Source organism: Polyodon spathula, chromosome 19 (genome assembly GCF_017654505.1).
Source record: "Polyodon spathula isolate WHYD16114869_AA chromosome 19, ASM1765450v1, whole genome shotgun sequence".
In the NCBI taxonomy this organism is placed as follows: Eukaryota; Metazoa; Chordata; class Actinopteri; order Acipenseriformes; family Polyodontidae; genus Polyodon; species Polyodon spathula.
This window is the reverse complement of record NC_054552.1, coordinates 28,950,367-29,022,455: the sequence shown is the minus strand read 5'-3', so window position 1 is coordinate 29,022,455 and position 72,089 is coordinate 28,950,367. Positions and strand designations below refer to the sequence as shown.

Here is a 72,089-nt window from a genome sequence, read left to right as displayed (position 1 = left end):
AAGCATTGAAACAAATAAGCATTCTAAAATTACTCCTCCTAGTTGCTTCACACGATCACATGATTTGCAATGAGTTGTGTGTGTGTATTATTAAAAATGTCATTCAAGTGTAGGAAAGCTTTCATTATGATATTACTGTGTCTCTGCTCTAATCCCCCCTGCTACGGTGTCTTTCTTATGTCTTGTTTGCTAACGTGACGAGATGAGCAGTGCAGAGCAGAGCTATTTCAGGAAAGCCTTCATGGCTTTTGTTGAGAGGGCTGGAGACGCTTGAGCTTTACCTCCCATTGTTTCGTGTCTCTATAAATAATATTCAAGACAGTCAAAGTCAACTACATTTCAGCTTAACTGTGCACTGCTGGTACTGGATAACAAGGAGATGTGGCAACAACTTCAGTGCCAGGTGACAAAAGCTTTATTTCAATAGAGAACAGCATCTGTATTGATTTGTTATGAAAGCAGAATATTTTCGGTCTTGTATTGGTTTTCTATAGAGGTCAAGCCAGACGGTGCACTGGTATGATATAACAAAGCAGTTTTGTTTTCTTTTAATTTACTGCAGTTCTCCTTGAAGATTGCACACAACACTTTGGCATCAAGTCAGTTTTGTGCAGTTGATTTTAGCTACTTCTGACTGACGTTCCAATAGGCATCAAACCTTGGAATGGTTCTGCAGCTCGTGGTTGTCAATCTGTACTTTCTTAATCATGCACGGAGACTGCTAGAATAGATTTGTGCATTATTGATCTAAAATGCACTTATTAATGAAGCGTTTGCATATGACTACTTCACATGCTCAACTAGTTTTTTTCTAGGAGTTTAAATCGGGTTCGTAAACTGTGGCCGCAGGACCAATGACATTACTCTAGTATTTCATATATATATATATATATATAATATATATATATATATATATAAGATATATATATATATATATATATATATATATATATATATATATATATATAATATATATATATATAATATATATATATATATATATATATATATATATATTACTGCTTTTCGTACAATTGAATACTAATGAAGAAGAAAAATAAGATTCTAATGGGTTTAAAAATGTTTTTAATTTGTCATTTTTCTTAAGATATGCTAATAGTGGGCCACAGTGCCTAATGCAGCTGACCAGTAGGCAGGTAAAAAAATAAAAACTTTGGGAACCCCTGCCTTAAACTATAAGAGGGGATTAAGACCTCGAACAACTTCAGTACAGGTCAGATGAGGGGTGTAAAAACTTTTTTACTTTAGTGTTTGGCCAGTCTGTCACCATATGCCCTTGATTGACTGGCCTTCACTTAGGTAATATTGTTAATAGTTTTCATTCGCATTAATAATAAAGCAGTTTTTTACAATTGAATTGTGTTGATGGCAGCTATGCCAGGTCTGTGATGTGGAAGCACACATAGGTTGAGGGATTAGAGTTTCATTTATAGCACACCAGAACAGCCATCACATCTAAATCATTTTAAAGCATTTGGGTCTGTGCTGCATATTGACTCCCATGCTTCCGGGTTGAAAGGCCAGTTAATTAACACAGTTAATTAATCTGCTGTCACCCAACCCATCAGTCAGTGTATTTACTATTGCTTTAATCCTGGATATGCCTCAAAGATTAAAGTTGCTTTGTTAAATTAAGACAGGCATTTTAATTCACTGCTCACCCCATGTCATTACTATTATCATATGCAAAATCTACGTATTATGCACATAATATTGGTGACACTTTTGGCAAGATCATTCTTTTGAATTTAAGACGTTGCTTGGGAGTTCGGTTTTTTATGGAAGTCGTGTATACTGGCATTCCATACAGTCTGAAAATGAGTGTTTGGTGAAACAGTAATGCCAGTGGAATGCCTGTGTTATCACAGCCACTGCTGCAGCCCAGTCGCGGTGCCTGCTGCTTCTAGGGCTGCCGTGAACGATTTCATCAAGAATTTTCACTAAGAACACCAGGAAGATGTGCCATTTCGAGGTGGACGTTGATCGTCTAATTTTAGATCCAAGGGTTTTCAAAATGGATACCAACCAGCCATGTCACATTCATTCATTTTAAATTTTTAGTATGTTAGTATGCAAGAAGGTGTTTACGCTGCAGCTTGGTAATAAGACCCCCCCCCCCCCCCCCCCACCACCACCACCACCACCACACACACACACACACACACACACACACACACACACACACACACACACACACACACACACACACCCCTATATGGGTTCTTCTTATTCATGTGTTTGTTACTTGCAGCACTCTGTTGCATGGTCTACAGAGAAACATTTCCCCCAAAGTTTCAACGGATGCAGAGTTCTGGCACATGTTTTGACCTGCATGGAGGATTGGCAGAGCACTTTTGTCCTGTTCTCTTCACACTCCATTGTTTATCTGTACCCCTTCACCCAATTACAACTGTAGTGGCATGGTGCCAATCTCCTTTACTATGCTTGGCTAATATTATTTACTAGACCACAGATGTTTTTCTCCACTAATGCAGGCCTGCTGTAGGTGACAATCTTTCAATTAACATACATATTATTATTATTATTATTATTATTATTATTATTATTATTATTATTATATTATTATTATATTTATTGTTGTTGTTGTTGTTGTTTATGCAGGGCATATATTAACTATTTAGGACCTAAACCAGGTTATGGTTATTTTGTTAAGGTTTTGATTAAACTATGTTACAGTTTTTGTATCGTTTACTATGGATATAAGGTTTTGTAAGCATTTATCTATTTGGTATATTTAGTATATATAGATATGCAGTCAGAATAAATAAGGTGTTTGTTACAGAGCCTAAACACATAATTTAAAAAAAACATATCATTTTCAGATGTTTTGAGTTTCATATAATGTGTGTACTGCAGAAGTGTATAATTAGTGGCACTGAAAGCCAAGCTAAAAATTATAGCTTTCATAAACACAGTGTCTCGTTATTATTTGTTGCTTCTCCAGACAAATCATACTCAAGATAGTAGCTAAAAGTTCCAGCATACTTCTTAGACCATGCTTACAATGTAATGCCAGACAATGCATTCCATTAATGGATCTGAAAGTTTTAGGAAATGTGTTTTTGTTTATAATGGAAAGCGTCAAGGCTGATGTGTTCGGTAACTCCATTGCAACATCTTCATGCAACAAGCATGAAAAAGAGTTTCTTTAGATGTGTTTACACTGTCGTTCCGGAACACTTCCGATACGATTCCGGTACAAAATATTTCGAAACAGGGTGTTTACACGCGCATAAAACAGCAGGGGGTAGTTCAGTTAGGACAGAAGTGTGAGCATGCGTCCTTTGTAAGCCGAAGAGGCGCTGATGTTGTGCCGTAATGACGACATCATCGAGATCCATATTTTTTATATCTTCAGTGAAAGCCACGGACTCTGGGTGACCATATGAAGAACTTTCGGAAAAGTGAGCAATAATACAGCTGAAATAAATCCATAATATATAGTAATCGTAACGCTTGGCCTCTCGTTGCGGAATACAAACTCAACTTTTGAGAGGTGAAGAGTTACGATCCCGGAACGTGCTCGGTAGCATTTACACAAGCCATATGTTGTGGAATCGTAACTCTTGTCCTTTCGTTACGGAATATACGAGCTAGTGTAAACACACCTTTTGTGTTTCCAATCTCCGTAATTAGTATTTATATTTTCATAGCATTTCAAGATTTGTTGCGCAGTGGTGATAATGATGTAGGCAAAGTAGAGTGAGAAAAAGTCATTACTTTCTTTAACTTTAACACATTTTGGATTTAAGCGTGCGGTACTGAATCAGAGCTCATGCTGCCTGACAATGAGGTAAGCAAGCTGGTCTGCAAGCTTTGGAGGTGTGCCTTCCTTCCTAATCTTGAAACACAAGTCAACTGGAACTGGAACAACTGGTAACTCATGTGAACATCAGACTAACTGCTCTGTTTTAAAGATTGCTAAATGCCTGGAGATCTCAGACTTTTGTGGCATCCAGCTTTTCAAAATGAATGAAAATCCATTGTCTAGTGTCACAGACCCCAATCACCACTAATCTTGGACTACCTAACCTTACTGTGAGTAAGACAATCCAAGATAAGTCCTGATTGGAGTCTGTGGAATCAGCCTTAACAGTGCTGCTGATATTATCTGCATGACAGCTATTTCCTTTCTTGAGTCATTGAACAGGCTTTGATTTCCCAATCATCCCCAGACTGAACAGTCCAGTGGGCACTTCCCATCAGCAAATAATTTATTTAGTCGTTTATAAATAATTCTGTTAAGTGGTGACTAAGTGCACCCCGAAAATAGCACACCTATAAGTGGTTTCTTATCTATAATCCCCTATAGCAGTTTATCGTAAAACACAGGTAAGCATTGTAAAGAATAGTGAGGTATGGTAAAGCGTATTAATCAACATTGCAAACCTAGATACATTCTGGTAAAACATGGGAAAATCATGGTAAAACAGCAAAAATTCAGTGCAGAAATACTGTGGTAAACCTGTATAAGGGATCTATCATCATGAAACTGCCCAGTTAAGTGATCAACTGAACACAGTTGTTTCTAAGATTTACGTGTACAGTGAGAATGTGCTTAAACAAGAGAATCACTTCCATGTGGATGACACAGCTCAAAGTAATCCAGGGTTTAATAAATGTTGACACTTGTTGGATGTTAACCAGCTAGTTTCATACTACTGTAACTTACTATATACTTTAAAGAAAAAATTGCACCTGCTTTGAATTGCTTAATCAGCAGAGATCAACAGTCCAGTATTCAAACAGCACAATATAAAAACTATGAGGAAGAAAGGCCATCATATTATACTCTGCCAACACCATACTGATAATTGCATGAACATTGTCTCCCACAGATTGAGCATTGCTGAAACAAAGAAGGAATTGTGAATGAGAACAATTGTTGGTTTCAAAAGGCTAAATATTGCTATTAGGTAAACGTTCACTAGTCTACAGATCTGGTCAAAAGTTTTGTATCACCCCCATAAAGTGGAATGAAACCTGCTGAATAATGTTACATTAACATATTGAATTACACACTGCTTTGAAGCTTTTCCATATACTTAACAAAAAACTGACAAAAATGTTAAATAAAATATCAAAATTATGTTTTTTTTTTTTTTTAATTACCGGTATGTCTTAATCCTAAAATTCTAGTTGATGTAAAACGTTTGGCCGTAACTGTACACCAATATGCCATTTCTGTCAAGATATAAAAGACAAGACAAGGAGATGTCTTCACTTCTGCAAAATTGCAAACAGGTCCACAATGGCAGAAACAGAATCTACAAGTTACAATCTAGCAAGTCATTTAGCTTCTGGGTTGTTCAAGGGATACTCAATGCGAATGGAAAAACAGTATGCCAGTACATACTGGGAACCAATCACAGTGCCACGGTGTCAAATCAGTTCCAGTGCGCTGCAATATCAGGACCACTGAGCCTTTAATGGCATGTGATATGAGTTGGGATTATTCCTCTTTTTGATGATGACGATTACACATTCCAGCAAGGTAATGCCCTTGCACACACAGCACACACCAGAGACACTGAGCTGCTGCAGCAAAGCATTCTGCAAGACCGAATGAGTGCTCTCCGAATTCACTAGCTCTTCATCGTGATGACTTGTATTTCATGGGGGGCCTCCTAAATAACAAGCATATGAAACAGCCGCTACATCAGACTGCTGGTGTTGCTGCAGATGAAAAGCAGAATATTCAGCTCGTGGGACATTTTGAATACAATTATTATATACCTAATAGACAGAACCTAAATCAATGTAAAAAAGTGAAACTTAAAACCAGACAAGTTGCAAAACCATGTGCAATCTGCCATGAAGCTCCTGCCCCATTTTAAAGTTTACATTTTCTAATTTATTCATTGACTTATGGGCCCAGCCTTTCAGAACTGGAATTACTTATTAACCATACCTGACAGATCCCAAAGGCATTTGTTTACTAAAACCTATGGTCCCTACATCATTAATCAATAATGAGACATCCATTGTATTGCAATAGTGCAATTTATATCAAACAGAAGGTTTCATATTAACAATAGAACAGCAGTTTGATATCCTACACTGACAAGAATGTCCACGTGCTATAATTAAAAAAATACCTGCATTTTCTGTATACTGTAGATTCAATTGGCTAGGCTTGCAATCCAGTGTCCTTATCACTGCACTACCGAAACCAATCGTATTTAGTTGGCATAGGGGAATTCCAGGTTAATGTAGAGGTGGATTAGCTGATGTGAGATTATATTGTACTGGCTGATTGATTAAAGCATAGTACAAGTTAACCTTCCTCAAAGCACACACGTAGGTTGAACTGTTGAAATCTAATTCTTCTGAACTTTAAGCTCCAATAGAGGGTTTGTATTGTATATAGTTAACTGTTTATTAAAAAAATACTTCCTTGCATCATACCTGAGAATGTTTTTGTCAACTCGGGTAATCTCAAGTAAAAATACTTAGGCCTATCTATATTTGTCAAATTATATTTTTAAACCCACCGATTGTACCATAGTAAATGTTGAACTTTACCGTGCATTTGGTCCCTAGTTTTTTATTAATTTTTTATTTAAAAAAACACTTAGTCCAGTGCATGTAGATTAAAGTCAAAGGCAGTATTTGCTTGCTGAAGAATGCTAAGTGCAGCAATACTTGAACTCTTATCAGGCTCAGCAGGTATGTGGTCTGCTCAGTGTCAGTTGATCAATCAGTGGTTCCGGATTCCTCCTGCTTAGCGGCTTTTTGAGTTTTTTTGCTGAGCTCATCAGCTCATCTTTAAAACGTGAAGCCACCAGTTGAATTGCAGCCTTTTCTCTTTTCAAATGACAAAATGTGCTGAAGCAGCATAACATAATCACTTCGCATTAGAGCTCTTGTACAGAGTATTAGCAATAAGAATGACTGGTGGGGTATATGAAAATTGGTCAGACGCTAAATAACACTGCACATCGAGGGCCGTTCCGGCATTCAGACACAGGGATTAGTGAGCTGTTGGGTTTTCAGAGGGTGGCATGTGATCAGTTAGTCTCATAATCTTCATGTTAAAAAACGTGTGTATGGCTGACACGTATTACTACTAAAACTAAAGACGTCTGTGAGTACCCCTGAACTTTAATAACATTCTCACTACTTACTGTATAATCCTCACTTACTGTATTGTTGTCTTTCACAGTTTTTTAGATATTTTAAGGCTTCTGCGTTGGGTCAGTAATCAAATGGGTGATTGTTACCAAAGTGATATTGCTGCATGCGTCTGTGCAAATGAAATGACTGGTTATTAGGAATTCCTGAAATTCCACTGCTGGCACCTGACAAAACTACTTCTTTAAGTTACCTTGAAAAGTACTAATTTTGTAAAACAGTGAATTCACTAAAATGGACAACACGTTGAACTGATTATAGTTAACTTGAGATCAAAACAGGAGATCCTTCCATCTTGAGCAGTATTTTTTTTATAAACACTGTAGAAGCAATACATTATTTTATTAAGATTCTAATTGCATTTTATCACATGAAATCCCTATTATATACAGTAACGCTTTAAATTGCAATTTATCTTGCCATAAAAAAAGATTAGGACACAATCGTTTTGGTCCTTTTTTTTTAGATCTATTCTTAATGCATTAGTAACTATTTGCTTAAGTTAGCTGACTTGCTCTCAGTGCAGATATAGAAATGTTACGTTATTATGAGCCTTGATGCTTTTCTTCACTAAAGACAATGTTTCCAGTGCTTGTAGTGTATCATATTTATGGAATGATGTGTTTACTATCCTAGACACATCATTTTACTTGGGATATCTGTAATGATTTTAGGTGGCGAGCACATCTTAACACCAAAATGAAGTTAACTGTTCAGCCTTTAGTCTTCAGCTTAGTCTTCTGTGTGTTCTTGTTACTAGTGACACTCAAGTTGTAGGTTTGATACATTTCACTGCTTTAGCATGAATACATCATCTTTCTGGAATGCTACAGAGATAGGCTGTACCTTGGGAAGAAATTTATTGATCTTCAGCCACTGGGAAGACTTCCAAAATGACAGCCTTTAGAGAAAAGTTATCAACAATTTTCACTGTGTTTCCATCGTGTGTGTCCGCAGAGATTTCAATTTGTTTACTGGCCTTTCACACAGATTATTTTATTTATCTTACATGCTTATGGAATACTTTTGCAACAAACTATATGACATTAGTCTGATGTCCACAGCTGACCCCATAAATGCATTTCTTTGTGATTGTTATTATATAAGCAATGGAAAAACTGTCCATGTGTGTCTTGAGGGCAAGGAGCACCATTTCCCAACTGCTCCTCTCCAATGCTACACTTGCTATAGCTGAAATAGTGCAGAACCTGGGATGTTGCTCTTCCTTCCATGTAAAACATTTCTAGCCTGGGGTGCCTCTTCTTATGTACTGTACTGAGTGCATGTCAAGTGGTTGTCAAGGGCAATGCATCAACAGCCTCAGGTCCTTCAGCTCACTTGCAGTGACCACCTGGCATTTGGTGATAAGGTGCTTATTTGCTTATCAGAGTTTTTTTTTTTTTTTTTTTTTTTTTTTTTTTTTTTATTTAAACTATCTCCTCCTGTGATTGCTTGAGATGGGTTTCCATGGAAACCCAGATTGGAGGCAGACTGCCTGTCTACATTGTTATTCTTGGCTAACACGTTACAATATCTGTAAGCAAGTAAGTAACATTTTGGCATGAATTAATAACTTTAAGTATTGTACTTTGGGGTTTTATTGCCCACCAACCCACAAATTGATTTAAGGCAGACAGCTTGACCTGCTGCCAGCAAGGAAACACAAAGAAACACAATGAAACACAAAGAAACACATGGAAACACAACTCACCCCACCCACTATTGGCAAGGGTTCCAATGACGCTTTGATCTTGACTGAAGCAAATATTTGGTGCCAGATGGACTACAGGCCCTCAAGCAGCACAAATGTGTCCATCTGTGCCCCTTTCCAGCCTGTCCTGCATCCTCTAACCCAGCCTGTGCTTCCCCTTCATAAGTGGCTGGTGGAAAAAAACATTTAAAGAAAGCCTTAACAAGATACAGTGTCAGGAGACCTGATTTTAATGCTGTGATCTCTGACTGGCTGGCCAGCTAATACATCCTACTATTGCTTTTAAACGTTATGCACTTGGCTAAATTGTTTTGAGATTGTATGAATGTGTACCGCAAATATTTGTTAAATGCTTGCCCTATAACTTTTCATTACACTTGGATGCTTCCTGCAGTCCAGGGAAGACTCAACTGCTCCCTCATCCCCTTAGAGAAAGGGTGCTTCCTCCAGCCCAGGGTAGGCTGAATTGCTTCCTCATCCCCTTAAGGAAAAGGTGCTTCCTCCAGCCCAGTGTAGACTGAAGTGCTCCCTCATCCCCTTAGAGAAAGGGTGCTTCCTCCAGTCCTAAAATGCTTTAATTATATGTTTTAACTTTAGCATTGTGCTTCAAACAGACGGATACCTAATTAAATATACATACATGCATCACTTGAGATTTACTAGAGTCTGTTTACTAAGTGCATTTTTTAAAATCTCAACAGTAGAATTGAAATAAAAGTTATCTTTAAGTAGAATTCACATGGCTATTGCAAAAAGGTCAGAAATGTCAGGCTTAGTTATTTGTAAATCCTACAGTAATCCTCATCTTGCTTTTTTTCTGTTTCTCTGTAGATTTCTAGAATTCATTTTTGTCTTTTTTCCAAAGAACTGTTTTAGGTTTTCTTAATTTTTATTTTTTTTCTCCAGGAAACGCTAATTAGCTTTTGGATCACACCATTTCTTCGGAAGTGGGTTTGCACGAATGCTAGTGCAGTTAGCTAAATATTTTTAAATGAAACTGATAATATATAAATTGCATGATATAAATACACTTTAAGGTTACATCTTGTGATGTGGTAAAAAAAAAAAAGTGGTGTCTCTTGACAACAGGGCTACAAGGCTGACGTTCGCAAGTAATCTTTGGTTGTTTTGGCTCTATGCCTGGAAGTTCACAGTGTTCCGATAGAGGAACCAGCATCCTATTTTATTTTTGTGTAGTCCTGCAAAACGAAAACGATGGAATCTGTAAAAAAAAAATAATACAGCATTCATATACTATGATATGAGTTTACATACTAGCATGCCAAGGAGATTGATTGACTGAGCATCTGTTAAAATATACCCTGATTCATCTATTTCTGTGCTTGTTTATGTTAATTTTATGATAATTAAAATGCATTTATTCATTCATTCTTTTATTTTGACACACAAGATAAGACAATACATCTTATGATAAACCAGCCTGGCATGTAAAATACACTTCAGTAGCTTTATAGCATGCAAAGATGCCTTCTCCAGCTTGTACTGTAGCACCGCAAGTGAGCCATTTAAACACCGTGAGGTCTATTTTAATGATCAAAAAATTGGAAGATCTAAATATCATCACCTTAAAACCGTTCTATGTTAACTGTATTTAGTTGTTTTACTTTGAAAACACCAGCAGGATTAATGCAGTCTTAAAAGGTGGCAGCATTAAAATATACCACTGTTGAGACCACAAAAATACTTTTAGGAATTTTAGGAATGTGGAAAATAAAAGCCATTAATGCTCACTTGAATGTGTTTTATTAATTAAGCTTCCATTAACCTAGTGCACTTAAACTAAGGCTTTACACAACTCAGACATTTAAATTAGGGGCTTGTGATTAGTTTAACGTTGCTAATTATTTGGTTTTAGAGATGCAAATTATGTTTTGGTTTTTTTCTTTCAGAAAAAGATCCGCTAATGACGATTTGGAGTAAATAGCCCTTTGGTTTATTTTTATTTTTATTTTTTTTACTTAAATTGGGGACATGCAGATTTTTCCTTGTACAGAAAATATAGGACTTGCACAATTTAAATACAGCCTAACCCTTAAATGAACCACATTTGTGAATTTTGGAATCATGCAATAATCGAGGGAGTGCTCTAAACATTTAGTTTCTGAGTACAGCCACTAAGGGGTTACAACAGCATAGATCCTGGCTGCTTGAACTAAACAAACTTTACAGTTGTGTAAATTCAAATCAGACCCCCACTTTATACAATAGCCCATCACATGACCTCTATATCACAGCTTCCCAGCATTGAAATAAGTGAGGTGGAGACAATACTGGGGCAGCTTCCAATTGAGTCACATGCACTGCATGCCGATGGCTGCTTCCAGTCCTGCAGCATGTGCTGTGCGAGCTGGTGTGGGACATCATTCAGTTCTTCCCCGTGTCAGTGAGATCCTGATCTGATATCTCCTCATGACTTTAAAGACATATCACTTACTAGGGTTAGGTGCATTACTTGAATGGTTTTCTCATAAAAGCAGTATCATCTATCAAATAAATAGCGGTTAGTGCTGGGAAGGATAGAACTGCCATTTTGTACGAAGATATAGAAATCAGCAGACATCGCTCAGCAGCTCTAGTGCTGTGGGAACTTTAGAGATTATTTCCTAAGAGGTGAATAAATGGGGTAGTTAATACCAGTGCCATAGGGTGGCCAATCTGTACCATGTGTCTGTTTTTTATCTTTATAAATAGATGTTCTCAAACTGACTGTTGTTTATTACAGTACTCTTATGTTATTTCTACACAGTGTCCAATATGAGATATCTCTTTCTCAATGCCTTCAGTGAACAGTATTAGAATTGCTGGGATTGGCAAGCTTCAGAGAACTCCTCAGAAAAGCAGACCGATGCTGCTAGCGCTCCAGGAGTTGCTTTTATATAACAAAACATTCCCTTGACCTTTCAGGAAATTGCTGTTTATAAAAGATCTCCAAAAGCATGTTGAACATGGCGTTAGAACGTGTCTCCAATAACGGAGTGGTATTTCCTGCTTCAGCAGTCTATGGATGAAGTGTGCTGAAATTGCAAGATGGTTCAGTACTGTGCTTTCTGCTGTTGGTGGAGAGGTACCTAAGGTGTAATATACAGTGTCAGGAGCAATTTCTTCTTGCCTTGTTGAGTCACATGCATCCAAAAGCTAGATTCGTTCTTCAACGCTCTGCAGTGTATAATAACATAACATGTGATCCTTAAATATATAATATACATTTTTACTCAAGTATAGTTTATGTAATGAAACAACCAAACAGAAAATTATGTAAGAAGTTAGTCTTTCGCAGTGAATTAACCTCAAATATGCTGAAGTAGGCAACATTTTTTATGCTTTAAAAGTGGAAGAAAAACAACCTTTTAGGATGGATGGTCTACATTACAGGTTATTGTGTGGTCAGACTTTACATATTCAAATGCAGATATCCATATGTAGACAACATATGTTTGAGTATTTATAGACTTTTTGTTTACAATTATTTTTGATTACAGTTTAAAACAAATGATTTTACAAAGTGAAAGAAATTCATAATTGACATAAATCTCAATTCCATATGCAGCCGTGTGTAAATGAAAGGCTTGAAGCAACAGTAGCATTAGACATGTCACAGTGAGCACATTTTCTTTTTATAGAAAGTCTTAATGAAAACAAAACAAGTACTTCTTAATCGGTCCTCTGAAAGTCCATTTAGGAATGGGTCATGCAACATGCCCTTAAATTGTAAAGGGTACCCATGAAGCTTTGTGCTCTTTGTATCCGTGTCAATAAAATCAAGTCTTTAAATTAAATACCTTATAAATTGTCGATAGCTCCATTCCTTCAATGTGTACTGAAGGCAACATAGTTTGTTTCATCAGCTGCTATGTTTTGTAGGCCACTGTACAGCCCTGCTGTATTCGCCATGTAAGTTCAGCTGAAATAACCTTTAGAACAAACTTTCGCATTAAAAAGTCTGTTGGAAATGGTGTTTGGTAATACTTGCTATGCAAACTACATTAATGCATGGCAAAAAAAAAGACAAACAATATTAATTCATGGCCAAAAAAAAAAGATTATAAATCGTTAATGCACAATGATGGCCTTTGGTTTTCTTTTTTAGAAGCCTTTATTAGAAGCTAACAAGGACTGGAATGTTTGCTATTCATAGTTACTTAAGAGGATTAATCAATGTGCATTAATCTGTAATCAACTTCCCAGCTATTTGGCAATATTCACTGTATATGGAATAATATTACCATTTTACCAACTTTCTTGGCATAGAAATACATTGGAAAAATAATAAGAGCAGATTCTTTTTTCCAGGATTTTAGATTTGCAAAACATCCCACGGAGGTCAAATGCAAGCACTGAATCAGATATGATAAAAACCCCAAGGACCTTATTTTCAAAACGTACTTACTGATTAATTATAAATCTGCTTTGCTTTTGCATTTCATCTTAAATGTTCTATTTTGCTTCGTTTAGTCCTGTTGTCTACGTAAATATGCAAAAATGTAATTTACTGTTTTAGTTCCAGGAGCTTTATTATTGAACATTTACTCAACATAAGTTACCAAGGTCTGAAAATCTGACTGCAAATTTGTTGTCAAAACCACACATGTAATGAGCCTAGCTTTTTTCATGTTGGCTAAGGCGCTGGGCTGAAAGACACAACATCCCATGTTCGTGTTTGTGATTTTTATTTTTTTTTCCCCAATGATTTTACTCCAGTTTTCTTCCCAATTTGGAATCGCCAATGGTGTTATTATTATTATTAATCCCAGTTCACCGCTGCAACCCTGTGGCGACTAGGGAAACAGCGGCTGACACACGTGTCCTCTGAAATCCACACTGAAGTCATCAAACCTATAGTGCTGGAGGACAACACAGATCTGAATGGCTTAACAGCAGACCCGCAGGCGCCCCATCACCCACAGGGGTCTCTGGTGCATGGTGAACCAAGGATTGCCCTGCTGATCTAAGCCCTCCCTACCCGGGAGGTGCTCGGCCAATTGTGCACCACCTCCTAGGAACTCCTAGGAACTCCCAGTCACGGTCGGCAATGTCATAGCCTAGATTTGAAACTGTGATCTCCAGGCTATAGGGCACACCCTGAACTCCAAACAGAGTGCCTTTACGGGATGCGCCACTCAGGAACCCCTGTTTGCATTTATGATTCTAGTTGCCTAACTGCTTCAATATGAATTAAATCAAAAAATATTTTATATGCATTACAATGTTAATATGCTGCACAGACAAGAGGGAGTTTATATTTGTGTGTGTGTGCCAGTGTGTGTGTGTGAATGTCACAAAGTGAAAATATCCTCTTGAATGGAGGGCTTGGATTATTTTGACTCAGTGAGTATTGAGTTGCAAAGCAAACTAAGGAGTGTTTATTAACAGTTAAGATACCTCACACTCTGTACAACATTTAAAAGACGTAAGTACTGCACCTGCAATTTGATTCATGCTCTTTGTGTGCCAGTCACCATTGTACTTCTCTTACCCTTGTACCTGATTACATGCATGGTGCTGCCACTTCTTTAGATTTGCTTAACTTCCCTTTAATGTGTTATGAGCCAGTTGGTACAACATTCCAACTTAGTCAGTTTAACAAATCCAAAGTGTGAAGTATTCCATTGCTACCTCTGTTAAGGAAGGTGTAGCCTCTGTCTGCTTCTATTCTAAATCCACACCCACTCCAGCATCAAATACAGAGGAAAGTATGCTGTAGATTAAGATTCTGAACAAAAGGAACAAAAGTTTGTGTTAAATAATTATACTGATAAAATAGAAGCTGTTAAACAGTATAGGCAAAGACTGAATTCCAAAAGCTCAGTTGGAAGACTCATTAGGTGACACATCATATATATTTTATACAGGGAAAAAGGTATTAATAAGGCCTTATGGGGGTGATGTAACCCAGATAATGCTGCTGTAAATTTTTTTGCTGTAGCTTTTACTGGACAGTAAAAATGCAGCGTATGTAAAGAATGGTGTTCACTTGGCGTTCTGCACCCGCCATCAAATTTGCACTTTGCCATCATTAATCTGTTAAAATTATATTGAAATGCATTTGAATGAAGAAAAGAGCATGGAATTGGGCGGGATCAGGATACTAAGTGAGTGCAAACATTATAATGTGATGTAAGGATTTTGCCAAAAACTTTACACCTCTTCTTACAAGGTCCAAACCATTGTAGAAGCGAGTAATTAAGAGGTGTATAAAACCACACACCTTCAGAGACCTGTCATTGGCTTCAGGATGGCTGCAGTGGTACACTTACACTGAGTGTACAAAACATTAGGAACACCTTCCTTATATTGAGTTGCACCCCTTTTTGCCCTCAGGACAGCCTCAGTTCGTCGGGGCATGGACTATACAAGCTGTCAAAAGTGTTCCACAGGGATACTGGCCCATGTTGACTTCAATGCTTCCCATTGTTGTGTCAAGTTGGCTGGTAGTGGATCACTACTCTGAATAGCTTGTTCCATCTCATCCCACAGATGCTCAATTGGACTGAGATCTGGTGACTGGGCAGGCCACTGCAATAAGCTGAATTCACTGTCATGTTCGTGGAACCATCCCTGGACAATCCTAGCCTTGTGGCATGGGGCATTATCCTGCTGAAAGAATCCATTAGCAGATGGATACACTGCTGCCATGAAGGGATGCACCTGATTGGCAATGATGTTTAGATATCTTGTGGCATTCAAACGTTGCTCCACTTTTATCAAGGGGCCAATGAAAACACACCCCACACCATCACACCACCACTACCAGCCTGCAATGTTGACATGCGGCATGATGGATGCATGTACTCATGTGGTTTTCTCCTTACCCTACCTCCCATCAGCGTGAAACAGCAGGAATGGGATTCATCAGACCAGGCAATGTTTTTCCAAACATTCAGTGTCCAGTGTTTTCGTTCCTTAGCCCACTGCAACCACAGTTTCTTGTGTTTTGCTGAAAGAAGTGGAACTCTATTAGGTCGTTGGCTGCCATACCCCATTTGTGTCAAGGTACGACGAGTTGTGAATTCTTTTATGGGTCTTTCGGCATCAGTGTTGTAATGGACTTACAGTTGACTAACTGTAGCCCGTCTGTTGCTCTGCACAATTCGTGTCAGCCTCCTTTGGCCTCTTTCATCAATTAGCTGTTTTTGACCACTGGCCTGCCGTTGGCTGGATGTCCTTTGGGTGATGGACCATCCTTGATACACACGGGAAACTGCTGAGCGTGAAAAACCCAGCAGCATTGAAGTTTTTGACACACTCAAACCAGCGTGCCTGGCACCTACTACCATACCCAGTTCAAAGGCACTTAAATCTTTTGTCTTGCCCATTTACCCTCTGAATGGCACAATCCATGTCTCAATTGTGTCAAGGCTTAAAAATCATTCTTTAACCTGTCTCACCTTCATCTACACTGATTGAAGTGGATTTAACAGGTTACATCAATAAGGGATCATAGCTTTCACCTGGTTTCACCTTGTCAGTCTATTTTATGGAAAGAGCAGATGTTCCTAATGTTTTGTACACTCAGTGTATATCATAATAAGAAAATATAATTGGAAATTTGACTGTTAAATATAAAAATGCACTTTTTTTTTTATCATACTGCTGTATTTTAGTTGAAGCGAAGACTTTTGATAGGGTTTTTTTTTATTTGCAATTTAGTTAATCTCCTTCATTTTTTATATATATACACATTGTGGCAAAAAAAAAAAAAAAATGTTGATATGCCACTGAATTTACATAATCTGATCTGTCTATCCTTACTATTGCTGCATTGCATATCCTTGTAAGAAAGGGACATGAGAGAGCTTCATGCCCAAAACGTAGTTAAAAGCAGCATGAGAAAGATTATCATGAAGCTTGCCTAGAGGATCTTCCAGTGTACAGAGGGCAACTTCAAAACAGTACAACAAGGACAGGAAAGGCTGAACATAATACTTAAAAAAATAATAATATATATATATATATATATATATATATATATATATATATATATATATTTTTTTTTTAGTGATTTACAAGAGGCCCCTGCGATTTGTCAGTTTTGCCTGACAAAGCTAATTTATTTTAACAGTAGGAAGAAGTATACTTTAAGATAATGCAGTTTGAGGAGCGTTTTTCTGATTCCTGGGTGAAGAGTAAGGAAAGCCACAGGAAGCTGTCCATGCAACAGTTGTGGGCTGTAGAATTTCCTGTGAGGCTGGCTGTTAACCAATACCGCAACCATATGCTTACTGCTAACTCTGACTCTTGTACACTTCTGATAACCTTTTATTTATGGAGTGCCTGTATGTGAAACTTAAATTGATTGCAATGGCAACACCTTCGGAGGCCAAGCCTACTGCTGATGTTAATGAGTAATCTATAAATGTCCAACAATGTTTTCACTGCCCAGTCTATTCCACCAGAGGACGGACTTTATTGTACAGGCAATGCTAGAACCATGCAACGTGACTCATCGAGACCACAAAAAAGATATGTGGGAACATTTTGAACGGGAGAGCAATGTGCAGTCATATTTGAAAGAATAAAAACAAACTCAAGCTTCAGGGCAATTATCTAAGCCTTATTGTCTTTGTTCCTTTGAAGATGCCTCATGTGTGACCTAATTTATTTCAGTGGTACAGTACAGAAAATGAACTGTGCCAATAAGAAAACGGCTTTCCAAGCATTCACACCAGCCTTGCTACATACATTAATCAGCTGTGAGCCATAAAAACAAACAGAACAGTTTACTTAAAGGTACAGCACTTACCCAGACACAATTTATTTAGAAGCCTAAGCTCTGTAGTGCAAGTAAATACACAGTTTATACATACATTTTATTTATGTTGGTAATATATTAGGGCGGCACTATCATATTTTCATTATGTCATAGTCATACATACTAATTAGATCTATATCTATATATATATATATATATATATATATATATATATATATATATATATATATATAAGGCTGGCTGAAAATAAACAAACGTAGATATAAATTATTTAAAACCCGCACCTCTGACTCGCATAAGGAAAATAATTACAGCGTTTCAAAACAACAACATTCCAGCCTGGAGTGCTCCGTTCTCAGAGGACTTTTGAAAACCCTTCCCTGAACTCTGATAGGTTTGTTTACCACACCAGAGACGACTTCTTCCAGCTTTCTGGACATCCACGGGAGGAAACCAAACTATTGCCAGTTGCCATTAAAAACCCATTTATTCGAATTTTCTCCAGGAATTAAAATACACCGGGAAACAAGGACAAAAAACAGTATTGCTTCGTTTTGCTACTTGTCTACTCCAAATGTGTTCACGTTTGCCGTAAACAAAACAGACGCAACTGACTAAAATTACAGAGGCGTTACAGTGCGCACCCCTCTGTAGTGCAGTGGATGCTCCCAGTCAGGCATGTCAGTTGTTGCTTGGAGAGTAGGAGAAGCGAGAAGTAGGGAGATACTGAACCTGCCATTGCAGTTAGGCTGCATTGGAACCGAAGAGAACGAGTTCCAGTAATTAGTTTCTGAGGATAAACATCTTGCTCAGAACCAGCTTCAAAGAAAATAATTCGCCGAAACATATTGTAAGGACAAAGTATTTAATTTTGGACTTTAGGGGGAAAAAAACTGACATGCTATTTTTCGTCCTGTAAAAAAAAAAAATTAAAATTCACTGCCCGGCAGCAGGGCGAAAAAGGGAAGGAGGGATTTCTCGGTTTTATTTGAGGTATTCACCACTCTAAACTTACTGCTGTGAGTGGACATGAACAAAATGTCTGCCAGAACTGCTTCTAGTAAGGTAGGACGTGGCACAAATTGTCATAAAAGTAAAAAATAAGTGTTAAAATCGTCAGACGCTGGCTGTGTGTGTGTGTGTAAGTTGGTAGAGTGCTTCTGTGTTCGGATCTGAATAGTGTAGCCCATCTAAACGTATGCATACCGTTCATGAAATCTGGAAATGACACAGTATGTAAAATATTAACGTTGTTTTTGGTATGATGTTCTATTCTTTTTAAAATGTTGTTTTTTTTATTTTATTTTTTTATTTTATTTACAGCGACAAACCGTCCCCTTCGGAAAAAAAAAAAAAAAAAAAAAAAAAAAAAAAAACATTAACATGTAAACAGTGTGAAATTAAGTGAACGTCATGTATGTTCAGTGTAACAAAAGACTGTATTATAACCAATCTGATAGTGATTCCTAATAGCATCACAAGTTCTGCGGTCAGATTGGCACAGTACACACTAGTTCTACAACTTTGCTGTTTGAGAAAGTAATTTACTAAGTTTATGTTTCTCACAAGTCCAGTTAGTAGAGAATGTACTTTTGTCTCACAATTTATAAACAAAATATAACCCTTTTACTTTACTAAATTATATAATGTCACAGCATAACCTGCAGCATTTTTTCCATCTGCTTAAATTCCATAAAGCAATGCCCCAATTACACCCAGAATACACTGTAACAGAAGGATACTGAAAATGTGTTAGTTTAAGGGCACACTGTGTTTAGGATGAATACCTTTTCAATGGGTAGAATTGTTGACTCTATAATCTAAACATGAAATACATTTTTTTTGTTTCATACTGTAAAACATGTTGCAAATGTTGAATAACCCTGATACTTTTTTTTTTTATATTTCTATAGTTTTTGTGCAAAGGCAATTTGAGCATGGTGTGTTGGCTTTCCCAGACATTAGAAGTGGGTCAGTTCTGTAGAAAGCATCTTTTTACACTTTATGCTTGGTAGCACTGTGCCTCTCTAATACAGTTCTGTTCAATATTGGCTTCTTGATATAAAAAACACATGGGAGTAGGTTGCCAGCTGTTGATGACACAGTACCTGCTGAGCAGCTACTGACAGTAACAGTGTTGTCAGTGGGTGGGGTTAGTATGCAACAGGTTACACCAGTCCTGCAGGTTTCTGGCGGTGCCCATTATTTCCTGGCTTCAGTCGAAATTGCCACTCTTCTCCTTTTGTTTTTTGTTTGTTTGTATTGGTAGTGAGGAGGACAGTCTGATCGAGTCCTGCCAGTTCACCTGGTACTTTATTAACAAGTGTGGGATTGTTTGAATCAGCCCAGGATGTTTCGGTGCTTAAAATGCCTGTGTTAGGAATGCAGATATGCAGGTTGGGGTGGTTTCATGTGAAACCACCTCCTTCATTTTGTTGCGGTGTTATATATTTAAAACAATAACATATTAATATGTTCAATGCAATTATAGGTTCAATTTGTGTTAATAATTTGAACACTATTGTAAAAAAAAAAAAAAAAAAAAAAAAAAAAAAGTTTAGTCCCTTTTGAGGCTATTTTGTATAACTTTAAACACCATTATAAAAATCAGAATAAACCTTTTAATCTAGTAGACAAATGAAACATTTTTTAATTACAATAGAGGCTTTGTGTTAGCCTTAATACTGTACTGCTGAGTGTTAATATTTTCTCAGATATGATCGGTACATTGTGAAAACTGTCATTGTGCAACTGAGGGATGTGTATTTGTCACTTCCTGCCCGGCACTTGAAGCTAAGTGTGCTCAGGGCATATTTCAAAACGAATTGATTACTGTACTAGTAAATTAATGCTAGGGTGATTACAGTGACCCACCTCACCCACCTACAGTTGTCCTGGAGTGCTTTACCACATTTCAATTCAAGGCTGTTTCCAGAATACACAGATCTTGTAAGATGGACATGTACTGTACGTGGGTCTGTGTTTGTGTGACATGCAGGGATAAAATAACACCCTCATTAGACATACTTGAGTTTGTACAATAGTTACACTGTGGTTCGTAGTAGTGATCAAACTGTTTGTTCCTGGACGTGTACGGTACTTATTCTTTCATTCTGTACTTCTCAACTGTACCGAGTAGCCAGAAAGTTTTAGGTTTTATTGTGATTTTTTTTTTTTTGTTCCAGTTGACTTAAGTACTTGGGGCTGTGGCCAACCAGGTATGACATTTTCAATTTATGTGCAAAATAACATTTTCTGGTCTTAAATTCAAAAATTGTATTTCTGTACATGCATAGCTGGTTCATTGGTACTCCTGTACACTACAGGTTACTGTTATTTCATTATCCCAGATTTTTTTGTTTTGTTTTACAACCTGATTTAATTCTACAATTATAAATATGAATGTCATGACGACATATTTTATATCTGGATTTTAATTAGAGTAAAACACTCGCATTTCCTTTCGTAATGCTATTTTGCAGTGCATGTATTTTTAATGACAGCTCATGCATAGCAAATGAATGGCTGTGCATTTGTCTACTTGCCAGCAGTGGCACTTCAGATCAAAACAGCTGGAGTATTTCAAATGATTTTGTTTTTCTAAGCCAGTAACTGTGTTGGCATGCAGATTTAATCTCCTGAAAGAAATTGAGGGCTGACCTTCCTAGCAGGAGCAGGTGTACAGAGGGATAGAACATGCTGTCGGGACACCATCAGAGCAGTGCATTGTCAGTGTGTTTCTCTGCAGTTTTTCCAAGAATGTTTGACGAGTTTTGCTTTAAGGAAGAATAATATTTAACCCTTAATGTCTGCTATACCATCCTTATCCACTCATTTGTAACAATGACCATTCTAAAAAATATGTTTTGGGAATTGGTTAATATTTGGGTATTTCTTGTATTGCTTTTTTTCTTGTGAATTGCAAGTTTGTCTGAACTCTACTTTTATGTAGGCCTACTGAGCAAAAACAACACATAAACAGCAGGTATAAATAGAAAACCGAGATGATCGACTCCTCTTATTTAAATGTGAAGCTTGCACCTCCTTTTCATAATGTATTTCGGTGAAAGAGCTACCAGAGTGTGACTGAGCTTCCACACTTCTGTCACAGCTTGGTTCTGTCTTCCTCATGCTGTATAAAACCTGCTTGGGCGTGAATGCATATTCATGGAATTTTAAAGCGATTTTAAGCAAGCTACACAATGTTGCACGCAACACCAGTATAGACAACAGCACTTTAGTTTTTCTTTGTCTAAGAAGTAGGCCTACTGTTTTAGAACATTCTAAGTTGGCCATGCTTCTTTTGAAATATTTATTAATGTGTGTTGCAGTTCTGAATTTCTTAACGCGTTCACTGTAAAATACTCAAATTTTCCTTTATTCTAAATGAATATCAAAGCAGTTACACGTTGCATTTCAACTTGTGTGCAGGATGTTACTGGAGGAGGTTTAAACTTTATGGGATGGATGATTTGCGCACATTTTTCCATTCCCACACTTTTTTTTTTTTTTAGTAAGCACAGCATGACAAACTGTTTTTGTGTCTGGTTTCTACTTTATTTTTAATGCCTTTTTTTTAATTAGCCTACAGTGCTATACTGATGTGTCAGCACTCCATTGCTTTAGCATTTCGACCTGTAAGTGAGGAGATAGAATCCCAGCTCTGCACAATAGGCAGTGCATTTCAATTCTTTGATCTTGCACTGCTGTAGGGGTGTTTTCTAAGAGATTAATGCATCCCTCACTGCCAGCTACGTGGCTGCTGGGCACTGTTGACGGACATTCTAAAAAGCTTTGCCAGGCGCTAACTCTGCTAAGAACATTTTGGTTTCTGCGCCCTTGTGCCACTCCTACAAGGGGTTACTGTGAAGTGAATCCAGGATTTCTTATCTAGGGCACCTGTTTAGGGATGAAAAAAATTACACTGTCAGCAGCTAGGATTAAGGTTGTATTTATGTTACAGTCCATATTTGTTAGATTTCCTATAGTATGCCAACTTAAATGCTTTTCTAAAGGAAATGTACCAACATTTCGGACTAATTCCACTCTTTACTTTTTGCTTTCGATAGAAAATCTTAGTAAAACTATGTTTAATTTAAAATGATCTTACAAGGGACTGTCTAATTCTAGATATTTTACAGGATTTTTACCAGGAAGACTAGATAAGTGCTGCCTGTTATCTGACTAAAAAGACAACTAGTATTGAAAGTGAACCCCCGCACCAATGCGCTGTGTTGAGGGTTTCTGATAGACGGCAGCTGTGAAACTTCAGCTGGTCTGCTTGTCTAAGCTGGCCATCTTGTGCAATGGACACCCACATTTGTTGAGCATTGACGATTGAGATTTCATGCTAATAATCCATCAGACTTACACAAGTCAACGTTTTAAAGGGTGACCTCATACAGTAGCACTTTTACTAAAAATAGAGAACAAAAGATCCATTCTTACAGTGATGTGACCACGTGCAAACAGTGCTGTTTTAATAAACATACTTAAACGCAAGACAGATTTCATCTTGGGAGGAACTTATTTGAGCTTGCACAGCTTTTTGAGGTGTGTGGGATGTGCATACCAACCTGATGATGAATGAATGTGGCAAGAAATTAATCTCCCTCCCTCCTGAAATCAGAACTCTCTGCCTGGGTAGACAGGGAGTTGTGAATGAGCAGCTTTTAAGAATAGCTGGTGGTTTGGAAAGCTTGTGGTTGGGTACACCACAGACTTGAAAGAACTGCAGGGTTAGTATTACAGCTCAACTGGCTGTCTTTATGGCATGAATCATTGTTAAAAATATGTAAACAAAGATTGCAACATTTTCCCAATACCGTTAGGAAAAGTAATGCAAGTAAATAGAGGAGCTTTCAAATAGAGAGCTTCTGTATGAGTTCTAAATTAGTAATACAGTATTCCTGTACATTGCGATTGGGAGTAGCTTTTTTATTGCTACCAATACTTGCCAATTAGAGTAGTATGTTCTGTAGAGTGCAGAACATACTGGCTCCTTGTGATGCTGATTGCTTTTGGTTTATAGTTGCAAGTCTTCTACCACTGCAGAGGTGAAAGGCTCCTGGAAGGGGAAACCAGTCAAGAAGTCTTCAATTTGGTTTAATGTCTAGCTGAACCCCTGTTAAATCTTTCAGACACAGCTTTTATTAATCATGTAGTAAAAGCAGCTGGCTATCGTCGGTCCGTTGCCTGCCACCTGACTAACAATGTGGAGCATAAAAGGATCGCCTGGCTTCAAAGGTATGAGTTTTTTTTCAACTGCCTGGTTTTGGTGTAGTATTACTTTTATTTGTGTTCCTTGCAAAGGTTGTATTACCTACTGTAGGGTGCTGTAGAGCAGTGTGAGCCTGAAGCATAAAACGTGTTTCATACAGTCTTTGCATTAAGATCTTAGTTTGATGAAAAAAAAAAAGTGTGACACGCTCCAGAAACATCTATTTTTAGACTTGTTAATGCAGTGAAACCAGGCTTTCTGTTTTCTCTCTAAGAAATATGACCAGGACAAAGAATATAATTACCTACAGTATTAGCCTTAAAGGGTACATAAGGACATTTTTATTTTATTATCCTCCTGCTCACATATGTAACAGAGATGAATTTACCAGTGAGCAGGAGGATGATGGAAATGTAGTTCTGTGATGTCCGTGCGGCAACATGGGAAGCCACCTCGAGGCAGGGACAGCAATTTAAAAGTTTTAAAAAAGTGGTCAAAATGTAAAAAAAAAATTTAAAAAATACACACACCTTATGTTGTAGCAACACATGGGAACATATAACAATAAAATAAAAAGGTCCTTATGTACCCATAAAGCACATTTATTTCACAGACCTAAAGCACTGTGGAAAAAGTGACTGCATTTGTTTAAGTATTTCAGTTGGTTTTAGCATATACAGTATCTAAATATATGTTGATTGCAAACAAAATTCTGGCAAGTTTGTTTCCCATTGAGGTATTTACATAGGTTAACACATAGCTATGTGTTAATGAGTGGTTACAATGGTGTAACACAATCTTGAGAAAGGAGGCCTGGTCCTATTAACATTCCATAGATTAATCTCTGCTGAGGCAGAAAGGTGTTTGTTTACCTATACTAAGGATTAGTGTAGGTAAAGACTTTATTTTTAGATTTTACAATTCATTGCACCCTAAAGAAACCTAGTCATTCCAGCCTATTTCTTTTCAGAAATGTAGGAAATCAGCTTGTTTCCGTGCACAAAGATGTTGGAAGTCGTTGAAGTCTCCAATTGCAAATTGATCAAAACAAGTCCATGAAAGTAGGATACCCCCATGCGGGGAGTATCAGTTTACCTGAACGCTGAATAACAAACAAACAAATGGGAGAGCCTGGCAGCGATACAGCTGCAGTGAACCACTGAGGAAAAGAGAAAGACTGAACCACTTTCCTCATCTGGATGGAAAAGGCCACTGGATTGGACTGTGTGCTAAACTATTATGGCTTATTTTCCTTTAGTGTAATTGCTTTCAGAGCGACCAGGCATTTTATCAGACTACTTGGGTTTCCTTTTAACAGTATTATTATAATGACTGTGGGCAGGCTTTTCAAAACTAGGTACTGTAAGTGAATTTTTAATAAATGTATCTGGAAATCCTATTGACATGAATGATCTTGTTTTGCCCTGTTAATGATGATGTCTTGAGTACTCCCAGCATGCACAAATAGTGATTTGCCTTTTTCAGACATTTACAAGAGAAAAACTCAACATACAGTTTTGCATTACCCTGTAGAATTAACATATTTTGCTTCATAAAGTCGAAACGTGCTGAATAATGTTACATTAGCATATTAAATTACATACTACTTTGTTGTTTAATGGAAAACTGACCCATTGAAAAATTTGTCTTTTCATACTCTAACATGAAACACTACTACTATTATGGATTCCGGTAGACTTTTGCAATATAATTTTGTAGTTTCTTTGATTACACAATGTTAAGTAAAATATCCAAGTTATGTTAATATTGTCTGGCCATAGCTGTAAGTTACCAGGCTTTGATAGATTTTGTTTGCACAGTATCTTGAGTTTGACGGATACAGTATGCCATTAAGAAACAGAAGTAACCTGTGGATTACCTCAGTTGCAATGCAATTGATAAACTGGAGCTCAACAGTAGTAATGTATAGCCTATGGTGTGTTTTGTCCGTCTCAAATAGAAAGTTGACTCTTAAGGTGATATAACGACTTGCCAGCTCATTTCTTTCATTAGTTCCCTTTCGTTCTGCTGCTGAAATGTCGTCTTATTGTTCTTTCTTACCTGTAGGTTCTAGTTGCAAAAGCTAAAGAAGAAATGAGTTAACTTCTTTGGAGTAGACTTAACCAAATGTGTTTACGTTTCTCAGTTCAAATGTGTACAATACTTAAGTACTGTATTAAAAAAACACGGATGTGAGGGTTCTCGTTTGTCATGCTTACAATCTTTGTACTTTTCAAAGATAAATGTTTTGTCTTGCTTCTCGGTTTCCACCCTTCCTGGGCATGACCTGTCATAACCTGTTTCAAAGCAATACTCTCTCTCTGCTTATAGTGTTAGATAGCTTAACAGACATATAGAATGTAGACCAATCATGTACAGTATAACAACTCTTGTACAGACCAACCTCAGTTTTGATGTATATTACATGCAAAATGTTGCTTGGCTCTCCTGCATTCAGTGTTTTTTCAAATATAAATAACTCTTGTTTTCTTTATCGCTACAATGGCAAAACATGACCTCATGACTTGTATAGTTTATTTCCTGATGAAGTGACCACACTTTGTGTGATAAAACTGGTTTTACATATTTGTCTGTTGTATTTAATGTAAGCTTAAGGATTACTGTAGATGTCTTTTGCATTTTTATATAAAGAAAGCCATGGTCATTAAGCTTCTGTGTTGTATCCTAAAGTCTTACAAATGCGTACACCTTCCACATTTCTTTTTTTGCTGTAGTAAAATACTGTAACCCCTTTTACATGCATAGGTTCTTGTCGTAGATGTGAGCATGTCATGTGAGGAGTGGTTCAAAGCTTGGGCTGTGTTGGTCATCAATTGAGCCACACTTGGTGCTCATGGGATTGGGAGTGTAAGAGCTGGGCTCTGGACAGACTGCAGGTTGTTAGCAGGCACTATCTGCCATCTACTTCACTGGGGAACAGAGCACTCAATGTTTTCTTTGTTTATACGTCTAGATTGTTTTGGGCATTTTTGTTTCCCAGCCAGAGAATTTTGATGTGGGAACATTCTTGCAGAGGCATGCAGGGGTCGCATGCTCAAACTGTCTTTTAGGAGAGACATCATTAAAGTGTATATTGATCAGCTCTCATTTGTTTACAAACTAGCAGTCTTGTTCCTCAGCTCAGCCCTCTCTTGTTACAGACTGTGTAATCATGTGCAAGTGGGAATGTAGTAGTGGCATAAGCAGTGTTACTTTTCAGTGACTTGTACTGCAGATAAACTGCATGGGTGGGGAGGCAGGGGGTATTCATTTGTAAAACAGGAGGGTGACCAGTAAAAACTTTACATATATTCTCTAAATGCTGTCTGAAATGTAGAATCAGCACTGAAACATGAATTTCTGCCGTGTCATCTACTAAATTATTTACTGTAAAATGTGAATGATTAAGCCCTGTAGTTTTTTTTTATTATTAATCTGCCTATACTGTATGACTTCTACACTAGTGCAGTACATTACATATTGTAATTTATCTTATCAGTATTTGTTCACTTTGAGTAAAAACTTTTTTTTATATACATTGTAGCTACAGTATCTGTTAAAATAACATGGGGCCTTGGGGGCCTGACTTGTTATCAGTGCATTCCTGCCACAGGGTTTCTGGTCAGATAACTGCTGGAGCGCTGACTGGCTGCACATTGAGGCTGATTTGTGGTGAAACAGTGTATGGCCTGATTTCAAAAGCCTTGTTATCAGTGACTGGTTTTTGGTCAGTGCAGACTTTAAATAGAATCTGCTATGAAGATTTACTGTTAACGGTATGAAATGGGATCAGAAGTAGCTGAGCTGCTCTTGAGCGATCATGGGAATACATTCAATTTTTGTTTGTTCAGCTTGTCTTGAAAACTTTCCTAAATAAGGTGTTGGGTACATATAAAAAATATTCTGTATTGAATCTGTTGCAGATTACATGTTAAGGCTGTCAGTTAAGCCTCCAAATAGGAATCAATGAATTGAGCACAAAAAATCGAATCGTTCGAGTAAATATCGATGAGTGTACCACTCACATACATTTTCACTCCATTTCTCTCCCCCTGATGTGATTATTTTAATATCACTGCAGTTAAGTAAAAGCTTAAGAGAGAGAAAAAAAAAAAAAACTGCATTCGCAACCAGGCTAAAGTAAGTTTAACATATTACAGGGGTGTTACTAAAATATTTATAGTATATAGTAGTGGATACTTACATTAAAAAAAAAACATTTGTTTATTCTAAGACTTTAAGACTTTGTTTATTCTAAGACTCAAAGAAATGAAAGAAGTAATTTACAAACCGCTAACCAAGATCATGCAGCAGTCTCTTGACACAGGGGTGGTACCGACAGACTGGAAAATTGCAAACGTAATACCGATCCACAAAAAGGGAAACAAAACTGAACCAGGTAACTACAGACCAGTAAGCCTGACTTCTATTATATGCAAACTTATGGAAACTATAATAAGATCCAAAATGGAAAATTACCTATATGGTAACAGGGTACTGGGAGACAGTCAACATGGTTTTAGGAAAGGGAGATCGTGCCTAACTAACTTGCTTGATTTTTTTGAGGATGCAACATCGATAATGGATAATTGCAAAGCATATGACATGGTTTATTTAGATTTCCAGAAAGCTTTTGACAAAGTCCCGCACAAAAGATTAATTCTCAAACTGAACGCAGTTGGGATTCAAGGAAACACATGTACATGGATTAGGGAGTGGTTAACATGTAGAAAACAGAAAGTACTGATTAGAGGAAAAACCTCAGAATGGAGTGTGGTAACCAGCGGTGTACCACAGGGATCAGTATTAGGTCCTCTGCTATTCCTAATCTACATTAATGATTTAGATTCTGGTATAGTAAGCAAACTTGTTAAATTTGCAGACGACACAAAAGTAGGAGGAGTGGCAAACACTGTTGCAGCAGCAAAGGTCATTCAAAATGATCTAGACAAGATTCAGAACTGGGCAGACACATGGCAAATGACATTTAATAGAGAAAAGTGTAAGGTACTGCACGCAGGAAATAAAAATGTACATTATAAATATCATATGGGAGATATTGAAATTGGAGAAGGAATCTATGAAAAAGACCTAGGAGTTTTTGTTGACTCAGAAATGTCTTCATCTAGGCAATGTGGGGAAGCTATAAAAAAGGCTAACAAGATGCTCGGATACATTGTGAAAAGTGTTGAATTTAAATCAATGGAAGTAATGTTAAAACTGTACAATGCACTTGTAAGACCTCATCTTGAATATTGTGTGCAGTTCTGGTCACCTCGCTATAAAAAAGATATTGCTGCTCTAGAAAGAGTGCAAAGAAGAGCGACCAGAATTATTCCGGGCTTAAAAGGCATGTCATATGCAGACAGGCTAAAAGAATTGAATCTGTTCAGTCTTGAACAAAGAAGACTACGTGGCGACCTAATTCAAGCATTCAAAATTCTAAAAGGTATTGACAGTGTCGACCCAAGGGACTTTTTCAGCCTGAAAAAAGAAACAAGGACCAGGGGTCACAAATGGAGTTTAGAAAAAGGGGCATTCAGAACAGAAAATAGGAGACACTTTTTTACACAGAGAATTGTGAGGGTCTGGAATCAACTCCCCAGTAATGTTGTTGAAGCTGACACCCTGGGATCCTTCAAGAAGCTGCTTGATGAGATTTTGGGATCAATAAGCTACTAACAACCAAACGAGCAAGATGGGCCGAATGGCCTCCTCTCGTTTGTAAACTTTCTTATGTTCTTATGTTCTTAAGAAATAAAACTAAATTAAATGTGTTCCTTGTAAAAGATGGCGTTGATCATGTTAATGACTAGCGAGGCACAGCTCAGGATCCTCTGGCTGTGTACAGCCTGGACAATGTCATACCTAAGAGGATTTATGCCATTGAGTCAGGTAGGAGACATCCATTTTTATAACAGAAATATGACTACTGTGGATATGGACTTTGGAAAGTAAAAAAAAATAGTCACCAATGTTTTTAACCCCATGTTTTCTCGCCATTTTGGAATGCCCAATTTTTGTCCCGGTTCACCGCTGCAACTCCTCTGTAAACGGAGGCTGAAACAGGCGTCCTTTGAAACGTGCTCCCGCCAATCCATCCATTTTCACACTGCGGATCCACAGCGAAGCCACCAGACCCATAGTGCCGGAGGACAACACAGATCTGGATGGCTCCACTGCAGATCCGCAGGTACCCTATCAGCCACAGGGGTTGCTGGTGCGTGGTGAACCATGGATTGCCCTGCTGACCTAATTCCTCCCTACCCAAGCAGCTCTCAGCCAATTGTGCCCCGCCACCTAGGAACCCCCGGTCACAGTCAGCAATGACATTCAAACCTGCGATCTCCAGGCTATAGGGCGCGTCCTGCACTCCATGCAGAGTGCCTTTACTGGATGCGCCACTCGGGAGCCCTCTTCTTGGGCTTTTTAAGGATGTACTGCACTCAATCATGATAAGCTGGATGATGACTACATCATGTTTTATTAATGTGTTTCCCTTACTCACTGCAGCAGGATATCAGCAATGTCTTGGCTGGTTCTTTGCAACTGATTATTCAAAATGAGCATTTTCTGCCAGAAGGTTAATACGACTAAGATAAAAAAATAAATAAAAAAAAAAAGCATTTTTGAAAAAAAAATTATTGTGCAACAATTATAGGATATTTATCATGAATCCTGAACACAAAAAAAAAAAAAAAAAATTATAGACACGCTTTGTCATGAAAGGCGCGAGGCGCTTTAATAAAACCAAGAATTCTATTGTACTTTGCTTCTAAATGAGTGACTGTAGATCAGGGTAATCTTTTTGGTTCAGAGTGAAAACTAAAAAAACAAATAGAAGATATTTGCATAATTTTCATAAGCAATATATCTGACTGTTTGTGCATCTCCACAGACCTGTTCCCCTCCATTGCACTCTCTCCCCCTCATTGTAAACATGCAGTATTTCATTGTATCACTGGTGACTGGTTTTAATAGATTTTATACCATTATACCAGATATAATAGATCAAATCTGATACAATAGTAACTACATTCAAAACTGTATTAATAAAGAAAAGCTGTTTATGAATGCTGCAGATACTTTTAATAAAATTAGCTTTGCTGTTTATGCAGTTGCTTAACTATATATTTTAGTAAAAACTAGAGTGTAGAGTGCTGTATAAGCTGATTTTCATTTTTTATGGAGTGGATATTGGTTTGTATCCTATATCACCCTATGTAATGTAAAATGCAGTATCACTTAGATTGGCTTCAACATGTACTGTGTGTTACTGTATGTGGAGTAGCAGTCTGGTTCCAATATTCTTTAGAACTATTTCCTTGCTGCATATATGTCATGCGTGTCGTTTGGCCTGTGTTGAAGAACACTCCATTCCTGAAGTGCTGCTGCTTTTGTGATTGGTATAACATTTGAAGGGTCATTAAGAACTAGGCTTACGAGCTACTTTGAGTCCCCCCCCCCCCCCCCACTCTTAAGTGTGTGCAAGTTGTTAATCTTTGCAGGGGTGTTCATTTGTCAAACCAGGCAATGTGAAACTGCCAGGGTTCTAGGTGTGTATGATTAGTGAGGAGTGTTCACGACAGTGGTGGTCTGTCCCTGCACTGGGTGTTCCTTCTGTGTTGCTAGTAAGCCTAGTTCCTGCCTTTTTACAGCTATGTGCAAGAACCCAAATAAAATGCATGTGAAATATTTACAAATGTTTAGCTAATGTAGTCTGAGAAAGCATTTCGGTTTTGGCAGTAGTTCATAATTATAAGAAATTAGGCAACTTTAGTGTCAGTATTGTTAGGAAATAATAATCTTGAGAAAATAACCTCCTGGATGCAGGGAAAGCAAATTTGCTACAGTGTCAAGGACATTCTGAGAAAATGTAGAGATTAAGCTTTCTTTAATCCAGATGCTAGGACCTTGAGGAATTGCTCTTTACTGGACTAGTACAGTTCCTGTAGAGTGCACTCCTAGAAATTGAAATGAGCCTTTTGAACAAACCATGCTTTATCAGCAATATGACTCGCTGCATTAGTGCTCCTGTTACCCTCAGCCCTGATTGTCTGCACTCATTCAAGGCCCTGCATATTGGGAAGGATGCAGCTGTTTTCTTGAACTTTCCTTTGGGATGGCCCCACATATTTCCTTTCATTAACCTTCCTGTGGTTACACCTCAAATGTTGTGAGCTTTTGTTGTTTTAAGTCTTTCTGCTGGCTGGACCTTTGGATCTCCACAAAGTATCTGTTGTAACTCTTTCCTTGTTGTGCCATTTAAAAATACTGTACAGTTTTTTTCAGTTTCCATGGTCTGTAATGTAACCCATCAGCACATCTACAGTATCTGGGCTCCCATATCACAGGACTGTACGATTTACACGATTTACTTGATTTCCTGCCAATCATCTTTTAAACACTTGTGTATTTTGAATGCTGTGCCTATTCCTGGCTATACCTCAAGATCTTTGGAAGTCTGTTTCATAGCTTCTCCATGTTTGTGTATGGGATGAACAGTGTTCGTTTTTAATATTGTTGAAGTTTATCAGAAAGATAGGTGTGTGTTTTTTTTTTTTTTTAAATTTATTTATTTATTTAATTTTTTTGTCCTCTTGTTGTTTAACTATATATTTGACTAAAAACTGTAAGTATAGAGTGCTGAAGCAGATTTTCATTCAAATCAAGGTCCAGGTTTTTATTCAAACCCTAGGAGTTAATACATTTTAAAAATGTACCTTCAAAATGTATTTTTTATGCATTTATATTACATAGTTTTGGATATTTAATGACTTAAAAAAATGATATACATCTAGGTCTTGTCTTTCCCTATAGTAACAGCTCTAGAATGCAGGATCATGAAGTTAAAGTGGATTCTTTTGCAGTGTTTTATTGCAGTCCTTTATACGATTCACTGGTTCATTTGTTAGTAGTAGAGGAAAAGTCACTTTTTAAAATCAGATTGTGCTTTTAAGGATGTCTGTCTGAAAGAACCCCCCCAGTTACAGATACAAAAGGTTTCTTTTCACACTATAATTGCCAGGTGACCTCTGCTGCTAAAAGGAAGTGTGACTCATTGTGATTACATAAACACACTGCAGTATGAAAAGATAAAAATGCATCTCATTCATTTGACCCTTCATGTACAGTACATGGCGCTAGTTTTTCATATCAACAGTGTATTCTTCAGAGTTAAATTCTTCCTCCTGGTTCGGATTTTTAAACAAAAGTTTGTGAAAATGAAGTGGAAAATGATGCCACGCAGATAAGTAAGTAATTAATTAATTTAGTTAATTAAAATTTGTATATCAAGTTTATGAAAATCACACATACAGTGTGGGTGAGTTTCTTTATTGTTTCTGTAAAAAATCTGTGCAGTAAAACAGACCTCAATATGCTCTGATTTTCTGCAAACAGAGTAATTATTTCCAAGTCATCAACAGTTAGAGCAAATCTGTATTCTGTCAATATTAATAGTTTATTAACATTGAATGCTTGTTAACTGTTAGAGTATTGCTGCCAGTTTCTCAAGAAGTGTTAAAAGCAAGCTGTGCTGCTTCAACCAAACACTGTTCAGCTCTGACAACAAACAAAGGTTAGTTTCTTTCTTTCCTGTTGGTGAAGAATGCAGTGTCAGGCACATCCCTTCCTTGAATGCTGAGCAGTGTCCAGATCATCGTGGCTTCATTGATATGTCTTTGTATGTCAAATATCTATCTATCTAGACTAAACAGAAAACATGGAATTCTTCCAGCAGATTTCACCACTTGGTTGAGGGTGTAAAGGTTATTATACTGCAAGCATCTTTTAGATATCGTTCAGATTAAATTTCAAAGAGGTCAAAGATTAACTTTTTTCTTATACAGTAGATGTATTTCATTAGGAAAACAATTAAACATGCTTGACAGACTTTTTTCATGCAAAAGAGAAGATGGAAAATATATTTACAAACATAACATGCTTTATCATCCACTCCTTGTGTGTTTAAACAAACAACTGCCTGTGTGAGTATCCCCAAAGCAAACAAGCAAGTATTCACAGCTTAGATTACCTTACTTTACTTGAGCAGTAAACTGATTGCATGTTGCATTGTAACTTCCTGTGGAATTCCTCCCCAAGCCTTCCTGCCTCTCAGTATCAGTCACCGATCTGTTTCCCTCGATATGGTGTAATAGACCGATGCTATTCCTCAGTGTTAGTTCTACAAAGAACCGTACCAGTTGCAGCTAACAGCATTTCAAAGGTAGCTTCTCAAATAAATGAAGCCTGGGATAACTACACTGCTGTGGTGATGTTTTACCAAGTACTGGCACCTTCATGCTCATAACACAGTAAAAGGTTTGAAATAAAAAGTTTTAAAAGTTGCCCCCCCCCCCCCCCCCCCCCCCCCGGCAAACCTGTTATAAACAGTTAATGCTTTCATCGGACTCTCCTTTTTTTCTTTTCCATTGTGTTTCACAGTAACACCTAGACTAGCTTATACAGTTCAGAGACTAAAACAAAGGTCCTTTCATGAAGTCCAGGAGTTGAAACTGCCAGCCTGCTGAAGTAGCTTTCAATATTTCTTTGGCAAGCAGCTTTTAGAACCCACTCAGAACTACATTTATAAATGTTTGTTTCGTTCAGAGAATGAGATAATGTTTTGCAAAATACTGAGCATGTGATACATTGATTTATGACCTAGCCGTTTTTTTTTCCAGGTTGATTTATGTAGTTAACTGGAGGATAAAAAGCTGCTGTCCTGTATTGTTCTTGCAGTATTTGTTTTTCAAGTGGACATTTTGTGATGCTTCATGTACTACAGAACCCACAACATGGTACTGTTTATGTTGCATTTGCACATGACCATTGTGCTGGTTGAGAAGGGTTCTGTAGTCACCCTGCTGTAACCTCTGTGAGAGCTGCAGTCTATGTACTGTAGTCACATGTTGGTAAAATCCCTTCATACACAGTTGGTTGCGTTGAGTCTTTTGTGCAGTGTGGTAAGTCAAGGGATAAAGCAGTTAATAAACATATTATTGGTTCTGTTTAATCCTCCTAGGTTGGGGTTTGTGTGTTCTTTTTTTAAAGGATTTGCTCCATACTGTACAGAAGTTCTTTACAGTAATCTACAGAGTGATGATTGTGATGCAGACCCCTTTATAGGAAGGTGTTGCTCGGGATGTTTAGACTCTGTTCACACTATTGTACTGGCCCAGGGCCATTTCAGGGGCTGCTGTACATTTAGATCTGCAACCCTGTTCAAATTTGTGGTTTAAGGCACCTTTGCGTATTCACAGAAGTGTCTGAAAATCAGGCCTAAAATGTGGCGAATTGCTTGTTTTTGGAAAAATGAGGCTGCTGCTAATGTTCAGTGTAGCCAAGGTCACGGCTTACAGAAGCAGCGTGGCTGATAAGTGACCAATTCAGAAATGGGAGGTATGTTTTCATAGCCTGCTTTGACTGGGTAGACTTAATCACATTTGTCACCAATTTACCTTTTTTTTCAAAACATTCACTCTAAGTGTGGTGCATGGTGCTAGAGTATCTGACCTTGGTTTGGTCTCCATGGAAACCATTAATCAGGCTTAGTTCATGTGTTGTGTAGGCTTGATTCTATGATTGTTGCCTGAGTACAGTAAGGCAATCACTACTGGTACTGTACATGATTAGAGCTGTAACAAGGGCATAAAGTACATGTACACTCTAGCCTACAGCAGCCTTTAGTAAATGTGATGGTACCATTGTATCAGACTATATTTACATAAGTCCCAAGTAGCTTAAATGAACCTGGAGGAAATGAAAGCCTCTTGCAGTATGTAGGTAGGATGTCAGTTTGTTGTAATGCAGCCATTCCTACACACTGCTTTTTCCAAGCAGGAATTGAGTTTTTTTTTAAAGCTTCCTTCCTCTCTCCCTTTACAGCTGCATCCAAATGTTAAAATAAGAGATGCTGTGAAAGGAAGATGTTAATAGGTCCATTTACAGTATGTTTGTAACCTTGTAGTTCCCCAGCAGGTTACCAGAAATGTAACCACTAAATATTATTTTTAGTTATGACAATTGATTTAAAAAAAAAAAAAAAAAGTATGCCATCCCTGCTGGCTGCCCTCGGTGTAAGCACTGCCACATCCTGTTTAAACTTTTTACATTTTCTATGCTGAAGTCATGCCGATAGGAGCTATGAGTAACCTAAATAAAAGCACTGCAGCACTGTCTCTGTACAGAACAAACAGTACAATGGGTTTGATAGAACTGGAGTGGGTGAATGCTACAGATCGCAACCTTGCTTGCATAAAATAGCTGGTACAGTAGTTGCTGGATTTTTGGTAGTTCTGAAGCGATGTGCCATGGATTTTTACATTGGCTATCACTGACCCTAGGCTGATAGTGACCATCTCTGTGTGTCTGTCCATATGTCACACTTGTGTTTTTGTCAAGTGCTTATTTGAGAGAATCTAATCTAGAGGTACTGTATGTGGAGGCATTAAGTCAGTCAGTCTGCCAAGCTTACATTGTTCTGTGTGCATTGTGGTGGAAGCACTGCACTGTAGGTTATAGTGGTCTGCTTTTCCGTGTTAGTCAGGGCTACATTTAGAACTGACAGTCGTTGCAGGGGATGTATGTCACTGACATGCATGTTAGAAATGGTATTGCCTGTTAACGACAAAGCAGATTTTCAAATGAAACCTTGGATATATTATCCTGTGACAATAGACCACAATACAGTAGTGTGTGAGCTTTATACTGTAACCCTTTGATAACAAGCCAACACGTGGGTATTAATATCCAGAAATACATTAAGGCCCCACCCCAGTGCCACAATGAACCTTCACTTCTGCCCAGTTGTACTTTTTTCCATATTCACAAGGGAAGTACTGTAATTGCTTACAAGAACGTCTTCTGTATTTATTAAGAGGTATACAGTAATATTCACTCTATAGCATGCCACTGCAAGAGCAATCCTTGCTCATTAGATAAAATAGAAGGAATTAAATTCTTTAAAAAAATAAATAAATAAATAAATAAATAAATTCTAACAGGCATAGGGCATGTGGCTGTACTGTAGCTCTGCTTTCAGATTAGCCCAAAGCTATACTCTTACTGCAGCTTTAGTTCAAATGTAATTTATGGTCTTGGCAATTTTGGCTTAACGTAAATTGGTATAGTTTAACGTAAATTGAATGTTATGTCTCCCCTCGGTAAACCATTTCAGACGAGTAATCATGTTGTTGCTGCAGGCGCTTTTGCAGGGTTCCAGTAGTTTGTGGGGGGCAAATATATGCAGTACTGCTGTGATTAAACAGTAGAACAAAATATGATGACCCAATTTAGCAAGATTGTTTAAGACAATTGGTATGGTTTATTCCTACTGTAACACAGTACTGTAGGCCTACCTCAGATGTATGTAAAATAGTTTCTTTCTTTCTTTCTTTACATTATTGTTGTCTAATTTAACTTTTGATATTAGTGCTACATTATTTGCTCCCTCCCCCTTTTCTTCACTTACTTTACCTCTTACAATTTATGATGAGGTAGGATTAACATGGTCAGGCCTGCAATTGTAAAAATATTTTAATTAACTTTAGTCTGGAGGGCTGTCAGCTGAGTTTATAATTGACAGCAGCATTGATCTGCTTTGGCCCACTACAATATATTGCAGCTTTCTCTGTCCATGTGCTTTTACAGTAGCTTGACATGCAGATCTGCAGTTTCAGGGAAGCTGGTATTGACTGTATACTATTGTAACTGTACTTTTCAATGTGCACCAACCTTCCGTGAAAGCTGCAATGCCTGGGATCTGCATGCTGCTTCTGAGAGCACTGTGTTTGATCTGCAATGACAGTGTTCGTCTTAGGCGATGTTCACCTAGCCTGAACTGCACTTCAAGTCAAGCATGAGAACTATTTATAGCTCTGTGCAGTATTAACCAGAGAAGAGTCCAGAGGGATTTTAACAGCACTGCATTAGCATCAGAATAAATGACATATTCTATGCTGTCATTACGTGTTCATACAAAAAAGTTTTAATAAATCAGAGTTGTAACGAGTCACCAAAATTGGGACTCGGGTTTAGTCATTGGGGAGTAAAGACTTGAGTCGAATCGAGTCTTTGACCATGCCAAGCTCGAGTCATTAGTTTCAGGCCAGTGTTTAATTTGTAAAGAGGTGCTGGGGCGCAAGCAATGACAATAATACCGCCCTTAAGAACCGCACATTCAAAATCATAACACATTTGTTTGAAAGAGTATTGTAAACATCTAACACTAGTACTTACATTAACTGTTCTACATCATATAAAAAGTAGTAGTACATGCAGAAAAAATTATTTAAGGCAACCACAGGACAAATAATAAATAAACCTGTATACATGTTTTGGTATGATTTTGCACTTAAATGGTTTAAAAACAAAACAAAAAAATTTAAAAGGCATTCAGAGGACTCCAGAAGGACGACATTACAGGAGATTAACAATCTATACATAAAAAAAAAAAAAAAAAATGAATACAAAATTAGGATGCCCAGGAATGTGGTCATGCTTGCCCCACTTATGTTCGCCATTAAAAGTCCCCGGTTTCTGCTTTTGTTTTCGCCTTTCCATTTTAGTGAATTTGATTCCTTGATCTGTTTATAAGCACACTGCCACTGCATAAAGACCCCTTTCTCTGTGCTCAGTTGGGTGTTTAGTAATGAATGATACCACAAAAAACATTTCAAATATTTTTTCACTTCTCAACACTGGCACAGCCCTTTACATTTTGTTTCAGATATATTAACCAACAAGGTTTTAACACATAGGAGACAAATGGAAAAATAAAGTTTTATATAATTCACAGGTAACATTAGAATCTGTACTACATCTCCCCTCCTGGTGTAAGCTGAGATATGGAGTGTCTTTTTCCATTAAATGTCAACTAGACATTTTTTTTAAGTAACAGATAGTGTTTCACAAAACATAATAAAAAGGTGTCTGTTGGAGTCCTGATGGCATAACAAAGCATAATACTGTGCTGAAAAAAAAAGTACAGAAACAAATTAATCTTTTAAAGTTGCTGTCCGGTCACGTCTTATACTTCATACACGAGTCATGAAAAATTGCGACTTGATTCCGAGTCGAGTCATTGACTCGTCATTACAACTCTGCAGTAAAGTGCTGCACTTGCTACAGATTTGATAAACGAAGCTCCTTAAGAGTAAGCGGTTACAGCACAATGTCTTGGGCTTGTTAGTTTTATTATTGGCCTGCTGAGTCATGGTGAAAGATATTAGTTATTTTACCTAGAAAAAGACAACAGGTTTATGATCTCTTTTTCTACTTGGATGCTTTTTTAAATACCATTGTGAAAGGACCCTTGTTTATCCAGAAGACAGTAAGTAAACTGTAGCAGTTGATTTAACAGTCACATAACGAACGTCTTGCTGTGATATTGGGTGCGGCAAAACCTACGGTCATGTCCTAGATTGCTTTTGATTGTTTTCAGAGAAAGTCTCGGCCAAAAGCTCTCTGTATGCTTGAGTGGCTTCTGCAGATAGAAACAAAACATTCTTAAAAGGCTCTGAGATTTGCGATTCAGTCTGAGCAGACTATGTTCTTCACTGGATCAGGGTTGTTGAGAGAACTACACAATAACACAAACAGTTGTAACTAAACCATTTTGCATAAGTACTTTGGAAAGTACTAGTTCTATTATACAGAATAGATCTACAGCTATGGCCAAAAGTTTAGCATCACCAAGAATTGTAGGATTGAGACATATTAATTAATAAAAAATAAACTATGTGAACTTAATTTAGATCTTTTATTTAACATCGTGAAATCATAGAAACTACAAAAAGATATCACGAAAGTCCACCGGAAGCCATAATATTAGTACAGTATTTCATGTTAGATTTCAAAATGTCACATTTTTCAGTTTGTCAGATTAAGTATATGGGAAGACTACAAAACAGTATGTAATTCAATATGTTAACATAGCATTTTTCAGCAAAGTTATTCAACTTTATGAAGCAAAATTAGTCAATTCTATAGGGTGATGCAAAACTTTTGGCTAGAGCTGTACACTGTAATGGAAGAGAAATCACATTGTACATGTGCCACAGTATGTGCTTGAAACTACGGATGTTCTTTTAAATGCAAACCACCTTTATTTTTTTTCCTTTGTTGCAGAGTGGAGCTATGGAGGAAACTGTAATATGGGAACAGCATACAGTGGCCCTTCACAGGGTGAGTACCTTCAGTTATTGCTTCTGCTGCACAGCTCCAGGATGTTGGCAGCCTTGCACACAATAGCAAGAAAACCAGATGTCAGGAAGCCATGAAGAGGAACATGGGTTTTGTATTATTCCTTTGTTAAAAGCTTCTTACCAGTAAAAAGATATTGAATTCATATACAAACAGCCCCCCCCCCCAGAGTTCATGAAGATTTTCATCACTCCAGCCATTTTATTTAATAACTTAAATGTTAGGCTTAGTCTTCTGTCATGGCTGTTTGAAAGGGAATTGCCATTATGAAATATCAGTATGGGCTGGGGTGCGTTCTGCTCAGGTAAAAGACACTGAAGGCCAAGGTGAAATTGGCTGAAATCATACAGCTTCATATAATCAATAGAACAAACTGTTACTAAAATCGTATTGAGCAGAGTCCTCTTCAGCCTCCTGGAAACCGTCTAGACCAGATTATACATCTTGTAGGATAATCTAATTAGCATTGTTTACTGAAGGGCCAGGTTTGTCTTTGGTGAAGATTGCATTTTAAGTGTGTTTTTTTTTTTTTTTTTTTATGCGAGCAAATATTTTGCACGCAACAAACGGTTGTATTCATTGTTGGTGAGACCAAATCTTCCAGTTTTGAGGATCGTCCCAAGTTGCTGCTGACAGTTCTCTCCCTGTGGTTAGGCCTACATTACATGTTTACCAACAGCACAGCTGGTAAACATCAACCCTCCAATTATCGAACTGGGGATTTGTTACACTGTTGGCTTCTTTCCAAAGTTTTACAAGCATATGTGTTGTTTTTGATCAGTCTAAATAATGGGCTCCAGTCTTTAAATTGTAGATGAAAGACACAATTCTTTGACTTATAGTACTGTACTTGTAGTTCTGTTGGCTTTTTCTATGAGATACGGTACAACTTGCAAAGGGGCGGGGGGGGGGGACTGTTGTATCCTTTTATCCTGTTTATCTTTGAAAATGTGTGTCTGTATTTTTGGCTTGAAAGCGAAATCTAATGCAAACCTTTGATCAGGAATACTGTATCTGTAAAACCTTTAAAAACTATTTGCTAAAAGGGTTTGTTTCTGGGCGAAAGAGGTTTTGGGGGGTTAATGTTTAAACATTGTAGATTTAGTGATGGCTGTGCAAACTTGGATATCGCCTTATATTGAGGCCATGTTTGTTACGTTTTCAGCTAGTTTATAAAAAAAAAAAAACACTTGTGGTTATTAAAAAAAAGTCTTAAACTGCAATAATATTGAGAATTTCCATTATTTAACTTGAGGCAGGGGCAGAAATTCAGATTTTTGAGTAGTTTAGTGGGCACTGGCAAGTAATAATCTAAAATGAAACAAATAGTGGTAGAAAACACACACAAGGACAGTTTTAAGTAATTTAAACCAACATGTTTTTGTTTTTTTTTCTTTCTCTATCCTTTTCTAGGCTGCTGGGTTTGGATTTGGCATTGCAATTTCAGGAGGCAAAGATAACCCCCATTTTCAGAGCGGTGAAACCTCCATAGTAATATCAGATGTGTTGAAAGGAGGCCCAGCTGAGGGTCTGTTACAGTGAGTACATGTGCTGTACAGTAGATGACTGGAAAATCAAGCATTATTACAGAGCGGGATTAGAATGATTACGATACTTTCAAAAATATGAAACTTTCCAGTTCGCCAATTAATTCAAGCACAACATGTTTGTTTTCTAAACATTTTATAACATGTTTTTGTTATTTTCATAACTGATTTTGTATGCTTGCTTCCTTTTATGCTTATTTCATTTTGTTTGTATTTATTTTAAAGGGAAAATGATCGTGTTGTTATGGTCAATGCTGTTTCTATGGATAACGTAGAACATGCGTATGCTGTTCAGCAGTTGCGGAAAAGTGGAAAGAATGCACAGATTGTGAGTATTTTTGTTCACATAATGAGCTGCTGCTACCTGATTTTAAATATTTGGAGTGAAGAATAATAAGCTGATGTTTGTTCACTGGACGGAAACTACAGTTGATTTTGTAGTCTGTTTTGCAGTTAGCTACAGTACTTCCTATATGTAGAGTGGCTGTTGTATCATTATGATTTCCATTAGAGGCGTAGATGCACATAAGAACAGATATTTTAAGTCATTTTCTTCTGTGTTCTATTGTCCCTAAAAATGTGGTTGTTGAAACAATGCTATTCATGTTTTAAAATTCAGATGCTAAAACATTAGAACCTAACATGTAACACGTAATACCCTACATTACTAAACACAAATTTAAAGAAGAGTGTGAGTGTTTGTCATCAAATGGATAACCTAGTACTGGTGATTCATATTATTGTGAATAGATAAATATAGCCAACTAATTTTAATGTGTAATATTACCTTATGTGTGTTTTTCTGTCATGACTGTTTTAAAGAGAAGTGTCTAGTGGGGATTCAACTGTTTCTTTAAGGGAAATAATAACTGTGAAAAAATAACTGTTTTCTACTTCAAGCAACTTCATTCACGTAGCCATGCTCTCACATTCTATTAGGATGCATTCACTGTATTTATAGCGACATCTTCTGTAGTTGCATGTTTTTTCAGAAATTTCAAAGCAAGTGAATTTCTCACGCTTTTTGTCTTGCGCCTTTTGAAGCACTATTTTTTTATTAAGCCCTCCAATTTAGAATACCAAGTTCATCTTTAGCATAATATTTCTCAAATGAGAGGGGAGCTATGAAGTAGGAAGAGTCAAAATAGGAGATTACTTCTCTTAGAATTTACCATAGTAATATGGAGTGAGCAAAGCATGGCTGCTTCCGTGTACATGTAGAGGTCATTGCCTACCATTTGTTTTATTTGATTGGCAAACACTAAACATGTGTAACTCCTTAATGCTGAGTAGATTTTGCTCAATTTACCATACTGCATGACTTTAACCAAAGCGTTTTTGTAGACAATCAGACGGAAAAAGAAGGTTCAAATTCCGGTGGCCAGGACGGAGCGGGAGACGGTGTCAGAGCATGAAGAGGACAGCTATGAGGATGAGCCGTACGATGAGACAAGCGCGAGAAGCGGCCCAAGTGCCTACAGCAGCAGCAGGAGGAGTGAGCGCAGCATGGCAGGGAGAAGGGACCGCAGCGCGAGCAGAGAGCGCAGCTTATCACCACGATCAGACAGGAGATCTGTGGCTTCAAATCTACCACCGAAACCTGCAAAAGTCACTTTGGTGAAATCCAGAAAAAGTGAAGGTATATACCATGTCCACTTTGCTTGCTTTTTTTTAAACCCAAGGTGGTTTATGAAATTTGATTTGTACATAAGATTCACGTCTCCAGTTTATAATCCTTTGAAGTATTTGCCAAAAAACTATGCCAAGTTTAATGATAGCTGCAGGGGCAGGGCTGCTGATAGAGGTCAGTGCACCTAGGCTAACAGGTCAGGCTTCCAAAGTGAATGTGTTTTTGTAAAACTCAGTCATGCAGTGGTCATGTTTTTCTTTTTAGTCCTAGCTAAGTAAACTGGAGTAGCGCCTCTTTTCAGTGTTTTTCCACTTGGCATTTTAGTTTATATATTGCAACTTGCTGTGTACATGTTTAATTATACTATGCCATTTTAAACAGTTTTTTTAAAACCCAGTTGCCGTGAAGCCACAGTAGTGTAATAATGGCGTGTTAAGATGATGTCTTACATAGTTCACATTTTAATGTGCCAATTAACAGATAAAATAACATGTCAAATATATATACTTTCTTAAATTGGACAGAATTCATGATACCAGGGCATTAGCTTCTTGGATCAAGTGTTGCAGCATCACATCTGAATCTCAGTAGTTGGGGGGGGGGGGGGGGGGGGGGGGTGAACTTTTTGAACTTTATCCATTTCATCTGATGGTGCACAGATGTATCTGTACTCCGTCTCCATTTGGTTCATATAGTTAAATGCAGTATTATACATTATTATTTTTTTATTATTATTGTTATTATTATTATATATTATATATTTTATTGTTTTATTTTTTACATACTGGAATGCTGTGAATCAAAAATAACTCTTCTTCAATTACAGCTTTGTGTCTTCGCCAGCGGCACTACAGTCTGTAATACCCACATGGTTTTTATTTTTTATTGAAAACAGAGTATGGGTTACGCTTGGCAAGTCACATTTTTGTGAAAGACATCTCCCCAGAGAGCCTGGCAGCAAAAGATGGCAATATCCAAGAAGGAGATGTTGTATTGAAAGTAAGAAGAATGTATTAATAGGACTCTGGATGAAAAGTTATTTACATGCAAAAGTCTATTTATAGCTGAAGCCTATTAAAAATGACAGCCATTTTAACACAACATAATTCTAGGATTTTTAAAGGACCAAATTGTCTTGCATACTGGTAATTAAAGGAGAAAGCTATTAATGTATTAAGAGATGGTTTTTACTAGGCTTCTGTAGTATTATAGAACTTGGGGCTATAATTAACCTGCCCTATCACAGAGCCGTTGCTTTTACTGTGTTTTCTGGACTGCGTTGACCCATCAGTTTTTTTTTTTTTTTTTTTTTTTTTTTTTTGAGTAAACATGAAAATAATTGATAATATTTAGAATAGATTATTACCAAGTGTGGTCATTCACACCAAGTCACTCTTTAGTTTGTCAATTTTAGTAAGGTGCCCTGCTAAGAGAAACAAAAAAAAAACAAAAGCAGGTTAAATATTTGTTTACTAGAATAACTTCTTGTAGAGAGAATGCGATCTGTTATTTAGAACACAGTTACTTAAACAATGTATCTTAATAGTGTTCCTGTTTCATTTTTCTTGGTAGCTAAAGATATTCTTCCTTTTTTTCTTTCAGATAAATGGCACAGTGACGGAAAACCTCTCCTTGACAGATGCTAAGAAACTAATAGAACGGTCAAAGGGTAAGCTAAAGATGGTGGTTCAAAGAGATGAGCGAGCGACTCTACTCAATATCCCGGACCTGGATGACAGCATTCCTTCTGCTAATGCTTCAGATAGAGATGGTGAGTAGAGACACTGTGGAATGGACTGCTCTCAGTAGGGACCACAGACTATAGTTACAAGGATTTACAATTTGGCTGCTATCTAGTTGTATTATTTTTCTGTCATGGATTTCTAGGAAGGAAACATTATGAAGTTATGCAGCATGTATTTTAACCACATTAAGGGTTTTCAGTTGTCAAAGCAGTTATTTTGATAGGGGATAAAAATGTGTGCAGTAAATTAATACTTTTTTTGTTAAACAGCGATAGTAACTATTCCTGCTTTTTGTAACAATTACATGAACCAATCTCATTTCTGTAATAGTCATCCAACATCTTGAACATATTTTATTTGTTTGCAATTAGCAGCAGTAAACCTAATTTGCTGTAGACTGTCTAGAGTACTTCTATTGTTAATAGCAATACTAGTTAAGCTTGCACGTTGCTAAAACCATCCATCATCACAAATAGGGTTCATAAGGTCATGTGCGCATTGGAAGCAGCAGCAGCAGTGCCATATTAAACTCCATTTTTATTTTAACAGACATTTCAGAAATTCATTCACTGGCATCAGACCATTCCAACCGATCCCATGACCGATCGCGCCGCAGTCGCTCCCGATCTCCTGACAGGAGGTCAGAACCCTCAGACCATTCCAGACATTCTCCACAGCAAATCAGCAATGGCAGGTAAGAGTCCCTCAACAACTTGCGTTCAGCAGCATCCAACCACGGGCTCTGATTTAAAAGATGCCTGCAGCAGGATTGTATAAAAGGTTAAAGCTGAAATACCTTCATTTTAGTAAAACGCATGTTCAATCTCAGTCAAGAATTTGTAAACACATTACACCAAATAAAACAACGACCAGACTTTCTGTACACAGTGCCTTGTTTCCCGTAAAATGCAAATATTTATAGTGTTAATAAATACATTTAAAATTCAGTAAGTACTGTATCTGTTATGTTTTATAGAAGCATCAATCGTTTTTTTCTTGTGATTCAGTTTGATATTTATGGAGAGTGAAAGCACTGTGGAAATACCCCCAGCAGTAAATCACAGTTCTTCTAAAAATGCATCAGAGCCTTTGGAAATATTGATCTTGACAGCTTTATTTATTTAACAGATTGATTGACAGCTTTGACAAACCTATTGGTTTAAAATTAGCCATCATCCAAATAAAGGACATACATAAAATTGATCAAAATGGATGTTTTATATAAGAAACCAAATCTTTACCTTTGTCAACGGAGTGTGTAAATTGTGTTGTGGATGTTTTAACCCTGAAGGATAAATTAAGTAATGTTTTTGTTAATAATAATTTTTGCCTGGAGCAACTTGGGCATCCCAGTCCAGAAGACAGGCAATAACATGTTGCTGCATAGCTACCTGTCAATCTTGGTTCTTTATTCTGTCAGGAATGCTGCTGCGTCAAATTAAGATATCATACTTTTGAGTAACTTCCTTTCCAAATGTAAAATGTGGACATGCGCAATTCCTATGTGTTATACAGTATATTATGTTCATTGGAATATATTTGTATTTAAGCTAACCATCCTATATCCCTGTTTTATTAGTATCCTGATAGTGTGACATCGTCCCATACAGCATTCATGTTGAAAGATTAGGAAGGTACATTTAAGGCCTGCAGTAGTTGACAGGTAGTTATTGATATTGGAAAAGCTTTGGTAGTCCCTTCAGTATTGCTGACAGGGCTAATCCAGTTGAACTAGTCATGAACCTATTTTCTAGTTTTCCCTTGCGAATGGTTATTTAACCCCCAGAAAATAATTTATACCAGCTCTTGGATTATTGTCTGATAACAAAAGTATAATGTGAACCAGCTGTGAGCTTACTCTTGCGTCGTATCAGATATACACTGCATAGTTTTAAGTTACAAGCAGGTTTGTTGAGTCATTTGAAAACCAGTCTGCTTTATTACAGAAACATTTAAAGCATGGTCTATAACTTTTGTATTCATTCTGCAATGTGTGTATTTAAACGTTATCTATTAATTCAGCACTACTGGATATTGGAGTTTATAGCAGTTTTTTCTTAGAATGTCTACACGCAGTCTTTACAAATAATATTTAGGCCTGGTTTCAGTGATAATCTTACATTACTGTACTGGCTGATCTATGTATGTGAAAACTACTATTCTAATCAAAATGTGGACATCACCGCTGGCTTCTGGATCTGCCCTTGAAGCTAAAACTGTGTATGGCCAGTTAAATGCATGCATGATTTGGCCTGTTGCCTGTTTCTGCTTGTTTATTAGATTAAATAATGCATTGTTGACAGACTTCCCATTGTGCCTTAAAATGAAACTCACAAGATGTTGTTATTAGCATGCAGTGACAATGAGACACCATTGTGTTGTCTTTTGAAGCATGTACCTTAACCCTTTATTGATAAATTACTTATATTTCCTCTCAGAAATTAATGTCTGTGATATTGTTTATCTATCTATCTTATCTATCTATTTGTCTATCTATCTGTCTGTCTCATGTAGAACAACACAATGCTATTTGGAGTAAGTGAGTAAGCCATGCTGCCAAAGAAGCATGTTCTTTTAAAGGGTTAATGAACCTCATGCCTAGTTACAGCATTTTGACTGCTGTAAGTTGCTTCTTAAAAATAGCTCAGGATTGGCATGTTGCAGAAGAGGCCTACATTCCAGGCAGCTGGCTTCAGAAATGAGAAATTGGTTTCCTGCCTTTGTTGGTCAATGAAGGTGTTTCCTAACTGGGTTGGTTCAGTTAGCTGTACAGCATTGTTGAAGGAAATAATCTTTTGTAAACTGAGGTTTTATTTTATTTTAAATAAAGATTACATATTCGACATACAATAAAATTATGACAGTATTTCATATTTTAAAGACCATAATTTGAAAGTTAAACAATTTAAATGTTATTCCAGTGCATGAGCAGTATTATTTTTTTGGTGTTGATTTGGATGAGGTTGTGATGGGGGGGTTGTGATTATTATCTTAATGGTTTGTGGTTGTAATGTCTAGCAATTGAATAGATCTTGATGTGGCTTGTAATCATAGAGATTATGATATTTTTGATAATTGATAGACTTGATAATCTAGTTTGTAGTCCTGCTGTGTGTGTGTGTATGTGTGTGTGTGTGTGTGTATATATATATATATATATATATATATATAAAACACTACGTATATATATATATATATATATATATATATATAGATAATTATATACTATAAATATATATATATCTATATATAATATAATTACCAGTTGATGGTCTCTATGTGTGACTAAAGCATGAACTCAATAAAACGTTATAGCGAATCTCAGCATTTTCTTGGCAGTCCTTTATCTGACCTATATTATGTGTCTCAGTCCAGTTTATAATAAGCTTGATTTGGACATTTCTTTTAACTCAAATGGCGCTGCCTCTCTACCTTAGCATTTTACATGTAATTATAGAAATCGTTAGAACAATGAAAATGTTACAGTTCAAGGTAGTGTTCTTTCAGTTTCAGCATTTCAATTCAGTTTCAAGTTTTTTAGTTGGTAAGATTTTGTTTCTATTTATCTTTCATTTTAATTTCAGTTAACTAAATTCAGAAATATATATATTTTCAGTATCTTTTCCTTTTTAAGAGACTTTTTAGTTTCACACCAAGTTGCTGCACACAAAAAATATATTAATTCCAGCTCTCTTTTTTTGACAAGTCAAACACATTCATTGTAATGATTTTATGAGTAGGGTGATTTAAAGACGGGCCTGTCGTGCTCTGACAAGCAATTGAAAATATATCACAATTAAATGACATAAATAGCATTGGGAAGAACCCTCTCAGCAATAGGATAAACCTAAATCCAACTTGGCCTGTGGCTCTTCAGTAAATGTCTAATTGCACAGAGGTTTGTGAGCAAATGTGTGCAGCTGGAATGCGGAACAGGAGATGCATTGCTAGGTACTAATTGAGCAGGTAGGCTTGCCCGGCGCTGAACTGTTCAGGAGGTCCAGATTAGCTGGGGGGCGTGCCCGGGGAGGCTGTGCAGCACTCAAGGCGTTTGCTCTACAGACGAGGCAAATACACTGCCGTGCAACACAGAAGGGCTCAAGGAGGAAAGCATCTGCTCTGCAGGTTTAACTATATGAGACCCTTCCACTCCAAGCTGGTGCTCATGAAGACATTGCCCAGCCGAGGCCGTTTGAAAAGGCCGGAGTCGCCGTGAGGATGCCGGGACTCCGGGAGCCCAGAAGTGGGTCAGTTTGGGGGATGTTGATCCCAAACAGTATAGCAGGGGTTTGCGTAGAGTAGTAGATTCCTGGAGTGAGACTAGCGCTTATCTTTTGTGGCATACTTTAAGCATTTGTTTTGTTCTGTTTTCTTTTATTAAATGTGACACTAATGCTCCCATTACTGGGGCCCTAGTAGCAGCACCTTTGTTGTGATTAAACCTGCGTACCTGTGTGGTGTGTCAACACCCAGTGCTCTGTGTCTGCCTCATGATTATTCAGTGGCGACCCAAACACGTAACACTTCCCTCTGTTACACTATATACTTGCCAGATACTCAAAATGCTGCCAGATCAAGCATTCCCTTTGTCTGCCGCTTGTTGCTTTTGTAGACATTTTTGACAGCACATAAACCAGGTACAGCGTGAAATCATACCATGACTCATTATCACTGTGGGGGAGGGACACAGAGTTTAGTCACATGTTCGATCAAGGCTCATTGATAACAGTAATACACAAGTGAGCCTGAAAGCAGGAAGCCATTGCTGCTTGGCTGTGCTATTTATATAGCATTTTCATGAAACGATATTCAAACAATTTGGAATATTAGTTTTCCATGTTTATTTTTTTGTTTCAGTTTCATTCTATTTTTTAAACATTTTCCAGTTTTAGTTAGCCATTTTCGTTTTTGTTTACTGAAAAACACTGTTCAAGAGTATGTCACTAGTAGTAGTTTCAGTTTCTTAAAGCAGCTTTGTTATAGCGACTATGTACAAGGCAGAGGAATGTAGAATTTAAGTTTGATAAGGGAATGCCGTGGGCATGGCACTACTGCCATTGAACTTTTAAACTGCAATTTATTGGCAGTGGGTTCTGTGTGGCAGAGATTTTGAATACAAGCTTTTTTTTTTTTTTTTTTACAAAATTGCCTGCCTGCATTGTATGCCAGGTATTTCCTGTAAATCAAATGGGATTTATTTTCACTTTAAATCCTGAAAAACAAAACAAAGTGAGATTTTTCTGTTTTGTACAGTATTATGTGTTTCTGTTTCCATCAAGAATGTAAACTTGGCAAACATGATGAAAACCAGTAAATTTTCTTTAAATTCAGTTCCAGGCTTGGTCTGTCACTGTGCGAACAAAGGCTGAAGTCAGAGTTTAAGACGTTAGTACAGACTGTACCTTGAAGTTCCTGCAAACATGCTTCTGTGGGCCAGTTAGCTTTGAGACCAGGCCAACAACCCTTCATGTGATGTGGTTAAAAACTGAATAAAAACTTTCTATTCAAAGAGTGCGGTGTGTGGTTTTTTTGTTCCGAAAGATGGAGCTTACAGTGTTTTCCAAACTCAAAGTTGTCTTCCCTATTGCGCAACATAGGTCATACTGTAGCTCAGTCCTTTTTAAAAAGGACGCTCAAGCAATAAATCATTTAAAAACTGTTATGTTCTTTTTACTGTCACAGGAGCCGGAACGAAGAGAGAATAGCCAAACCCGGGGCGATATCAACTCCCGTTAGAATTACAGAAGAACCAGTAACAGCTAAGGTTGCGGAGCAGCCTGTGGCTAAAACCTTTGAGGAGAGATCAGAAAAACAGATCCCACCTCTGCCAGGTCAGACTGTTGTGTTCCTGACTGTACATCAAGTGTTTACTGCAGTGTAGAAAAAGTAAGGCATACTGTTTTTGTACTAGCTAATGTTCTTACATGGGGAATAACTGATGTCAACGTGTCCATTATCGTTTTTTTAACATAACGGTAACTGAAAACGGCTTATATTTTTGTGTGTCAGGACCCCATATATGGAAGTGTTAAAGCAATGGGGGGTGCTATGTTTTTGAATGGTTTTGCTGTGATTTTTGGTATTTTTTTTTCTCATGCTTTTCACTTTTTTTCCCCTCCAGAGCCTAAGCCTGTGTATGCCCAGCCTGGTCAGCCAGATGTGGACCTTCCAGTAAGCCCTTCTGACGCTTCCATTCCCAGTGCAGCTCATGATGAGGGCATGCTCAGGTCAGAAAAAGGGTTACAATTCTCAAAAAAAAAAGTTGTGCTTGTCGACCCTATGTAGCTGTATTTCTTCTCAACTAATCATACTTTAATAACATTTACTAAGTGCTTGTAAGCAGTATAATATCCCCCAGGTCTGGATTAAGTCACTAATGCTGCCATAATAATTCAAAAGTATAGCCATGGAAGCACCATGAACTTTAATAGCCTCCAGATGCCTTATTGTCTTTAAAACTGTCTGATCTAAAGAAACCATTCTATACAATATTAATTGCATTAATCCTGATTTATCCTGACCTCTAGCCTGCTTTTACTGTATTGGAAGTTCAGTGTGGGATTCCACTTGGCTTTTTGTTTTAGGTCAAGCATGAAGCTGGTGAAGTTTAAGAAGGGTGAGAGTGTGGGTTTGCGCCTCGCTGGTGGGAATGATGTTGGGATATTCGTAGCAGGGGTTTTGGAGGACAGCCCTGCTGCGAAAGAAGGCCTAGAAGAGGGAGATCAGATTCTCAGGGTAAATAATGCTGTACTGGTTTTAATCTGGTGGAGTCTGTTCTCTAAAACAAACAAACAGATCTGCTGAAATCCTATTCCTAGACTATTAACAAAATATGCTGTTTTCATAGTTTATCTCAGTCTGGCACAATACTTGGTGTATATTTTAGAACCTCATTTTACATTACATTTTCTAACATAAACAATGTGGAAGGAGGTTATAAGTAATTGGCTCCCCTGCTTTTTAAACTAATAGGTTAGCAATTCTTCACCCAGACGCAACACTTCTAACATTTTACTTAATTTCATTGTAACAATAGTGTTGAAAAGAAAAAAAAACAAAAAAACAATTCCACTATTAATACTTTATCTGTGGGTGTGTGTTGAAAGCAAAGTTACAAAAGTCCTTTTGAATACAGGATTTTGCTTCCAGGATTTGTATTTATAGTACTCAGTATTTTATTGGCAATCGGCCAAAACTGCTTGAACACGTCCTCGTTATTTTCGAATTTAAAACCACAGACCTCCTGTAGAAAAAACGTTTGTAAAAACCTTTGCTTTTATCCTATAGATTGCTGCCAACAAAGTAAAAATTAACATCTTATTTGGTTTAGGAAATAAGAAACAATGAGCAAACCCCAGTGAGGAACATCATGCACTTCGAACTTTCTTTGTTTAATTGTTTGTTTATTTATTTATTTATTTTTAAGGTAAATAATGTTGACTTTGCAAATATAATTCGTGAAGAGGCAGTTCTGTTCCTGCTTGATCTTCCCAGAGGTGAAGAGGTCACCATTTTGGCTCAGAAAAAAAAAGATGGTAAGTAAGAATGAAGGTTGTTGTTACTTATCCCCAGTGTTCTGAGGAAGAAACTCCCTGAAATTCAATAGTTATTTAGAATTTAGATTAAATGTGGGTTGTTTAGTTTTTGTGGAGTTCACTTTTTGTAAAGTTTTATAATCATGCTAAAGATTTGGAATCTTGTGCCTTGTAAATTGCAGTGTATCGCCGGATAGTGGAGTCAGATGTTGGGGATTCCTTCTACATCAGAACCCACTTTGAGTATGAAAAGGAATCCCCTTACGGACTGAGTTTCAACAAGGGAGAAGTGTTCCGTGTTGTGGACACTCTGTATAATGGGAAGCTAGGCTCATGGCTGGCAATTCGCATTGGCAAAAATCATAAAGAGGTAGAAAGAGGCATCATTCCTAACAAAAACAGGTACAAATACTCTTCTGGTTTCCTTTCTTATTATATTAATTTATTCAGATAGAACACAAGTGCAGCTTAAAAACTAGATGACTATAGAAACAATTGTTTACGGTGTTTTGTCTAAAAAATGCCCTTTAACAGAATACCTAGGTATGTGTTGGCCTTTTTTCTTGATTTGTCACCTGTTTTATTTATTTATTTTTTTGCATTAGAACATGTATACTTGACTTGCTAGATAATTTAGGGAGGAAATATGTGCTGTTCATCTTAAACCAGATGAGTTAAAAGGCTGCATCTGTCAGAAAAGGCTCTGCACACAACTGCTCATCAAATTGTGCAGAAAGTAACAATGTAATCAATAAAACATAACAATGTTCTAAGATCTGGTAAACATGTTTGTCTAAAATATATATGTATGTATTTTAGAGCCGAACAGTTATCCAGTGTCCAGTACACTCTTCCCAAAACCGCGGGAGGTGACCGTGCAGATTTCTGGCGATTCCGTGGCCTTCGCAGCTCCAAGAGGAACCTTAGGAAAAGCAGAGAGGATCTCACAGCCCAGCCTGTTCAATCCAAGTACCCAGCTTATGAAAGAGTTGTGCTCAGAGAAGGTAAAGGGTCAGAACTGCTGTGTTAAAGTTCAATAACCTGTATTTAAAACAAATCAACAAAAACAGGATTACCTGTTTTAAGTGGAAACTCATTGAGCTCTCCAATGTGGTCTACAGCTGGTTTTCTCCGACCTGTGGTTGTCTTTGGCCCCATTGCTGATGTGGCTCGTGAAAAGCTGGGAAGAGAAGAGCCTGATTTGTTTGAGTTGGCAAGTGAGTACATTCATTACGTTTTAAAGGGGCTGCATTTCCTTCCTGAGGTAAGTGCAAGAGTGCATACAATATATTAAAATATATAAAGGCACATATCTTTTTGTCATAATACTGCACAAAATAAAGTTGTCAAGTTTGTATTTGTTTAGTTGGAACAGTTTATTGTTTTATGACTTTTCACTGGTTTGTTATCTTTATCAGTTTCTGGTCTCTTATCTGTGTACATTTTTTGTATTGGAATGCAAAGGTGTTTTTTTATGACAGACTTTAGAAAGCAGAACAGCCGAAATAATAATATATTTCTGGTGAGTAATTTAGATTGTGTCCCCAAGAGTCATTATTGGCTAATCAGGAAATTGATTGATTGTTTTTCTAACAGTTGACAGTCAGACCATTAAAAATAGTTCTGGCCACAAGTCAAAATAACACCGACTGCGTCATTTTAGATGAATGGTGATAGTAAACCTAAAATATGATTTATCAGAAGGTACTTTGACCATTTGTCAACTGTGTTGGTAAACCATTAATTTATATACTCACACTTGCAGTAAAAGATTTGTGTATAATATTACTTTTGTTTAAACATTAAATTATTTAAAAGGGGAGTTTGATTAAGTGTGTGTGAGAGAGATAATTTTTTTTTTTTTTTTTTTTTTTTTTTTTTTTAAATAATTATTTCAGGGAGTGAGCCAAGAGATGCAGGGACTGACCAGCGCAACTCTGGGATTATTCGCCTTCATACAATCAAACAGATCATTGACAGAGTAAGTATTTAGATGTGTTGGTTGTAGCTGTACAATTGCAGTTATTGAAGTGTGTTTTAAGCAGTTCAAACTGAGTTGTTGTATTTTTTTAGGATAAACACGCTGTTTTGGACATTACCCCGAATGCAGTGGACCGGTTGAATTATGCGCAGTGGTATCCAATCGTAGTGTTTTTGAACCCAGATAGCAAGCAGGGTGTGAAAAACATGAGGACAAGGCTGTGCCCAGAGTCAAGGAAAAGTGCCAGGAAGCTGTATGAGCGAGCCCTTAAGCTAAGAAAAAACAACCATCATCTGTTTACGTGTAAGTAGGTTGTACATGTGTTTTAAATAGTGCAGTCTGAGTGAACGTGACATTACAGAAGGGGATGAACAAAGAAATGGAGCATGTGATAAATGATTTGCAAAGATTATTTCCTGCAGTTTTTAATGACATGTCTCTTTTAAACTGCTAAACCATTTCCCAGCGTGCAGATGTCAGTGTGAAATGTAGCATGTTCCTAATTATTCATGACTTCCAGGGGCACAAAGCTCTTCCTTCTTCCAGGACTCCGGATTCTCAACTTTCATGTGACGTTAGCTGAAATGACTAGTGTTTTTTTTAGGACAGCCTTATCGGTTCAGCTGTTGTTGAAAGTTTGTTTTTTACTGACGCTTTACACCTGCAGGGATATAGGCTATTAAGATACGCAAATGGCTGTGTTTAACATTCTCTTCTAGTGCAAGTCAAGCCCTCAAAGTGGTTTGGCCAACGTCTCACAAAATAACTCCTTTGATCTGATCTGATCTGGCTACTGCCAAAATATTAGGAAGGGCAAGTGGTATTTGACATGTTGAGGATGCATGGATTGGGTTTCTCATTACCAAATCCTGAAATATGCCCAGTGATTAGATTTGTTACCTAGCAGTGGAATCATTGTTACTGAAGAACTAGAACACATTTAGATTTCCAGATGCATGTACTGTGTTGTCGTTTTGATAGTAGCTTTTGTTACATGGGTCGTCTTTATTTCAGCCATCATCAATATGAATTCTATGAATGATGGATGGTATGGAGCACTGAAGGAGACAGCTCAGCAGCAGCAGAACCAACTAGTTTGGGTCTCTGAAGGCAGGGTGAGGACCCTAATTCATATGTTTTTTTTTTTTTTTGGCTAAATAAAAATACCTTGCCTTACTGAACAGTTCCTCTACTGGACAGTTGTAGGTACTTTTTCAGTGATGGCATCATTTACCAGCAGCAATTTTCACCCACAAATATTGGGCTTATCATTTTTAATCCTTTAAGAAGACAAGAAGTTCTGAGTCATGGGTGGTGTGTTTTCCTCAAGATGATAGCAGCTTGGCAGTGTGGTGGTTAAATGCCATGGTATTGATTTTTAATTAGACTATTCTTTATCAGGCGGACGGAGCACCAGAAGATGATCTTGATCTACATGATGACCGGCTGTCCTACCTTTCTGCTCCAGGGAGTGAATACTCCATGTACAGCACTGACAGTAGACACACATCCGACTATGAAGACACAGACACTGAAGGGGGTGCCTACACTGACCAGGAACTCGATGAAACTCTTAATGATGAAGTTGGTCCACTTCCAGAATCTGCCATTACAAGGTCCTCTGAGCCTGTCCGTGAAGATCCACCAGTAATCCAAGATGCCCAGGCTTACCCACCCTACCAGCCCCCGGTTCAGCCCGATTCCCTCCCCAGAACAGACTCAACTGGGTTCAAAATACCAACACTTCAGCAGGTAAAACTTTAATAGTACATGATTCACTTTGCTGTTTGAATTCTTATAGCTCTTAGATATAATTGTTTTAAACCAAAGTGTTATACTTTTATAAAACTATTTAAAATGTATTAGGCTATATTAACTGTTCTGGTAAGCTGTGTCTTGATGTATTGTGTGTGATGTATATTTTTTGAAATAACAATGAAGGAACTGTTAAACAAGTTCTTGGTATTGTTTGACAATTAAAATTAACATATTAAAAAGAGAATTACATTTGTTTAATGTTTTTAAACACTACTTCCCAGAAAGCTGAGGCTGTTCCTGAAATCCCTAACCTTCCCCATCAACCTGAGCCTATTGCTGTTGTGTCAGCGCCCTCTGCTGTTGACAACACTGTATATGTAGCTGGTATGACTCACGAGGAGCGTGCTCCAGCCCCTCAAAGCACCTACAGTCCCCAGGCTGGCTTTCTTAGGAAGCCCACCCATGAACTAGCCCGGTCAATGCTAAATGATCCTGAACAATCCAGATCACCTCTTGCAGAGCCACCAAAGGTACTAGTCCTGAAACATCTCTCCACAACTGCTGCCTCTCACCAGGCTTTCACTTCTTACACATTTTGACTTGCATGAAATATTGAACTTTTCCTTCTATTCCATAAATTATATTTTTTTCAAAAAAGGTTTGTTTTTAATTGTATTTCTCAGAGCTTTTTCATAGCACTTTTTACTTTTGCATGGCTTTTAAGGCAGTGAGCTTAAAAAAACACATTTAGTAGCATCCAGTACAGGATTAGCAAATAATATATATTTTTTGCCTTTTTCTAGAAAACATATTTTCAACAGGGGGTGGGGTTGGGGGTGGGGGGTGTAAAAATAGTGTCTGAATCCCCAGTTTTGTACAAGTCCCCACTACTTTTACTCTGTCTGAAGAGGTAAGTTTTTGTGTTTGTATTACTTGCACAACAACGAGAAGTCATACAAAATCAATTATCTGGGTAAAACTTGAGGTGAAGCTTTTTAACTTACAAGTGACTGCAGCTTGATAGAACGTATTAGGATTTTCCATGGTAGGGACAAAAAAAAAAAAATGTCCTAACATATTTTTTTATTTATTCATTTATTTTTTAAATGGTTAGAATTCAAAGCAAGACATTTGATAATCCTGAGTTTTAAAAGGGTTAGCAAAGTCTCAAGGTCAAAGTGACTAAGATTAAATTATCGTTGAAGTTGCTGCTCGCTGTTTCAAATTGCCAATAAGATCAGTGCTTTAACTTGGTGTGTCTTTCAGTTTGTGTAGAACAGCTTTTTGTGCTACATTTTTCTTGAGTGTTGGATTTTTCTCTTGTGTTCATACTTTTCTTTGGAATACTGTAAAATGACTTGATCATTTCAGTTATTTTATGTATTTTTTTTATTTTTTACAGCCGATGTACAAGAAAGATCCTTATGGTGTGGATGAGCGTCCAAGACAGAACCATGGTATAAAACAGCCAGTTGTGGCTCACCCAGTGAATAGATATGAACAAGAGCCACCTCCAAGCTATGCACCACAGCCTCAGTACCAGGATGAACAGCCATATAGAGATTATGACCAGCCACCATATAGATATGAGTCTGCTGGTAACTTTATGGAACAGAAATCTCGCAGCTATGACTCGCACCTGCAATACGAGAACCGTGTGCCCCCCTACGATGACCAGTGGTCACACTATGATGAAAACCACTCCCAGACCTACTCGGCCCGACCTCCTTTTGAGAACCAGCATCCCCAGGATTATGATCCAAGGCTACACTATGAAGAAAGCGCAGAGCTTGAATACACACTGCCACAGACCCGCTACGAAGAGCCGCCCCCTCTGGGATACGACAACAGACCCCGCTATGAACAGCCAGCGAAGAGCTACGGCAAACCAGTACAGCCCCGTTATGAAGAACAGCCCCGTTATGAAGAACAGCCCCGCTATGAAGAACAGCCCCCTGTCGGGTATGAAGCACAGCCTCGTTATGAACCCGAACCACATGCCTTTCCCCCCCCTGTTTCCAGGTCCCCTGAACCCAATCCATACTATGACCCTCCAGTAAGGACCTATACACAAGGCCCTCAAAGGGGGTACAAACCAGGACAGTACGAGCCCCCGCTTAATGCAGATGCTGCTCTGCCACCACCTCCACAGCCGCAAGCTAAATCAGAACCACCAATTGCCTTCACCAAACCACTGCCCCCAACCACAGTGACGGAGCCGGAAGAGGATCCTGCAATGAAGCGACAGTCAGTGCTCACCAGAGTGAAGATGTTTGAGAACAAGAGATCAGTGTCGGTGGACAGGGCCAAGGAGTCTAGTGACCCTGCTGTTGTCCGGGTGAGTACTAGAAAGGATGGTTCCAGAGGCTGTATGACATAACATGTTGTATAATTCACAAGCCAGATTCAAAAATGTAATTTCCAAGTAGTCCTTTTACTTCCAAGGACTTTTTTTTTTTTTTTTGGAAATAATATTTAATTCCGAATATGAATTATCTATCCTGTTTTATTATTTGTTGGTTGTAACTGTAATGGATTCATTTACTTAATTAAACTTTTTTAAATGCAAAAGTATCCATAATGAAAAGTGAATCTGGTTTAGTAATAATTATGTGTGGAATGTTTTGTCGGCAGTCTGCAGAAGTAGCCCCCAAGCCCGTTACCGGACCAACTGCTGTTCCCAAGGCCAACTCTCTGAGTCGTCTAGACCAGGAAAAGCCTACATACAGGTAGGAGGAATGCTTTGATTTTTTTTTTCTCGTTTCATCTGTGGCACAGGAAGCTAATTAGAATTCATTCCTACAGTATACTGCTGTTAGAACTTGGAAGTCTACATATGCCCCCTACTGTCTGTATGAGAAAACATATCCTTCTAGATGTGACCACATGCTTTCATATGGGGGGGGGGGGGGGGGGGGGGGGGGGTGTTCTGTGTTTTTATTTTTATTTTATTTTATTTTTCACCTGCAGGGCTCCTGAACCTCAAAAACCTCAAACCAAACCCCCTGAGGATATAGTCCGCTCAAACCACTATGATCCCGAAGAGGATGAGGAATATTATCGGAAGCAGCTCTCGTACTTTGATCGCAGAAGCTTTGATAGCAAACCAGCCCCTCAGCCAGCTCCGCCTGCGAATCGCTTCCCTGATCCTGCCAAACCAGTCCAGCCTCAGACAAACTCCTCCAACTATTCTTCCAGGTAACATTTTACAGCATTAGTAGTCAGCTGTTGAGTTACTGATCACCCTCAACTAAATTTAAAGTCTTTCAGAAAGTCTTACGTAAAGCATTTTTAACATTTTATATATATATATATATATATATATATATATATATATATATCTATAAGTATTATGAGAGCAACATTTTGATAGCGTCATTTGTATTTTTTAAATGAATATAAATTAAGTTCATACAACAGTCTTAAGCATGCATAATGTGTTTTGCATTCCTGGTGTTATAACTCCTCAGGCCTTTGGCACTTCACCTTTTTCTCTGAACTGTTGTTTACTGCATTGTATAGGACATTTAATGGAATGCTTGTCCTTGAGTTTCACATCGAGGGGGGGAGAATGGTTAGAAAGAAAATTTTTAAAAGCCACCTGGCTGGTATATTTTAAACTATAACTGTCAGTAGAGAAGGATATGTGCATTTGTCAGTGCCCCAGAGATATGGTGAGGCTTTAATAGTTATATTTTAGTAGACCGCTTCTAAACAACATCCTTCAAACCTTAAAAAAAAAAAAAGACGACTTTGCGGTTTCATTTAGAAAAATGTATAGGGAAATGAGACGGCTGCATACCTATAAAAATGCTAGGAAGGTTGCTGGAGTCCTCAGGGATGTGCTACATGAAGGTCACCTCCCTCTTTTATAATGTGCTATTGGTCACGCATGAAACAGTCTTCAACTTATCACCATCCCTGAGAGTCCATTGTGTCAGCAGACAGGGTCTAAATATTATCATATGGCATTTGAGTACTAATGAGTGTTCTACTATGACAGAGATCAAATCAGTTTTATAGGACATAGTTTTGAAACTTAGACATGCAGCATACAATGCCCAATCATTTTTTATTTCAGTCTGTGTTTATGATATTTTATGGGCATGTGAAAAATGTTATGAAGATGTTCAGACTAAAGCTTTACAGAGAAAAATAAACCCCAGGATCTATTCCTGTTACTAAGCTAGTGAATGACCTCAAGACATTGCTGAGCTCCTTACAGCAGATCATAAAATGCTTTCTAGAATGAACGAGACATGTTTTCCAATTAAGTCTTAGAAACTTTCTTTTGTTTCAAGAATCAATCAATATTGGTGTGTAAATCTCTGTGAAAATAAAATGCAGATAATGTAATTTCATTTTACACATTTCTTTTCCTAACCTGTTAATTTATTTACCTGCAAAGGTTAAATGATCATTCTTCCATTTTGTTTTTCTTTTGCTACATTTGCTTTGCCATCACTTAGATTTCTTGGCTCTTACACTAGCTATGACTACCTGAAAAGGAAGCAGAAGTGGTAAGAATCACTGCTTTCAATGTGAGACTAGTTCAAGATGTCATCACAATGTTCATAAAGCGATATATGCACTCTAAAACATTTGAAACATTTCTTAAGTATTCTATCAAACAAATTAATAATGGCCACTGACAAACAGTAGTTCCAGTTCCATTGCAATATATGAAACTGTTCACTACAAGTTATTTCACTACATCCATACTTTTTGAATGTAACAATCTACGTGGTTATTTAGAGTAGTCCAAGCAGTTATTGTAAAACAACAAAGCTGATTGACATAGAGTAGCGCCTATGATATTTTTCTGTTCCAAATTGCATGATAGGTTATTGCTTTTAGAATTGGATTGATTAGTGCATATTTGGCCCTTTTTGTGTTGTTTTTTTTTTAAATTTTATATTAGTTATTTACATTGTCATGGTAGAGATTGCTTCAGTTTTTATAGGATGTTTCAAAATGTGCTTTAATTGGTAAAATGAAACAACTGAATTGTATTATAGTGTTATTTTGTATACATGCATGATTGACACTTTTTAAAAAATAACTCAAAATATGACTTAATTTGACTAATATGAAAACATCCTATACCTGAAACTTTTTTTACAAATGTATTTTCTTCATATTTTATTTTTTATTCACTCCTGAATCTGTGTTGGTCTTTCAACCAGTGGCAAGTAAGTAGTGAGCATGTGTTAAACTTGTGTGTTCTTCATAGGAGTTTAGGCTATGGATCTGTTTGTACATTGTATTTATGTGTTAATGAATAAATCAATTTTTTTATCGTTGATACAATCTAAAATATTTCTTAACACTAACAGGGGTAAACCAGCAGAACTGGAGCCTGTGGATAAAATCAGTGTTGTAGAAAAGAGATATGAGTCTGTGCCTCAGGTTACTCCTCCTCCATCCCAGTATGGACTGCCTTCACAGCCTCTGTCAAACCCATCTGTACCTCCACCTGTACTCCCCAAACCCCCGCTGTCTGAAGGTAGGCATGTCCTTGAGCAGTCAGCATGCGCTGCAGCTGCATGTTCTACAGCTACTATCTGGAGTGCAAGACTGGTATTTTGGAAACTTTTTAAAATTTGATACATATATTTTTGTATGTAGATCTGCGATATGAAGATAATGCCCCATAACTTTTTACATGGTGTGTTGTATGGCCCAGTGGGCTACATATCAAAAGTGTAGCAATGCAGAGACAATTGTATGTCCAGGAACTGTTCTAGTTTGGCATGTGAACACCAGATTTTAGTTTGATATCTTTTCACATCGTACTTAATTTATTTTATCATGTAAATGTATATTGAAATATATTTCCATAGTCCCAGAGCTAGTCCTGTGTCAGTTTACCCCATAGTCAAAGGTAAATGTAATATCTAGTGTGTGTTGCATTAATTATTTCAATACTTTTTGTAAACTGTATAGCATTAAAGAACTATATAATCAGGATTTCATAAAATGCATTTTTTTTCTTCAAGCCCTTAACATTTTCTTGTTTTACTTTAACTGCAGTCAGCTCACTGCCATTGGACGTACACAGTTCCCCCAAGTCCAAATCTGAACCACCCACTCCGCAGACTAAACCGACCACAGTAAAGCCTAACAACCGAGAGGACACTGTGCAGTCCAGCTACCTTCAACAGAAAAGCTTCCCTGAAAAAGCCCCAGTTAACGGAACTGACCAGCCTCCGAAACCAGTCACCTCCAGCTACAATCGATTCACCCCAAAACCGTACACCAGCTCAGCGAGGCCGTTTGAGAGAAAATTCGAGAGCCTGAAATTCAATCACAATCTTTTGCCCAATGATACGCAGCACAAACCTGAACTCCAGACCAAGCCACAGAGCACCCCACCTCAGCCTCCGGTGAAACCACAGTGTTTCCCACAGCCTGCTGAGTTCGACAGTGGAATGGATACCTTTTCCAGAACTGCAGAAAACCGGCCCAAATATCAACAGAACAATGTCAAAGCCATGCCCAAGGCTATCCCTGTAAGGTAAGAACAGTAGAAAAGTGACTCCTGTTTACACAAATACCTTCAATTGAAAAAGGGGAGGGGAAGAGATTTCAATGTGTTATTTTTTTTTAAGGACACAGGTGGTGTGTGTGTATGTATGTATGTATGTGTGTGTGTGTATATATGTATGTATGTATGTATATATATATATATATATATATATATATATATATATATATATATATATATATATATATATATATATGTGTGTGTGTGTATATATATATACACACACACATTTATTTTTTTCTCTCCTTTAAACCTTAAGCTGTATTACTGAGGCTTTAATGTAATGACGATGGTGTGCAATTAAAGAAGTGACTGGCAATTTAATTAAATATACTGAGCCTTCCTTGAAATTTCATTCTGTGAGCCGCAACACTTGAAATTATAATGAGACATTAGGGAAGATTCCCCCCCGTGTGAAACACTTCAGAATGTTGCTTGGTCTTGCTTCTCCTTTTTCTTAAAAGAAACCATTTAGTCATTGTGGAGAGCATATTTAATTAATACAGGGGGGAAATGACCCACTAAATTATATAGTGTTACATGGGAATACTTATTTCCAGCAGTGTGTCAACAAAATACATTTCATTAAAACCTTCAAGAGAGCCAATGAATAGCATATTGCCATTACATAGGTAAACAACATGGTTTCTTAAAACTACACAAGATGGCTCAGATGGAGAGCATTAGACATTGAAGTGAATTTCTAGCACTGACTTTAAAGAACTAAAAAAAATTCTGGTCTTGTTGATGAAAAATATTTATTACGTAGCACACTATTTGCAGAAATTATCGTCTTGGAATGCTCACCTTCAGCAATTGTGCGTCAGTAAGTGTGTGTTGCAGAGAATCGCCTCTTGTTGATGTCCCCTGATATTAAGATATGTTCTTCTGTTTTAGTCCTGGTGCGCTGGACGATGATGAAGATGAAGGTCACACTGTAGTGGCAACGGCACGAGGAATCTTTAACAGCAATGGTGGAGTCCTGAGTTCCATTGAAACCGGTGTCAGTATCATCATCCCACAAGGAGCCATTCCTGAGGGAGTGGAACAGGAGATCTACTTTAAAGTATGCAGGGATAACAGCATCCTACCCCCCTTGGACAAAGAGAAAGGTCAGGAGTACTCACACTTCATTCTATTTGTATATGGGGACTGCACGTTTTGGCTAAAACTGAACAATATCTGAAGTTGTTTCCCTGTCGTTTTTTTTTTTTTTTTCTTGGTTCTAAATTTGACAGTGTTTTATTTCTAGGAGAGACGCTGCTCAGCCCGCTGGTGATGTGTGGACCTCATGGACTGAAGTTCCTGAAGCCTGTGGAGCTGCGCTTACCTCACTGTGCGTCTATGACCCCTGATGGTTGGTCTTTTGCTCTAAAATCCTCCGACGACTCGTCGGGTATGCTGTCCTCTCTGTCCTTTTGGGGTCTTTGGGTACCTGCTTGAGAATCGTAAATTTAACCTGGTTGTGGGTCACTGTAAAATTTAATTCCATTTCGTGGTTCCCAGATCAAACTTTTGCCTTTTACTGTTATTTTCAAAAAGCAGAGCAATACATGTTTGGTATTATATGTTACTTGCTTTATAAAAGTAATGATAAAGAAAAACAATGACCTTTAACATAACATAACCTTTAGCTTAACATGTTTGCTGTTGAAACATCTGTTTCTTTTAAAACTGCAAAAAGTAGAGCACATGAATTTGTATCTACACATACAGTACTGCATGCAGTTCTTGAATGGCAATACTATGCAAAGACATGGTAGATGCACAAAAGCAAACTGACTGCATGTTTTAATGCCTGTATTCTAAACATCATGAGCATGTACTGTATATTGAGTTTAGATTGGCATGTATGAACTAAAACAGTTGTAAAAAGACAACTTTGAAGTTAACTTGGTTTGTTTCTTTGCAGAGTATCTTAATTTAATGTTAAGTATGCCTTTGAGTAGATTAGCTTCTAATTAATCAGCCTTGAAATTGACTAAAGTTGATTAATTAGACTGTATTCTCATTTACTTTTCACTGTCACTGCTTGGCTGCAGTTTAATACTCTTAACGCACAATCACGTAATGCTTGAAATTTAATTTAGACTCTGCATTGCTTTCTGAAGGTATTTTCTTCTGTTGCTTTGTAGTATCTTGCGCTGTTAATTACAGCTCTTACTTCAGAAGCCTCTAAACTGACTAACTGCATGCCTTTGTTTCTCATTTACTCCAGCATTTCACTTTTTTTAAACAGTTCTAACATTTTTATTTACAGCATGAGCTTTAGGCATCATCATGAGTGGTATTTATTTTCATAGTGCTATCAGGCCAACAAAAAGTGGATAAAATGTAATACATTTACAAGTAAAGAATGCATTAAACTAGTAATATAAATATTTAGCAAAGTATCAAGGAGTTTGATCTGGAGATCAAATGATCCTAGCTTTTAAGTCATAGTCCACAACATTTTAATCAAGTATATTGTATATTTGAAATCTGCAGATTATTAATAAATAAAATATCACATTGCATGTTTTTTTTTTTTTTTTTTTTTCTCCGTATTGATTTGTTTGAAACAAACTTCTTCTGGAATAGTCGTTGTCATCGACTGCAGTAATTCCTGATGTCTTGGTACCATAACCATCAGAAGTAGCTAGCTACATGCTTTAGGACACGCCTATGCTGCAGTATTTTAATATATGTTGGGCCAGTCCAACAATATTTAAAAGTTAAAGTAAAGGACAAAGGTTTCAATATTTTCTGCTATTACCATGTCTTCTCTTTCCTCCCCCAGGTGATCCTAAGAGCTGGCAGAACAAATCCCTTTCTGGGGATCCTAACTATCTTGTCGGAGCAAACTGTGTCTCCGTTCTCATCGATCACTTTTGAAGCGGGAAGCAGCTGGTCTGTTGATGAATGTGAAAACTGGGATTATGTCCTTTTTCAGGGACTGGACCACTTTTAAGTATTAATCATGCTCTCAAAGATTTGGTTACTGAATTTACACAAAAAAAAAAAAAAAACAACAATGTTCAGGTTCTTTTTTAAGTGCTGTTCATTTTGGTGCTTAAAAGCTCACAAAGAACTAGTCTCTTGAACCCTTGTTCAAAGCATGCCCAGTGCCACATATTTTGAATCCTGTTTTAAGCCAGGTTTCCCAGTCTTACTTCTTTTTGTGAGGATTTGCATGGGTTAGAAAGGTATTAAATGAGAGATGATGACTATTTAAAACTGCAGTGATAGCGGTTTTAATGGTTATACTTATCAGATTGTGGTGTGCTCTGCCATTTAAAGGTGTTGGCAAACGTATTAAAAACACTTAAAGATGAAATTGACATGTGAAGGGTTTTTCAGCTACAGCTAGGATTTGTAATGCTGTATTTTTTTGCTTAGCATTAATCAGTTTACCTGATTTTACTGTAGGTAAGTGCACTGCATTTTGGTTAGCATTGGCTCTCCAATTTTAAAGGGACTATGCGTGTGCTATGACTGGTTCTGGTGCCTGCTCAACCTTGTACATTCATCACCGTTATTCTATTAACAAGCAGGGATGCCTTACCCTTTATTTTTCACTTTCATTTTGAAGGTTTTTATGACTTAGAAACCTTTTTACATTTTTGTTTTTGAATTTATATTGATAAATTATGAAATTGTGTACTTTTTTTCCATTGTATAAAACACACTTGGCTGAGTACACAAGAGAAGTAATAGTTGAGAAAGATATGTTTTTTTTTTTTTTTTTTTTTTTTTTTTTTTTGCTGCTATGCTTTTGGAACTTCCAGATGCAGAAAGTGTGGCTGTACATACTGCTAGCATATCGCCTTGGTGCTTGGTTTGTAAATTAACTTTTTTGTATGTCTCTCTCTTTTTGTTATTTTGTATAAAACAAAAGTGAAAAAAAGTTTCTAAAAAAGGCTATCTTTGTATTCTGGTATACCCTTGAGGCACCCTTGTAACCTTAATCAAACCAACTTTTCTACCAGTATATACACTACATTTTTAACAGTCACAGGAACTTTTTATGTTTATCTACAAAAAAAAGAGCTTGGTTTAAATGAATTTAAAACTCTGTATTCAAAGGGTATGCTTTGAAAAGTGTTCCCTTCATTTATTTGTGATACTGGATGCTGTACTGTGTGCCCTAAAATGTATTTTTGTACTAATAGACAATTTATTATGGCACAGCAGTACTATTTTCTTTAGATGTTATAACACTGCTTTTATCAGATATTAGCTATTCTTCACGTGTGGCTGATTTTTTCTTTACAAAACATTTCTAAGTATACCACTGAATGAATTAATAAAACATTTTTAAAGTAATTTTTTGTTGTCACTTTTTTATCCTTTTTGTTTTTTGTAAATACTTGTATATTCTTTACAGTATTTTGAATATTTTTTGTTACAAGTTACAAAAAAATACTGTTTTACAATATTTGTGAATACACCATTACTGATTCAGTATGTTACATAAATATATCAGTGCATTTCTTTAACAATAAAATAAGTTCACACATTTACTCGTAATTCAAACCGTGCAGCTGTGAAATATATAATGGACGGGACTGTAGAACATTTATACATACTTTTGGTCTTCTCTGAAAAAAATGTTTTATATGATTATCCAAAACTGTACAAACTCTTTTAAAGTGGTACATTTTAAGCTATATAAATCAGATTCTTTATAGTATAGTCTATGAGGCTCTGCATGCATGTGTAACAAATGTGTAACACAGACTCCAGTTGCAAATCTGATGTCCTGAAGAGCTGATTTAAGTCATTGACCGTGTACTTTTGTGTTAATAAAAGCCAGTCCCCAATGGGGATTGTGTAGTTTTTCTTATGAAGTATCCTTTTGAGGGGAGATTGTAACACTACTGCTGCGTCTTCAACAGCTCGATCTCATACACTGTTTGTGAGACTTCAGATGTTCACTGTCTGGGCATGTGACCTAAACTGGATGTTCTGTGGTCATGTGATTTACTAGATGCTGGAGTTTGACATACAACTGCCTTCTATGACGTGGGTCAAGAAATGCATGTTGACAATGGATATCATCCATTGTATGCATTTTAAATTTTACAAGCTGTTCTAATAGATGGGCCTCTACACCAAAAGTCCCATGTTCTGATAGACTTCAAGATAATCAAACGTTTCTCTTGGATTTTCTCAAAGTACTGCTGTCTCTATATAAATAATATAAGCAAGATTTAATCCTGCAGAGGGAGCGCTTTTTTTTTCCCCTCTAAAGTATTTTGTGTAGCATGTCCCCTTCAGCACTAATGTTTGAATTGTTCAAATTGTTTATTTTATCATATTTTAACTTAAAAGCATAAATCATTGGTTCAAAGATAATATTAAGCACCCACCAAAGGTAGTGAATAATTTTTTTTAGAGACAGGTTTTTAGAGATATATCTGAAACCCGAAAGTTGCTTGTCAATAGTTTTGCATTTGCTTACACGAGAAATAGATTATGTTCACCCATAACTTCAAAAACAATCCTTGATTCCAAGGGAAATCTTACAAGTTAAGCAGTCAAATGTTTCAGCTTATTTTAGTGATAATATTTTTACAATAGGTGATATGCACACCTACTCACAAGTTCAATTTTGCAGAGTAATACTGTCTATTACTTCAAACATTCTGTGCACATTACCACAACAACTACAGCTAAATGTTAGAATAATTCTGTTTACTATTTTATTGGTTAACATAAGACACTAAAAGAAACACATTGCTCAGGTATTAATAATTTAATATTAAAATTGGAGTGCAATACAAAAAAACATACAGAAGATTTTCATAGATCATGGAAGAGCGTGATTTTGCACACAGAGATAATCTTGAACTGGTAGATTAATGACTGCATTGTCATATGACCTGTGGGGTGAGAAATTGACTTTTTCATGAATGGCTTGAATGTTGCTTGTGCAGGTCTGCTAGGTCAGGTCATGTATCATTTTATTTAGCTAATCTGTTATTTTTTTTTTATCTCTTAATGTTGTCTGTATATTTTTTTTTGGGGGGGGGGGCTTGGATGACAGGTTAAATTAAGGTTTGAAGGACAACTTGAGTGAGTCCATTTAGAATACCTCATATAGCATTGTAAGAAAGGTCAGCTGTCTTGCATCATCTTCAACTGTTCAAATTAAATTGCAAGTGCTAACATTCTGGCATTCTCACATAATACAGTAAATGATATTGGTAAAAAGGTTATACACAATTATGGGTGCTGGGATACAATTTTTATCTTGAAATACTGACACTAATTAAAATAGTGGATATTGATTCTATTCTATTTTTTTTTTTTTAACAAAGTTAAAGGCACCGTATTAGTATTATTACAACATGACTGGCTAGTATGTAAAAAGTAGGATTTCACTGTATTGTTAGGGTAATAAGAAGTGTAATTAACAAGTTTTGTTTGCATTAAAGTTGCCTATGGCCAGTACTGTCTCTCTTTTGATATGGTCATTTGCATGACATCTCTTTCCATTAAAGATCATGTTTTGTGTGTTTTTACGACTAAATGGTGAGTTTAAAATGTATTCAAAGCTTCACAAGAGCACAGCATGTACCATTTTCAATTAAAACCACGAGTTATAGAAATAATGAACTGTTTACCATTGAGTGTATTGTCGGAAAGGTGTCGCCTACACTAGAAGATGTAAAACACTAATGCACATAACAGTGCAGGCGACACATTTCACGCAAACCACAACTTTCAACGATGCTCAGAAGAAACCCAGAGAATGACTTTAGGTGACCACATCAAGATCAAAGCAGCCATAAATTAGGTCCTAGTTATATAACCCTGCAAATATGACAGTTTGAGAGTTATTGAAAGTGTACAGCTGGAGGATTTGTGAAGACATAAGCACTATTTATTTATTGTGGATGCTTAAACATTTCATGCAGTATTTATTTTTTTATGCACAAACCTACTCCAAAAAAAAAATAAATAATAAAAAAAAAATAAGAGTCCTAATTATCCTAATTAGGGATACAGAAATACAAAACGGTAACTTTAATTTAGTATTTACATGTAGTCAAATATATCTTGTGCTGCATTATTACAAATGTGATGTTTTTCGGTTCACTGTTGTGGTTACGTGTATTGGCAGCAGGAGTCCAATAACATAAAGGCATGCAGCAGCATGTGGGCACCCCATGCAATCGTATTTCAGCGGATGGTAGGAACGATTGAACAACCTGCGTGGCAACCAACAATCCATAACAACTCCTGTACTTCGAGAATGTAATGTGCTTTGATAATACATACCGAAATTAAGACCATGCGCTTCAACTGTCAACTACTGTCCAATGTAAACAAGTACTTGTTCTACCTTCAAATTGAAATGGCATTCAAGTAGCTCGGTTTCTAGGGGCATTTTGTGCTGCAGTTGGATGCATATGCCATGTCCCATCCTTCAAGAAAGGGCTTGCTGCTCTAGAACGGAAACAGAATTAACAGTAGTCTGTCTACTGTACAAATTGACAATAATGTTGAACATGGGACGATTGCCTATTCAATGACAGAAAGATATTTATAGTAGTGGGCACAGCTTTACATGTACTATATTTCCATAATTACCATAATTTGGTCTTTGATTATGAGTAGCCCACCTTTATAAAACATTCTACAATGATAATTTTCAGTAGCTCGAGCTGGCAAGAATTATATTTTAGACTGACCTCTGCTTTCAAAATATGAAAAGTCTGATTGACACCATCACTAGTAGTACCATCGTTCCGTTTGATTTTCTACGCGCCACCTTGTATTCACACAGCCCACCCTACTTCAGGCTCCACGCCTGACTGTCCCAGTCAGACAATCCCTCCCTCTGCCGCGGCGTAAACACTGACAGCTTGAGTGTTTCGTCGAGCGTGTGCAGAGGGACTCGGTGTGCTTGCTGTGGTAATACAGGGGTCGAAGAGCCGCATCAGTGATAGCTGCGCCAAAAGGGGAGGAACAGACGCGTATTTTTGTATTACTATTATTTTTTAATTGTAAAGACATTTTGCAACCTTTTTTTTTAATTCTTCAAACTGCGTTTGTAGCTCCTGCCAGCTGCGGTAGCCCACACGAGACTTTGTAAATTGCATCCATTAACACTAGAACAAGCTCGGTGGACGATGTGAATAATTGGAAGGAGTTGCTTCCTCCTTTTTCTCTTCTCTGCAAAACAACTGGACACATTTAGTTGCCTAAATTGATGAAGAACCATTTTTTAAAGTGAAATATTGAGTGTTTTAACTGTGTCGCCGATAGGCTGGCAGTGGAATTTGCAAACGCATTTTAAGGTATTGCCTTTTCTCTTTGCAGTAGAGTTTTTTTGTTTGTTTACCCGCTCTGTTCCCAGTTGCAGAACCCTGCGTGTTGGAGTTGCATCATATCTTATGGGGTTTCTTCTGAAGTTGCGTTCTCTCAGAGATTTTCATTTTGGTAAATGCTGTTTGCTGGGTTAATTTTAACTGTCACCCTCCCACTGAGAGTTGTGTATAGCAGCACACACTGACGGTTACCCTGTGCAGTTTTGGATGCTGCTTTTCTGTTATTTCATTTGAATTTCTTGGTTTCACCTCGGAACAACAATGCCACTAAGCGCAATGCCCAGGGGTCAGTCCCTAAGCCCCGCTTCCCTGTCGCGCAGCCTGTCCAGGTTGAGGGAATTTCGGACCCGGACTCGTATCATGCTTTCGCTCGGGGTTTCACAGATGGTTCTTGGGAGTCTTATCCTGGCTGTCAGTTTCGCCGCGTTGGCTTTAACCACCTCACCCAGGGTCCGGCATTCTTGCCCGTTCTGGGCTGGATTCTCGGTAAGTCCTTTTTAATGCACTTAATCAATCTTTTACACCATACAGAACAAATATATTGCGCGGTAACGAAACACAGCTTGTAATGCATTATCATCACCAGGTATGAAGGATGTGTTTTTTTGGTACTGTTAAGAAAAATTGAGTAGTTCAATTTAAATATGCAACTATGAGAAATTTGACTAAGAATACGTTGCTCAACAACAGAATTCTGACGGCGCTGTACGGTTCGATACGTTGTATTTGTACACACAGGCAGTATATGCATGCATAAAATATTAAAGTGTTATTGTCAGTGCACTCGAGGATTTTGATTTGGAATATGATTTGTAGACCTATGAAATGTAGTATATGGTTGGTTAGCCGCGACGGCGTTGTTGTTTCCCTACCTGCTCCCTCCCTACCTGTTCTGATTTACACAATACACCGGGGCAGTTTTTTTTAATTTTTTTTTTTTTAATTTTTTGTCTTCCCAGTTACCCACCTACCTTGGCGACCAAA

At 37.3% G+C, this 72,089-nt stretch overlaps 1 protein-coding gene across 6 annotated transcripts; it reads left to right on the top strand.

Annotated features, from left to right (window-relative positions):
• The first annotated feature begins 18,311 nt into the window (after positions 1 to 18,311).
• On the top strand, positions 18,312 to 67,088 carry LOC121294726 (tight junction protein ZO-1-like). 6 transcript variants are annotated; one of them, XM_041218769.1, is made up of 28 exons: positions 18,312 to 18,468; positions 39,970 to 40,026; positions 41,458 to 41,582; positions 41,817 to 41,919; positions 42,936 to 43,230; positions 44,117 to 44,220; positions 44,824 to 44,992; positions 45,516 to 45,660; positions 50,649 to 50,797; positions 51,088 to 51,193; positions 51,551 to 51,701; positions 52,393 to 52,501; positions 52,684 to 52,903; positions 53,321 to 53,505; positions 53,623 to 53,718; positions 54,400 to 54,482; positions 54,575 to 54,785; positions 55,497 to 55,597; positions 55,884 to 56,234; positions 56,522 to 56,770; positions 57,643 to 58,578; positions 58,875 to 58,969; positions 59,211 to 59,438; positions 61,577 to 61,746; positions 62,274 to 62,757; positions 63,685 to 63,899; positions 64,040 to 64,183; positions 65,567 to 67,088. In XM_041218769.1, the coding sequence occupies exons 2-28, from the start codon at positions 39,979 to 39,981 to the stop codon at positions 65,659 to 65,661; spliced, it is 5,367 nt and encodes a 1,788-aa protein (XP_041074703.1). In that variant the 5' UTR covers positions 18,312 to 18,468; positions 39,970 to 39,978; the 3' UTR covers positions 65,662 to 67,088. The 6 variants fall into 6 exon arrangements, with proteins under 6 accessions (XP_041074703.1, XP_041074704.1, XP_041074702.1 ...); XM_041218770.1 differs by having other exon boundaries at positions 18,312 to 18,683; positions 64,040 to 64,123; XM_041218768.1 differs by having other exon boundaries at positions 18,312 to 18,683; positions 64,040 to 64,144.
• The last annotated feature ends 5,001 nt before the right edge of the window (positions 67,089 to 72,089 follow it).

Excerpts from the sequence above, each read along its gene's own strand:
- LOC121294726 (XM_041218767.1), top strand. The coding sequence starts at position 18,648 with ATGAACAAAATGTCTGCCAGAACTGCTTCTAGTAAG. Across the intron at positions 41,920-42,935 it reads GTGGAAAGAATGCACAGATT|ACAATCAGACGGAAAAAGAA; the intron begins GTGAGTATTTTT and ends GCGTTTTTGTAG. Across the intron at positions 54,786-55,496 it reads CAACCATCATCTGTTTACGT|CCATCATCAATATGAATTCT; the intron begins GTAAGTAGGTTG and ends TCTTTATTTCAG.